The sequence below is a fragment of the Mixophyes fleayi genome, chromosome 1 (genome assembly GCF_038048845.1).
Source record: "Mixophyes fleayi isolate aMixFle1 chromosome 1, aMixFle1.hap1, whole genome shotgun sequence".
NCBI lineage: Eukaryota > Metazoa > Chordata > Amphibia > Anura > Limnodynastidae > Mixophyes > Mixophyes fleayi.
Window position 1 is genome coordinate 285078883 of NC_134402.1, and position 65482 is coordinate 285144364.

General features: G+C 40.9%; 1 protein-coding gene across 1 annotated transcript; it reads left to right on the top strand.

Annotated features, from left to right (window-relative positions):
• The first annotated feature begins 291 nt into the window (after nucleotides 1–291).
• LOC142149482 (transmembrane channel-like protein 2-A) lies at nucleotides 292–50776 on the top strand. Its single transcript, XM_075204869.1, has 20 exons — nucleotides 292–295; nucleotides 6228–6281; nucleotides 10021–10402; nucleotides 19209–19352; nucleotides 24210–24300; nucleotides 28824–28905; nucleotides 30863–30969; nucleotides 33112–33210; nucleotides 33481–33623; nucleotides 34716–34863; nucleotides 37219–37407; nucleotides 40891–41070; nucleotides 41310–41459; nucleotides 42427–42555; nucleotides 44344–44411; nucleotides 44713–44949; nucleotides 45420–45545; nucleotides 48595–48673; nucleotides 49374–49497; nucleotides 50534–50776. Exons 1-20 carry the CDS (start codon nucleotides 292–294, stop codon nucleotides 50740–50742), a joined length of 2745 nt encoding a protein of 914 aa, XP_075060970.1. The 3' UTR covers nucleotides 50743–50776.
• The last annotated feature ends 14706 nt before the right edge of the window (nucleotides 50777–65482 follow it).

A 65482-nucleotide genomic window follows, 5' to 3' on the forward strand; every position in this document is an offset into this window, starting at 1 on the left:
TGCTGATGATGCTGAGATAAGGATTCGGAATAGATTAAGATGTCATCCAGATAAACAACAACTGTTTTTCCCAAGAACTCACGTAATACATCGTTAATCAGGTCCTGAAAGACTGCCGGAGCGTTGCACAAACTGAATGGCATTACGAGATATTCGTAATGTCCCGAGTGGCTATTAAAGGCAATCTTCCACTCATCCCCTTTCTTGATTCGGATAAGATTGTAGGCCCCTCGGAGGTCAATCTTAGAGAATACAGTAGCTGTTTTTAATTGATTGAACAGAACAAAGATCATGGGTAAAGGATACATGTTCTTAATCGTGATGCTATTTAGTCCACGGAAATCGATGCAAGGCCTCAGGCTGCCATCTTTTTTAGAAACGAAAAAACAACCTGCGCCTACTGGAGACTTAGAAGGGCGGATGAACCCTTTTTCCAGGTATTCTTTTACATATAATTCCATGGCCTGTGTTTCAGGAAGGGATAGTGAATATAAACGCCCTTTGGGCAACTTAGAACCGGGTACCAATTCAATTGCGCAGTCGTATTCCCGGTGTGGTGGAAGTGAATCAGCTTTCTTCTTGCAAAAGACATCACTGAAGTCCTGGTAGGGTACCGGCAACAATTCTGGACTAGGCTGTATAACTCTAAGAGGCAGGGTCAAGCAGGACGTAGAGCACCCGGGACTCCAACGGACAATCTCCCCTGTTTTCCAATCAATAAGGGGGTTATGACTGCGAAGCCAGGGATACCCCAATATCAAAGGAGCAGAGGGACAAGAGATAAGATAGAAGGAGAGCTCCTCCGTATGGAGGACTTCTACAGACAACCGAACCATTGGAGTCCTGGCGAGAATCCTTCCCCCAGGCAAGGGGTTACCATCCAAACCACATGTGGTGATGCTTGATCCTAACCTGATATGTGGAATATCAAGTGTCTGAGCCAAATGTATATCCAGAAAATTACCAGCTGCACCACTGTCAAGAAAAGCTTTCAGGTCCATGGATCTCTCACGGAAAGTTAGACGTCCAGGGACTAATAAAGAATTGTCTGAAGAGGTAATCTGAAGACCCAAGCGCACCTCTTCACCTGCACTTAGGCTTTGGAGTTTCCCGGCTTGCTGGGACATGAACGAACTAAGTGACCTGGTTGACCACAATACATACACAAGCCTAGTGAGCGTCTTATGGAGCGTTCCACCGGAGGCAAACGATAAGCGCCCAACTGCATGGGTTCAGAGGAATCGGGCAAAGTGTTATCAAGTTTAGCGAAAACGTCCATAGGAGCTGAGGACTCCCATTCAGCCTTCCTCTCTCTGATCCGACGATCAATTTTTATAACGAGTTGCATCAAATTCTCCAACGTGTCGGATATCGGATACTGGACCAAAGAATCCTTTATCTGCTCAGTGAGTCCTAAGCGAAATTGACTTCGCAATGCTGGATCGTTCCAGGCGCTATCAGTGGACCAACGTCGAAATTCCGCACAATACTCTTCCGCTGAGCGACGTCCTTGCCTCAGCGTACGGAGATGAGACTCAGCTGAGGCTACCCTATCCGGGTCATCATACAATAGCCCCAGAGCTTGGAAAAAAGCATCCACTGACTGTAAGGCTGGACTTGTGGAAGGCAAGGAGAAGGCCCAAGACTGAGGGTCGCCCTGGAGTAAAGAGATGATGATCCCTACCCTCTGTTGTTCGGAACCAGAGGAACGTGGTTTCAGACGAAAGTACAACTTGCAGCTCTCTTTGAAATTACGGAAGGCTGGCCTGCTTCCAGAGAATCGGTCAGGCAAATTCATCTTAGGCTCCGGTGTGTCACCAGCGGGAACTTGCTGGAGCTGCCGGTCTCTGGAAGCCCCTTCTTGGACTGCCAGGCGCTGGGATAAAGTCTGCACCACTTGGGAAACCGCCTGTATCTGGTTGGCCAGAATCTGGGCTGGGGACAGATTCGACTCCTCTCCGTCCATGGCCGTATGATACCAATCTTCCTTGGCCGGTTATAATGTTAGGAACTCCCAAGTCAGTACAGTGAAACTCGGGAACTACTCTGAAGGCCAGGTGTTCGCTGGAGCCCCTAGTGGTGCGGACAGACTGGGCTGCGGGCCGACCGAGGGTCGAGTAACGTATACTGACTTAAAGGAGTTTCCAGAAGTGGAGTGATTGGTGGACTGTAGTATAAGAAGAATCCTAGGTCAAAAGGTCACAGGCACAGATGCAATATCCAAGGGCAAGCGAAGGGTCAAACTCACAGGCAGAGAAGCAAAATCCGAATTCCAGGCAAAAGGTCAAGGTCAGAAGAGAAGGGACACAGGTCCAATAACAAGCAGGGGTCAGAACACCGGTAGTCAAATCCAAGGTAGCAGGAACCAAAACGGATAGCACAAGCAGGCAGCAGGACTGAGGACAGAACGCTATAACCGGCAGTGAGGCTGCAGACCTCACTGCCTTAAATACCAGTAGTGGCCAATCAGAGCCTAGCTCTGAAATCACATGGACAGGCTCAATCCTGCCATATTAATCAGCCCACAGGCTTGTGGGCGCTTCCACGCATGCGCCCGGCTGTTCCCAGCTGCCGGGACGCAGCGCCCCTGTAATTAGCGTCCGACCGTTGCCCTGGCATCGGTCGGGTAAAGGCAGGAAGTGACGTCCTGGTTGCCATAGCGACGACCGGGATGCCTGCAGGAACTAGGTGAGAGTTGCGGCGGTGCCTGCGGCCGCCGCGACTGCTAACAGATGCAGGACTAAATTGACCACAGAACACAAAGCCAGGTTCAAAGCTGGACACAGGTGTAGGAGTCAAAGTCACAGTCATTACATGACAGCCTGCAAACAGGTAATGGGGTGGCACAGACTGGGTTGTTCCTCTGGAGCAGGACAGTATGTATGCACATGGGGCATTATGGAGATGATCCATAAACACCTTAGATACTAACTGGGCACTCTGGAAGCAGAGTCAAGCTGGTAGCTGACACTTTGGACATGGAGCTAATGTGACCACAGGATACACTGAGAGTTGTGCTGCCAAGAACTGCAACAGTGGCTCATCCTGAATTTACAGAAAGAACCAAAAGCAAAAGAGCTGAAACCCTAAGCAGAAGGTTTAGAATGATAAGGCAAAGCATTGTCAGGAACTGGTATCTCATTTACAATTTAAAGGTTTGCACTGGAACTCATCTAGTAAAATATCAAATTTGAAATAATGTTAATGGGCACCATGCTATAAAAAAGATAATTTAGAACTAAAAAAGGTTCAGAGAAGGGCGGCAAAATTGATAAAGGGTATAGAATCATTAAGATATGAGGAAAGGTTAGCCAGTTTAGGCATGTTTACTTTAGAACAGAGGCATTTAAGAGGAGTTATGATTACTATGTACAAATACATCAAGGGTTAATACAGAGAACTGTCATAGGAAATTTTTACCCCAAGGACTATACACAGGAAATGTTGTCACCCCCTAAGTTTAGAGGAGAGGAAATTTCACAACCAGCAAATGAAGGGGTTCTTTACAGTAAGAGCAGTCAATATATGGAATTCATTGCCATGCAGGGCCGGACTGGCCTTCTGGCACTTCTGGCAAATGCCAGAAGGGCCGATGGCCAGATGGGCCGGTTGCTAGCTGGCCGGCCCCATCGCTCAGCACACAGACTGTCAAGGCAGAATTCGGCATGACAGTCTGTGCACTGAGCGGTGGGGTCGGCACTACACTTACTTCCTGGTGGCCACGCGTCCTCTCCTCCTCCCCTCTGCTCCTATGAATGGCTCTGGAGATGTGTCACATGGGACGTGCACCATGTGATAGGTGCCGTCCCATGTGTTAGGAAAGACTGCGGAGCGAACAAGGTAAGGGGTGGGGGGGTAGTTTGTGTGACAGGGGATCTATTTATTTGTGTGACAGGGGATCTATTTATTTGTGTGACAGGGAATCTATTTATTTGTGTGACAGGGTATCTATTTGTGTGACAGGGTATCTATTTGTATGACAGGGTATGATTATAGTGTAACAAAAAATAACACAGAATTTGCTGACAGGCGCCAATAAAAATGGGATTGACAAAGTTAAAAAATATATAAATCAAGCTCTGATCGACAATGAATACAAATAACCAAAAAAATAACCCCAAAAAAAAATATCCAAAGAATGACCTTTATGATTATAGTGTGTATGTGTGTAACAGTATAACTATAGTATGTTTGTGTGTGACAGGGTATGATTATAGTGTGTATGTGTGTAACAGTATAACTATAGTATGTATGTTTGGGCCGGCGTATGACCATAATGTGTGTATGGGTAGCTCTTAATATAATGTGGGAGGTAGGCTGTTAATCTAATAGGGAATTGCAGGTGGGGGCGAATTATTGGGTGCTATTCTATTTGTGGGGTGATGGTGGGGGCAATTTAATAGTGGGGCCTATCAATTTCAGATGGGGTGATTGAATTTTTAATTTAATGCTGGGGTGCTTTGGAGAGAGGGATATAGTTTTATTTATTAAATGGGAATACTATTTATTGTCAGGGCTAGTTGGAGGGAAATAGATGTATTTATCAAATGTGAATACTAGTATTTTAATGTTGTGGCTGCAGTGAGGCCTAATTTTAAAACATGGATGCTATATTGATTTAACACCAGGGCTACATTTCATCTGCTCATTTTTTTCTCCAAATAGGGCATCCAACATTCCAGGATCCAGACAAGCAGCAACTGATCTAAAGACACCAGCAGCCACAAGTGGTGACCATGACAAGACAGGTAGTAGAGGACAGGACAGTCTGCCAACTGTTCTGTATTTGGTGGGTGACTGTCCCACTTTATCAGGATTTGGTCTGACTACAAGGACAGTGCTTCACACTGTACTGCTGGTTAAGGCAGAACTGCGTGCACCTAACAGTAGTGCACACAGTATTGCCTTTGTATTTGTCAAAAAACTGTCTAATAGCCAAATTACATCATAGGAGCCCCCCTGACTTAAGTGCCCGGGCCCCCGAGCCTTAATCCAGTTGGTCAGCAACAGGATCTGTGCTCCATCCCGGACAGGACACAGCCTGCAGAGCAAGCCAAAGAGCTCTAAGTCTCACGAGATTTATTACTCTCATGAGACTAAGAGCTTCCCTGCTCACTCTACAGGAATGTCAGCAGCATCAGAAGCATAGATAAGTACAGTGGGCTGGGGGTGTCATAATGTATCTGGGGGGGCGGCGTAATGTGGATGGGGAGGGTCTGATAAATGTAATGTTTTATTATAATGTATGTATCAATGCACCATTTTGACCATGCCCCCAACATAATGTAGCTACGCCTTTGGCGGCACCGCCACTGCACTGCGGCACACATTCTTTTTCCTGCTAATCAACAGAGGTGGGCCTGTGTGCTTTAAATGCCAGGGCTGATTTTTAGTCCCAGTCCGGCCCTGTTGCCAGGGAAGGTTTTGATGGCAGATTCAATAGATATGTTTAAGAAGGGGTTAGACAAATTTTTAGCGGAAAAGTGTATCCAGGGATACAATTGTTAATTAAAATGAAGGATAGTAGTGGATATAGGGTAAAAATATTGGGGCTGGGGGGATTTTCACAATTGAAACAGATTGGCGTTTGTTTACTTTGTATCAATTTCAAATATAAGTACAGGATCGATGGAGATCCAAAATAGGTTGAACTTGATGGACTGGTGTCTTTTTTCAACCTCATCAATTATAACATCTGTCACTGAGATGTAAATTACCCAATACTAATCAGGTATGAAAGTTCAAGGGGATCATCAATGAGGACAAAGTTGATGATTTATTCATACCCATCAGAGATCTACAGATAAGTGAAACACCAGTGGCTTTTTTAAAGAGATTTAGGACCCTGTGTATGTTCCCCTTTACAAGGCTTCCTGACAATGAAATATATTTTTCCAAAACTGGAATTTTTAGAGACATGGATAATGTCACAAGTTCAAATTCTGCTAACAATGGTGTTAAAAACCTATTGATGATGTTTGTTTTGGAGACTTTCACCAACTCGAAACTTTGCTGGGGCAAACTTTCGCTCCTATGCATCTTTGGACTGTTGTAAAACTAAGCGCATCTGCGTCCTGGCCGTTATGAGCTTTGAAATGAGGCCCTTTGTGTTAATTTGTGTGTTAGTGAATATATCATTTAAAATCAGAAGAAATCTTAGTAAATCAAATAAGTATATTTTACTTTAAATGAATAGATGTTAATTTTATATATTTGCTTCTTTACAGTTGGCATTGATGTTGATGGAAAAGTAGACAGCTCAGAAACAGATAGTGATGACGGTAAGTAAGATATATGAGAGAGTGGTGGAAAAGTTTGTATTATTCTGCATACATGTAAACGTACACATTTTTAAAGGTAATTGAGCCCAACTTTACTTTCATTTGGCATCAAAATACCGGGCACAAAGTATAAAATTAAAGTAATTGCATCTTTGTGAGCACAATGTAAATCCATCTGCACACATCTGTTTTTATATTCATCTTCCTTCCGGTCCAGGAGAATAAACTGCTGATCACAGTGACATCATTGATCTTGGTAAGGCAAAAAGCATTTTCAAAGCCTTCTGAAATAAATATGAAGTCTTTATTGCATTCACATCAGACGTGGACACCTCTCCAGCAGTGAGAAATGTCTTCTTGTCCACACAAGTACAAGCTTTTATACATTTTAACAACATCTGTTACATTGTAATGATCTTTACTGTTACTTACAGAATCCTAATATGGTAAAGAAGATTCTAGTAAACATTTGCTACCTTGAGATAAAGAAACAACATACATCAACATTGTTATAAGTGGTGACAACATAAATCTCACTTTACCTTATCTAGTTTAAACTTTTTCATTGTCCTTTAAACCTAAAGGTAAATAAATTACCTAAATAAATTTGTCCTTCTGCCACTAAGAATACATCTGTTCACACCATGTCAACCTTTGACCCCTTCCAACTGAATTCGAAATAGAACAGAATTGGACACACATAATCTAAGACTATTGTATTGCTTAATTGATACAATATTAACCATAAATAGTTAATATTGTGTCAATCAGGTTGGCTTCCACAACAATCTCTATTGAGAGAAGGAATACAATTGTCTTGTGCTTTATAGCGGTGGTAATCGTTTTTACGATTACCACCATAACGACACCGAGGAGTCCTCCAAATAAAAGATGAATCTGTAAAAAACGATGTAAAGAAAAGCAGACTTACCTGTATACCGAAGTTGCAGCTGTCCGATTGGCGCAGGATGCTGACCACAAATGAGTCCGACTACTGAGGTGTCCGTCAAGAGATTTTAATGTCAGTGCGACTTCTTTACCTCTTAATTTAAAGCTCCAACGTCATACCCCGCAGGTTAAGTGTTGAAACACTTAACCAAACATTGCCACTTTAAATCACATTGGGCCCAGGGGCGGATTGGGAACTTAAAGTGGCCCTGGAAAAAATTATTGAAGTGGCCTCATGTCGGCGGGACCAAAATAACTGTAGGAGGGGCCAACACAAAAGTAGGCGGGATTTAGAACTACAGGAATTTGGTTGTAGTAACATTTAGGAACACCTAGATGTGATGACTTAACACACAGTGAGTCATCTCTAAAGTCATGCAGGGCAAATGTATAGTATACTATAGGCAGCCCCCTCTTAGTATAGTATAGTATAGGTAGCCCCTCAATAGTATAGTATAGGTAGCCCCTCTTAGTATAGTATAGTATAGATTGCCCCCCTTAGTATAGTATAGTATAGTATAGTATAGGTAGCCCCCCTTAGTATAGTATAGGTAACCCACCTTAGTATAGTATAGGCAGCCCCCCTTAGTATAGTATAGGCAGCCACCTCTTAGTATAGTATAGGCAGCCCCCCTTAGTATAGCATAGTATAGGTAGTCCCCCTTAGTATAGTATAGGACCCCCCTTAGTATAGTATAGTATTCTAAGCCCCCCTCACTTACCTTCAGTTGCTCTGAGCAGTGTCTCTTCTCACATCAGGCAGACAGGAAGGGAAGTCACCGAACAGCACCATGGGAGCCTAGCAATTGGCTGCCTGTTGCTGCCCACTGAACACTCCCTCGCCGCATCCAAACTTCCCTGTAAGGTCTATGGCCAATCCGCCCCTGATTGGGCCTGATTCATTAAGGAACTTAAATTAAGAAGTTTCTTATTTAAGTCTCCTGGACAAAACCATGTTACAATGCAAGAGGTGAAAATTAGTTTTCTGTTTTGCACATAAGTTAAATACTGACTGTTTTTTCACACAAATACTTGATAGCTTATTTGTACACTGAAATTTAAAGTTGATATTTGTGTGCTACATGAAAGTCAAACATGCATCAAGTTAATTACTAATTTCACCTTGTACAAGTAAATAAGCTTCATGTTTCAGCTGAAACTTCGCCTAAACCTGTGGATTATAATTTACCCACTTGGGTTCTGTATATCATAAAGTGAACTAGAAAGCATCTAATCTGAACAAGATGGATTAATCCTTCTTGCATCTCTACTGATATTTGTCTGATAAGTATAATTGCACTAAAAGTAGTGTGATTGATTGGTCTAAATTATCTGCTGCCGCAGCATTTAGTGTATTGGTCTAATTAACTTGTAGCAACCAGTTGTCTCCTAAAGTATAGATCCAGTGAAATCCATTTCACTAAAGTACAGTGCCTAAATATAATGTGGGATATATTTATTCAGTGACCTATGTGTTGTGCAGATTTATGTTTGCATATTGTTGAACCAAGATTCATAGCATGTTTTTTATTTTGTGACATGTAGAATAACATTGTTGATGGTATCGTGCTATTACTTCTCTACACTACCGCTACTTATCTGCTGCTGTGGTAAAACCTTATGCCACAAGCAAAGAGAATAAACCCACGAGTTTATGCAATTTTAACCCTGTATTCCAACACTACTGGGGGGACCTTCGCCTCTCTACCATACCACCGGGCCTGTAGAATCTGTATACTACATACCTTATACCTTCCTTGTACTTACAAATGCACTTTGTAAGTGAGATACATAAAAGTGGAACCTATTTCAAATTTATAATACACAACATGCAACTAAAAACAATATCCCTAGATATAAAATTATAACAATTTTATTTTTATACTTACCTTGCTGCAATCTTGGCAACAAATTGAATGAATAAATAAAAATAGTTTAATATATAAACTATTACTTCATGATAAATTTATTGTTGAGTCCCCATTCAGTAACCCTTTAAGTTGACATTCTTCTAATGAACTCTTTGGCTTGTATAGCTGAATACCTGACCTTAGTGGGTACAAAAAGTCTTTCTGATAGGCCAAATGTCATTGTTGTGAAGAAGTTTTTGGAGAGTAACAGCCTCAGTAAAGATTGCATATAGCTTACCATCTCACCTATTAGCTGGGAAACGGTCGGTGTCCAAGCTATTTGATACAGACAACTCGAGACTGATAAAATTTACTCAAAAATTATAGTTTGACACAACTTCAATAAATGTGGACTTGTGCTGTACTGTAGCCATCCAAATGTTGTCAGTATCTGGGAAGTTATGGAAAAAGAAGTAATTGAAATCTGCAGAACACAAGAAGAACTGTACAATAAGAGTATAAATCTAAATGAATATCTCTGTCACAACATAGGAGATTATGTTGATTGGTGAGGGTTCATTTATTCAAACTTTACTCAGATCGGTGCTCTTTTGCAATGCTCTCGAATCACTACATGGTGAACAGAGTCTTAAACAGACACTAATCTCTCTATAACAACAGAAGGTTCATACTCACTGACATTTCACCAAACAGATGATGGACAATTGTCACTAACTATTACAGGTGTGGTCTCTCAACTGTTAAAACCTCTGTTTAGTTCTTCATATAACATGATTGGAACAAAGGAATGCAAGTGCAGCATTGCCACCTATTCTGTAAAAAAATACCAGCCTTCCCATATCTGTTAAGTATATTACCATATGCTGTAAAGAGTGAGAATAAAATCATAGGTCTTTAAACTTTGCTTTTTTTCTGAATAGATTCTAGAACAGAGCAATTATCAAACAAACGGCAATTACGATATATAAAGCAAAGATCTAAAAATCATGACTATAGTGAAAGTGAAGATGATGATGATGATGACGATGATGATGAAGACCTCGATTTGCCAAAAAGAAAACGAATAGTAAGAAAATCCACAAGAAGAAAAGTGCGAAATAAGCAGGAGACTGAAACAGAGTCTGAGTCTGAGAGTGAACAAACAAACAAGAGTAAAAGAAAGGTCCAAAAGGACATTAACAAAAATAACACAAAGACAACAATAAAAGAGGATAGAAACAATGAAAAAAATGCAGGTAAAATAAAAGGGAAAAACAGTGTTAATAAAAAGAAGGACCAGAAAAACAAAAGAAAAAGCAGCAGGTATGAAAATGATTTCTCACTGAATATGTTATATGTGTACGTCATGTCTTTGGTAAGTTTATGTGTATACATTTATAACACAAAAATACCTCCAAAACACCAGGTAAGGGAAACACCTATGTTTCTGTTGGGTCAACTATTAAATGTGGTTGTATTTTAAAAATTCTGTACAGTGATCATTTGTACAAATGTATGGATTTGGTCTAAACACTTATTAGCATCACTGAATTTGTCCAATGGAATTATTTAGACCAGGGGTGTCCAACCTTTTAGCTTCCCTGGGCCACATTGGAAGACAACGAGTTGGTTTGGGCCGCACATAAAATACACTAACACTAATGATAGCTGATCATCCAAAAAAACATAGAAAACATAGTTAACATATTAAACTTACTTGGAAATGAAGTTAGTAAGAGTTAGGAAACCTGTTGCAGAATCATGATTAAAGCAGTAGTCCCATTATCAGCTGCAATTTAACTTACCTGCATCTGCCCCTTAGTGGGGTTCGGGGAATTAAATGCCAAAAACGTTTTTTCCCTCTCTTTCTGCACACATGAATCATTTTTTTTATTGACCAGTTTGAAATGGTCACCGATATAGGTAGCATCAGGAGGACTAATAGAAATCTACAGAGATTTAAAGATAGGGTGGTGGGAAAAATGGCTCATGGAGCAGCCTCCGATGAGGGTAACAGTGGGTGATAATTTCACCCTACTCAGCACTGCACATTTAAAATGGTTTAAAATATTAAAAATACAATCATCTCTTAATATTTATATTAGATACATACAGAGAACACAGCTAGTTCATAATTGCATGGTGCAGAAAGTCCAAATTCAGAGTAAAAACAATAAGATACTGGATAATCTTTCACTGCTGCTGATAGTTCGCACGGGTAACTCCTCTGTGCTGCGCTACGCAATGGATGTCGGGTGTGATGACGTCACCCCCGACATTCACTGCGAGCACCGCACGGAGGAGGAGACCAGGGAGGGAGCCGGAGCGCCAGCTGACGTGACCGCAAGGTAAGTATTTTCTTTTTTTTTTTTTTGCAGGATATTTTTTTCATTAACAGCGCTGCCCCCTTGTCACAACCACTGGGCCACATTTGCAGGTGGGCTGGGCCGCATGCGGCCCGCGGGTTTGACAACCCTGATTTAGACTGTATGCCAATGACAGAAAAAGGCAGTCAAAGGTGCCAGACTGTAGATACTATATCAGCCAATAGTGCATATAATTGGATGTGAACATAAAAAAATGCAAACAAGATCCCCAGGAATTTACAATGCAGAACATAAAAAAAAATACAAAAGTAGTTACTGCGAAAGACTGTTATAACCACTTGCCCTAAGTACAACTTATATTTGGTAAACAGATGTAAATTTTCATTTTTTTCAAAGTGTACATTTCAGGACAAACTTACAAGATAACTATAGGCAAATCTAAATCTAAAAATGTTGTTTTAAGTGGAATTCAAAGAGTTAAAAGGAAAAATTGGAGGCTTACTTACACACTCTGCATTACTACTACTACTTGTCCACATCCCTTCCCTCTAAAGTATAAAGTTATTAGCAGATATGCGCAAACTGGCTGGAAACTGTTTCTAGAACCTGTTTGTCAAATCAGAGCAAAAATGTGAAAAATGGATGGAATTTCTCAAAATTTATATTAACTTAAAAAAAGTGAGCTAAATTTAATAAAAGTGAACAGCTTCACAAGATTGAATAGTGAAATATGAACTGAAAAATTTGAACATGACCAAACACCCAACACAAAGGCGAACAAATTTTTGAGCATCTTTAGTCGTGAGCTATTGTGTTCCCTACTATACACATAGTATTGTCACAAGAATATATCTCTTTTATGCCCCTTGCTGTCTCTCTTTTTTTTTTTACTTCAATAGATTTTTATTGAGTTTTTCAAAGTTAAATGGGGTACAGAAAAAAGAAAGGGTAACAAGCACAGTTGGGGAAACAAACAAAAGGGGGGGGGGGTCACTCAATTGAAACAGCAATCTTATAGCATGCACGTTACTTTGAGAAACAGAAATAACATATACACATTGGTCTTTCTCATGGTACACCAGATGGGGAGATATTAATACCTAGGTAGCGCAGATAACCCACAGGCAGAGCCTATTCTTTAGGCTGGGGTTCCTCTATGAGGGCTGCTGGGGAGGAAGGGGGTGAAGTATTTGAAGCTACTCGTGCTCTACCAGAGCCCTCTGTAACATATTCGTGCCAGCTAAACCATTTGAAAATTGGATTGGAGGCTGATGACGTATAGGGCACATCCGTAGTTTCCATTTCAAAACTATACTGGATCTTAGACACGACCTTAGTGATGCTGGGGGGAGCAGGGGACTTCCAGTTCTGAGCTATTGCTGCTCTAGCGGCTATTAGTATGTGTCCTAATACATAGCGCTTATAGCTAGGGACCACAGGCTGATATATATGTAGGAGGGCTACCTTCGGGTCAAGAGGGACAGAAACTCGCAAGACCTCCGAAATCAAAGCGGATAACTCGCCCCAGAACGTCTGGATCACCGGGCATGTCCAAAAGACATGATAAACATCTGCTATCTGACCACATTGACGCCAGCAGAGTTTAGACTGACTTGGCCATATCTTATGAAGGCGATCCGGGGTGAGGTAGAGCCGATTGAGGAGCTTAACATGCATTTCGGTGTGATTGATGCATCTAGACATGCGGTGTGAGGAAATGTAGATCTTTTCCCACTGCTGGAGGGAGAGAGTCATTCCAATATCTGCTTCCCAGCGTGCCTGAGTCGGAGTCTTGGAGGCTGGGACCAGGGACTGGGAATAGCGGTACCAGAATGTTATTCCTCCCCTACTGCCTGCCTTTGTTAATCTATCTAGGACCTGAGCTGGAAATGTGGACAAGGCTTGGGGGGTCCTGGAAGACGCCCCCACCCAATGTCTAATTCTCATATATTTAAACATCTCAGACTGAGGCAGATTGTATTTGTCCCTAAGCACGTCGAAGGGGAGGAAAAGGGTCTGCGCAAACATATCCGCCAGTGAGACTATCCCTCTATTTTTCCATACAGTAATATTGATATCCGGCATGAGTTTGGACAGTGCTTGGAGGGAAAGATTGCGAGAGGGGAGTACAACGTCCTTGTGCAACCCAATAAATCTATCCCATACCCGTAAGGCATCCGAGATAGAGAGTAATTTACGGGCACCTGGTGGGCGGTCCGGCCTAGGAACCCAAAGAAGATCCAGCAGGGGGAATCCTACGTATAAAGATCTCTCGATATCAACCCACGGCTTAGCTGCAAGGGGTAGCGACCAGTCACGGAGGCAACTCAGAACACAGGCATCCTGGTAAAGTGTTAAGCTGGGAAGCAATAGGCCGCCTCTTGACTTTGGTAAAGACATACGTTTATATGTAAGGAGGGGGCGTTTCTGCCTCCAGACGTATGACATCATCAGAGTGTGAAACCTATCCATCATTCGTTTTGGCATAATATAGGGTATGGTACGGAAAATATACATAAGTTTTGGTAGCAGCATCATCTTAAAAGCCGCTATGCGCCCCAGCCAGGAGACCTCAAAGTCAATCCAGTTCTTAGCCAGTGTGGAGAGGTGAAGATAAATCGGGGAAAAATTCACTTCAAACACCGCAGATAAATTTGCCGGAATATAAATACCTAAATATGATAAGGAATCTTTAACCCACACAAAAGGAAATTTCTTTTGTAAGCTTGAAAGGGAAGATTGTGGTATATTGATAGGAAGGGCTTCAGATTTTGTAATGTTCAATTTATAGAATGATGCTTCGCTAAACCGGTCTATGATATGCTTCAAAATTATCAACGAGGTCTCCGGGCTGGTTACAAACAGAAAAACATCATCAGCAAATAGGCATACCTTCTGTCTATGTGGATGGATGTTAATACCTGGGAAGTTATCCGCCTGCCGGATTGTATGGGCCAGGGGTTCTATAGCCAAGACGTACATTAACGGGGAAAGGGGGCACCCCTGCCTCGTGCCATTAGTGATGGGAAATGAGGATGATAGGAAACCGTTACTGAAGATTTTAGCGGAGGGGTCTTGATAAAGGGCTAATATGGAGTGAAGAACTCTTCCCTGTATACCAAACTTACGCAAAACCTCCTTCATGTACTTCCAGTGAAGTCTGTCAAAGGCCTTTTCTGCGTCTAAAGAGAGCAGAATAGCTTCCTCCGAGGACCCAGAGAGAAGGTCCACGACATTTAATATGCGTCGGGTGTTATCCGAGGCCTGACGGCCTACTACAAAGCCTACCTGGTCCGGATGTATCAGTTGTGGTAAGAGGGGATTCAGACGGTCAGCAAGCAATCTAGCATAAATTTTCAGGTCTGTATTAAGCAATGCTATTGGTCTATAGTTCTTACAGTCTGAGTGGTCCTTACCCGGTTTAGGTATAGTAATAATCTGTGCTTCCAACATCTCTGTTGGGAAGCCCCCACCCTCTGAAACGCTATTATACAGGTTAGTGAGGAGAGGGGAAACTTCGGTCCCGAAGGCACTATAGAATGCATTAATGAAACCATCCGGGCCAGGAGCCTTATCTTTTGGGAGGGATTTAATGATTCTCTCAACCTCTCCCTGGGTCCATGGGAGATTAAGCAATTGTAAGCTATCGGCATCTAACAAGGGAAGGTCTAGGTGTTGGAGGAATGCGGAAATGGACGCCTCAGATGGTTTAAAAACATTGTCATCATCCTGGAGATTATAAAGTTTAGAGTAAAATTTGGCGAACTGGTTAGCTATAGCCGCTGGGTTATATATCTTGTTACCTCTAGGGCCGTGCAATACTTTAATACGATTCCTAGCTTGCTTGCCTCTTAATTTTCAGGCTAGGAGACGACTGGCCCTATTACCCATTGTGTAGAATTTTTGCCTCAGCTTGAGTAAGGAGGATTTCATGCGAGATATGAAAATATTATTTAGCTGTTTCCTCAACTCATTAATTTCTCTTTGTAAGGTTTTAGATGGACGTGTTTGGTTTTGGAGCTCTAATCTCGCTAGGTCAGACTCGAGTGTTCGTTGGCGTAGAAGGTATTGCCTCTTTAGGCGGGCCCCAATTTGAATAGCAGCACCTCTAACGACTGCCTTCAGGGCACACCAATGTGTCGAAAGGGAAGTGTCAGCTGGGTTGTTTAATTGAATGTATTGTGACAATGCCTCCGAGAGAGCAGTCCTAGCCTCCAGTGAAGTGAGTAGGTAGGCCGGCATACGCCAAGGTCTTGGAGGAGCTCTGGCAATACACAGACTCCAGGACCATTCCATCGGGGCATGATCAGACCACGTAATAGGGAGGATATTGATGGAGTCAGTATGCTGAAGTGTCCACTTATCCGACAAAATCATGTCTATTCTAGAATAGGTGTTGTGGGCCATTGAGTGAAAGGTATATTCACGAGCACCCGGGCACTGCGCCCGCCAAATATCGTAAAGGTCATATTCCGCTAATAGCTTACGGAAGGCAGTGGAGGGGCCAAGGGTAGGGTCAGGACCGGATGACCTCTGAGGCCTGGACTTATCGACCTTCGGGTCCAAAGTCAGATTAAAGTCTCCCAATAACACCAAGTGGCCCTTTCGGACTTTTTGTACTTCCTCACACAAGGCCTTCAGGAAGGGAATTTGACGGGAGTTTGGCACATATAATGAAACTATAGTTATTGGCTTGTCCTCTAGGAGGCCTGTCAGGATGATGTACCTCCCCGACTTATCTTCTAGTTTTAAATGGAGTTGGAAGTGTACACGGGCGCTAAAGAGAACAGCTACTCCATTTCTTTTAAAAGGGCCATTTGCAAAGTAACCTAATGGATATCTCGAGTCCCTCAGCTGCGGTGGGGCATGGGAGGAGAAATGGGTTTCTTGGAGAGCCACAACGTCTGCTTTTTGTTTATGAAATGTGGTGAGCGCTAGGCGGCGTTTGTTAGGGGAGTTAAGACCTTTAGTGTTTAAGGTATAGAACTTAACCATATTCTAAAGGGTCATGGTGATACGATATACAGAACGAGAGTAAGTATTGCTCTGGAAATTTAGTTCTGGAGTGACTGGGAAGAAGAAGGGGGGGATTAAAAGGGAGGGGGAGAAGGGAACGAGGAAAATGGTGGGATGGATTGACCCGAGGAACTGGGTCAGAGTATTTGCCACATGGGTAAGAGTGTGACAAATTGTTTAACATGTGGGGGGGTAGTTGGAACACATTCCCACCCGCGGAACACCCAAAATAAAAATAAAAAAATATAAAAATAAGAATAAAGAACAGCAAGAGTAATTATAAATAGCATTACAACAACCACAAAGATAGATTTAGCACAAACTCTATGGGGTACAACCACCTCCGGGCCCCCATGGAAGCAGTCCATTTCTTACCCATCCCCCCCGTGAGAGGACCAGCCTCCCGCGGGCGCCTTGCTGTCTCTCTTAGCACCCTCAACTCTATTTTTTCTCTTAGTTCTTTCCTCCCCTGAACTCTCTTTTCTTACTCATTCTATTTTCTCCCCTCAGCAATTTCTGCCAGTTTCCCTCCAGTTCTCTCTTTATTCCCATTAGCTATTTTTCCTCTTTACAGCTTTCTCATTTCTTCCCCATGTAATTATTTTCTTCTCAGATTTGTCTTCTACACCCAGGGCCGGTGCTAGCCTCCATGGCGCCCTTGGCATTTTTACAAAATCGGCGCCCCAGCCCCCCGCAACAATCGGCACCATCCTCCCTCCTCCCCCCTCACCCCGTCTTTCCTTACCTCACCACCGCCACCTCTCTGCTCCGTCTCCTCCCCTCCACTCACTGACACTAGTGAGTGGAGGGGAGGAGACGGAGCAGAGAGGCGGCGGTGGTGAGCAATAGCCTCTTCCGCCCTCCCCCGTGCATCTGAATGCTGTGCGGCGGCCGTGTCAGGTATGGTCAGCGGTCGCCGCACAGTCCAGGCGCCCTCCAGAGCCCGGCGCCCTAGGCAAGTGCCTAACCTTGCCTAATGGGAGCGCCGGGCCTGTCTACACCCTCCACTCAGCTCTCCTTTTTTTCACTTTTTCCTTCTCCTCTTTTCTTCATTAACATTTTTTTCCTCCGGTACTTTTCTTAATCCATATTATAGAAAGTAGAAAACAATAGTGCTCTGTCCCTTATGTCATGTATGATATATGTTTTGAATTTGTAAGTTAATATGTCTGTAATGTATTCTCACAGTAAATACAATATAATAACATAAATCACACTGTAAAAAATAAAGATTTCTTATAGCTCTTTCAGTGAATATATAAAAGTGGAATCTTTCAGTAAATATATAACACATGTCATTCTTGATGAATTGCATAATGTACAACATAAGTTCAAATTCATTGACATCTCTCTGTGGTGTGTCTGTTACAGATAGGCACTGGGCAATGCAGAAAAAAGAAGCAAATTACACCCATTTCCCTGGAAATTGGTTACGGGTATAATTGGTCAGGAGAGGAATGGGAGTGGAATGCATTACAAATTGAGCTCTCTTCTCTTCCATAGCTTTAGAGCCACCCCTGTTGTAAGCTTTACAGGATTTAGTCATATGTAACGCTGGTCACACACGTCTAAAGCAGATCACACAGATATAGGTCATGGCCAAATTGGCAAGCCAGATTATTGTTCTAAAAGTCCTTTAATCCATGGCCAACTATGAAGGTGCAACAAGAGGGGCTGGATCTCTATAATTTCACCCTCCATGTATGTGGTGAAATTAGCTAAAGGTCCACCTATTCATCAATCAGGATGAACTACTGAATTACAAAGTGTGCAGCTAGCATAGTAACAATTGTTAGAAGGGCCTATTTACAAGTGTAGAACTTCTGAGCTCTCAAACTTTTTATAGTAAACCTCTGATGTCTATCAGCAGTTGAGAGGTTGACTACATCAGCCTTCTATCCAACTGCTACTGATAAATAAGTTTCAAACGCACTGAGATTCAAAATACTGCAGACAGCAGCAGCAGGAGAATTCACCATTACAAAGGTCACAGTTAATAATTGTCTCCCAATGTTCAGAAATTATTGTGAGCACATAATGTCAAATATAATCCATTTATTATGCTGTCCAAGCATTGATCTCTTCATTTTAGTGCTGTGTGCCCATATTACTTGCAGTCCCGTTTTCCAGAGCTTATAGAGCAGTTGAGTTGCTATATACCAATGCACAACATAGCAAGATCGCGAGGCTGAATTGCATAGGATAGAATAGCCTATATTTTGAGAATGCAGTTGGATAACAAAGGGGCATTCTGTCACATGTGACTTAAGTGGGACTTTTAATGTACAAAGCAACACAACTTCTTCCTAAGGTCTGGTCAATGAGTCTAGAGGAGAAAGAGGCACACAAAGCTGAAATGCTGAAGAGCATTGCAAAGCAACAAAGTAGGTTATATTGAACTTCACATGCTCACCCAAAGTAGAAGAAATTTGGGTGGAGAAAACCTTTCAGTGAAAATCCAAATTACGCATTGAAGTCTATAATGAGCACATATTAATACATTTTATTGGAGAAGCCAAATTCATTATATTAAACAGGAACATAGAAATCCACCCTATAGTAATGGTGACCAATAATTGAAGGACCCTCTATAGTTCTGACTCCACACAATGCAGCCTGATGGGCTGATGACTTCATAAGTGTGAATATTGATTGTGGGAATTCTAGTGATGATGAGTGGAATGAGCTACAAAACCTGTTTGGTCAGCATGAGACCTTTTGGGAATCAAATAGAAATAATAGTTGAGCTCAATTTCTGTTTCTGTTTTGTTTCTTCTTTTCTTCAGTTCATCCTCTTCAAGTTCAGATGAGGAGAGTTTGTCAGAGGGTGAACGAGAGAGGCTAATGAAACAAGTTGAAGAAAAGAAAAAAATTATTTCCACTATCAGAAGTAAACCATGGCGCATGACAAAGAAACTAACTTTGATAAAGTATGATCCTGATAACAGTGAAATGTTTAAACTAGCCATAATTTATTCTTAAGAGACTACGGGCTAGATTTACTAAGCTGCGGGTTTGAAAAAGTGGGGATGTTGCCTATAGCAACCAATCAGATTCTAGCTGTCATTTTGTAGAAGGTACTAAATAAATGAAAGCTAGAATCTGATTGGTTGCTATAGGCAACATCCCCACTTTTTCAAACCCGCAGCTTAGTAAATCTAGCCCTACTAGTCTTGTTTTTTTCCACTTAAATGTGCTTAGTATGTAGTTATTTCATTGAGAGAGATTGTATCATGACTAGATCATGTATTAGAAAAGCTAGACAGATTTTATTTGCACATTGTTGGCTACCTGACAGACATCTGTGAAAATGGTCAGAGAAACAGACTTGCATATACCTTACAAACATGTAGGGCCTGAGTCATTAAGGAAAGTAAGGCAAAAGAAGGAGCAAATGTTCTCCAGGACAAACCATGTTACAATGCAAGGGGTGTAAATTAGTTTATTATTTTGTACATAAGTTAAATACTGGCAGTTTTCTTCCTCTAACAGACAAATGCTTGATAGCTTTATATTTACATTGAAAGTTAAAGTTCATCTAGGACATGCCCTTCCCCAACTATAAATCTGTTCTTGAATATTAAATTTACCTCCCCCTCCAATGCAACATAGTTTTGCCCAGGTGCAACGTTACTCATTTTTTATGCTTTGCTCTCCTTAATGACTCAGGCCCGTAATGAATATACTTACCTTTATAATTAAATTACCTGTTCCAGAGGGAGGGTCCTTTAAATGCATGCTGGAACAGTAGTGGACAGTGGGCAGTGTTATGATTGGTAACCGCGTTGATGCTGTCAAAAAAAGGGTGTGACAAATATTGACAGACAATGCTAAAGGTAAAGAATGACGTTAAGCCACAGCTGACCAATGGGATTGTGTTGTCAGGGTAAATGCTAGTGACTGGAAATTAAAGAAATACCAAAAGAGAAAGAGGAGAAAGGGGAAAGTCTGTTTAGGGATGATGCAGGAAGTAAAAAAGATACAGTAAAAAAGTAAAAAGGAATGAAAAGTGAAAAACATCATAAGAAAAAGAGAGGAAAGAGGCAGTAAACCAGAAAAGGATTACAACGGGACAGTCTAAGCACAGATCTGACAGGAAAGAGAAAAAGAACAGGAAGCAGAAGGAAAAGAAAAAAAATGGACGCTATTATGGTAGCCGCAATTTCCAGTACAGCATGCATTAATTGAATTTGTCGCCTAAAGGCAACCATAAAAAAATTGCATGGATAAAATGGTGGATATAAATGTCATTGCACATATTCACAAGCGATAGTATAAAGAACCTACTGGAAATATATTATATATTAAAGACAATGTTGGTCAATTATAAACTGGTGACTGGTAACTATATTTCCATTTGCTTGTCAACTCCAGTAATAAATAGATCCTCCCACTACGGAATGAAGAATAAATTTGTTAAAACTTCTCTAAGCTATACACACAAACACAAACCTGAATAAGCAATCCTCACCAGTTCATTTTTATTACTTTCATGGAGACAGAGTGTATCTAGGATGTTAACGCATATCTGATGGTCTTGCCCCAATGATGACTGTTTGTAGGCCTATGCTGAAAGTATGGCTGATAGGCTTATCCTCACTCTGACTGGATTGTATTTGTGGCCCATTGTTGTTTACTTGGTTTGTGTATCCCTGGCTTGAGTTCACATACTGATTTCCTTTTGTAATGTATCTATACTAGCATGATGCTGCATTTGACCTCTAAATGAGGGTCTCCAACCCACTCTAGGCCCTTATCAGTATTACCCAGGGCCGGATTACGACACTGTAGGTCCCTGGGCTAGGGGTACTGTGAGGCCTCCATTTGTCAAGCGACTTATGCCTAAACCAATATTATTGGGGTCTCCCCAATAATATCAGATTGGGCATAAGTATTTTGAGCGGTGTTCCTTTTAATATACCAAATCAGTATTTCCCCCAACAGTGCTAGCCAACACCCTGCTGCAATACTCTTCCACCCCTCCCTCTCCAGCCATGATCTCCCCCAACAATGCCAGGCATCACCCTGCTGTAATGCTCTCCCACCCCTGTTATAGTCTCCCCCAACAGTGCTACTGTGCCTCCCCACTCACACCCATCTTCAACTGGTGTTCTTCATTCAGTCACTCACTCCCTGTTGCGTGTACTGTCCTTCCGCGGCACTCAGCAATCTCCTTACTGAGAAGATCTAGCGAGAGTGAGACTGCCTCACTCTCACGAAATCTCCTCAGTAGGGAGAATAATGAGCACCGCAGACGGACTACAACCTGTCATTTGACATGAGTCCCGTGACTTCACGTTCATTCAGTGGGACTGGGAGTCGCCGGCCGCAGTACAGGCTGTAGCGCGGCCGGTGGCTCGCTACAGCTGAGCAGAAATTTTAAAAAAAGGCCCCTTGGCTGTAGCCCAGTTAGACCTCGGGTTAATCCGGCCCTGGTATTACCCAATATTTTTAGAGCACTAGATTTTGTGTAGTTCTGTACAATATTTAGTTTTACAAATAAATTGCAAACAATAGATATACATTTTGATACATAGGTGTACTATATATTGGAATATAATCTTAAAATAAGCAGAACATATGAGGGAAATGGAGGGTTTCATCTACCCACTACACTGAAAGTAAATGAGACCCTCCTGCTACATAGCAATATTAGAAAATATCCCCACGTAGCAAGAATAGTGAGCAGTTTGGTAAGGGATAAAGTGGGAATGAAAGCATCGAACATGCTATAAATTATGAGGAAATAAATCCAAAAATCTTAGCTATAAAGCATATAATTATTTGTGTCTTATTTAGTAGATATAGGTCTGGAATCAGGGAGAGTACTGTGTTTTAATGGTCTGGGGTCTGGGATTCAACCTGTTTATTGCTGGTATTACTATTATTATTATTTGTAAAGAATCGAATAGTACACTTACATCTATGGTGCCAAATTAAAATAAATAGTTGTGCTTAATTTCTGTAATATATGACTTTATGGAGTTATTTATATGCTACAAGCTTATGGCATTAAAATTGTGTATATGGGAAGATATAGCTTTTCATCATGTAAACAAAAATAATGACTTGTATAGGGAATACATTTGTATTTTAATGTATCACCATTTTTTTCTGTCAAACATGAGTTAGGAATTATGTCCTGCACTCTACCCTTCCACTGCCTCTTGCAGTCATGGCCAAAAGTTTTGAGAATGACACAAGTATTGGTTATCACAACGTTTGCTGCTTCAGTGTTTTTAGACTATTTTTTCAGATGTTGCTATGGTATACTGAAGTAAAATTACAAGCATTTCATAAGTGTCAAAGGCTTTTATTGACAATTACATTAAGTTTATGCAAAGAGTCAATATTTGCAGTGTTGACCCTTCTTTTTGAAGACCTCTGCAATTTGCACTGGCATGCTGTCACTCAACTTCTGGGCCACATACTGACTGATGGCCGCCCATTCTTACCTAATCAATGCTTGGAGTTTGTCAGAATTTGTGGGGTTTTGTTTGTCCACCTGCCTCTTGAGGATTGGCCACAAGTTCTCAATGGGATTAAGATCTGGGGAGTTTCCTGGCTATGGACCCAAAATTTCAATGTTTTGATCCCTGAGCCACTTAGTTATCACTTTTGCCTTATGGCAAGGTTCTCCATCATGCTGCAAAAGGCATTGTTCGTCACCAAACTGTTCTTCGTGGTTGGGAGAAATTGCGTACTTCCTTGCCTGAGAAGCAACCCCACACATGATTGGTCTCAGGATGCTTTACTGTTTGCATGACACAGAACTGATGGCAACGCTCACCATTCCTTCTCCGGACAAAATTTTTTCCAGATGCCTCAAACAATCTGACAGGGTATTCATCACAGAAAATTACTTCACCCTTGTCCTCAGCAGTCCAATCTCTGTACCCTTTGCAGAATATCAGTCTGTCCCTGATGTTTTTCCTGGAGAGAAGTGGCTTCTTTGCTGGCCTTTTTGACACCAGGCCACCCTCCAAAAGTCTTTGCCTCACTGTGTGTGCAAATGCACCCACACCTGACTGCTGGCAATCCTGAGCAAGCTCTGCACTGGTGGTACCCTGATCCCGCAGCTGAATCAACTTTAGGAGACAGTCCCGGCGCTTGCTGGGCGCTCTTGAACTATTTAACCTCCCTCCTTGAAGTTCTTGATGATTCGATAAATGGTTGATTTAGGTGCAATCTTACTAGCAGCAATATCCTTACTGGTGAAGCCCTTTTTGTACAAAGCAATGATGACTGCACGTGTTTTCTTTCAGGTAACCATGGTTTACAGAGGAAGAACAATGATTTCAAGCACCACCCTCCTTTTAAATCTTCCAGTCTGTTATTCTAGCTCAATCAGAGTGATCTCCAGCCTTGTCCTTGTCAAGACTCTCACCTGTGTTAATGAGAGAATCACTGACCTAATGTAAGCTGGTCCTTTTGAGGCAAGGCTAAAATGCAGTGGAAATGTTGTTTTTGGGATAAAGTTCATTGTAATGGCAAAGAGAGACTTTGAAATTAATTGCAATACATCTGATCACTCTTCATGATATTCTGGATTATATGCAAATTCCCATCATAAAAACTGAGGAAGCAGACTTTGTTAAAAATAATATTTGTGTCATTCTCAAAACTTTTGGCCATGACTGTACTCTCTGAATATAGCTTTTTCTTCAGTTATAACTGTTTTAGGAGAGTTTTACTACTTAAATTGTCAGTGAAATGGAGCAGACATCCATAAGAATTGTGTCTAACCGTCTTGTTGAAAAATGTGTAACATTGACTCTTTTAACCAGGGAAGCTCATGATTTTGTTGAAGAATTTGAAGGTGCACTGGGCCGAGGAAAAGGGAGAAAACTCTATGCATATAAAATTATGATGGCTAAGGTAAATTCACACGTATCACTTATAATCGTAGGAATGACCGCAATTGCATCCCAAATTGCAGATACAATTTTCACCATTAAAAAGCTGCAATTAGTAACCAAATGCAAACCAGCCATCAACAGTAGCAAATACAGCAGAAACAACTCCCCATATATGTCTGAGCGATGAAGAAATAACCAATCAGTATAAGACTAGCATTTGCAAACAACCAATCATAAGTAGTTTGCTAGTGCTGGAGATAGTTATCATTCTCATCTGCTATATGCACCTTCCACTGACCACTTCATGTATACGGCTTACCTTAGAATATATACGTCCCACCTATCCAGGCGCAAGCATGTGTAAGTGTCACAAAACTTTGCATGGGTGCATATGTGTGCGCCCACTTTTCTGGGCATAATAAGAACGATTTCACACAAGACATGCTACCTAAACTGGTGTAGTACTCATTTTACACCAGTCATGAAATTCCGCTGTGCTGGGCTCCATAGCAAAGTATAGTAGGGGCATGGCAATACCTATGTATCCTCATAGGCACCCCGCTCTGCTTTGAAAGTGAAGAGAGGAGGATTTTTCAGAGCATGTGCGGAACGGCACATGCACTCCCTGCACATGCAACTTCAGTCCACTCTGCTCTTTTCAGAGCAGAGCACCAACTTCAGGAGATAATGTGGGTGCCCCTTGAGTGTGGAGGTATACCACTGAAGCTCCAGACAACCAGGGGGGCAACAGCATTGTGGGCCACCCTTACCTCCAGGCCTTGTAGTAGCTGCATCCCCTCCCACAATTGCCAATTATGTTCACAGTAAGCCCTGGAAAAGACCATGATCCATTCTTGCCATTTTGTCTACTTTTCATGGTACCTCCTACATTCTCTGTGAACTCAATAGGTAGTGTGAATATGTCCCCTATAGACACCAATGGTTAAATTATGTAAAAGCTTTGTTCACTATGTAGTTTAGGCTAAATCGAGCTTAGGATAAATCGCTCACAGATGCATTAAAAGCATTGCGTGTGGACAGTGTCACTGTTACTATATGGTCACACCTGATCAGTTGTGGATCCAGAGTAAAATAATCTCCTGTACTCACAGTACTTCTTGCCTCCAAATGGATCAGTGTGGGGCTTAGGTAATACAAAAATAAATCCTTCTTTCTTTGGGGGTCTTCCTAGCCTCCATATAGTGAAGCGTGGGAACAGAGAAATACGCTTTTAGAATTAGGTGTTGACAAAATCTACATGATGGGACTGTGATCATATAGTTATTGTGATAGCCGCCATCCTAGTGTTCTCTTCCCTTGGTGCTGAGAAGGAAGTGGGGAGCATCTAAATGTTGACCACTTCCAGGATCCCCCTTGTCTTTGGTGAATGGTACCGGTAGGCAGGTCTAGAGACCCCACATTCATGTAAAATAAGGGAAAAAATAAACCCCTTCAGATACAAAACAAGATTTAGTTGTGCGGGTTTAGATATTTATATAAAATTCAAGGGATTGCTTTTCACATGGCCATAGAGGCATCAGAAACAAGGCCTCAGTCTTTAGTTTTAGCGAGATTCCTATTACACCTTACAAAAGCACATGATACTCCAAAAACATACTAGTAGGTTAATTGGCTGCTATCAAAAATTGACCCTAGTCTCTACCTGTCTGTCTGTCTGTCTGTCTGTGTGAGTGTGTGTCTATATTAGGGAATTTAGACTGTAAGCTCCAATGGGGCAGGGACAGATGTGAATGAGTTCTCTGTACAGCGCTGCGGAATCAGTGGCGCTATATAAATAAATGATGATGATGATGATGATGATGATGATATGACAAAGCACATTTGTAGCTGTAATTATCTTAATGTAGATTACACGTTAAAATGTATAATAGTGATGGATGGGTAGAGCCTAGAGCACAACACTGCAGACTATCACATAGACCCTGCTTTTTATCTGACACCAAAGACAGTGGGTATGGCTGCCAGTCCTAGACAATTTCCGTACATGGGAATATCATATTGAAAGGCTCCTACCTGGTTACAGAGTGTGTCAGTTACAGACATATTTCTCTGTCCCAATTCACCAGGTAGGGCTGGAAAGAGCACCCTGATATAAATGAAATGAAATATATATTTTTTTAAATCTCAGCTCAACATCACAACATCAGGACGGCAGTAACTGTACATCAACTGTCAACCAGCCAGGAATGCTATGAGAATACTATTATTCCAGTGGTGCTAGCACTCCAGTAGGATATAATGAAATGTGCCACCTTTAGTTGTCTAGTTTCATTCACAGAGTTTTGACTGAAATGACCCAGCAATAGATACTATTACTATGTACTGCTACTTGCTAAGTGGGACATGTTTTCAGCAATACAGAGATAACATTGTCAGGTGCCGTCCCCGCTGATCCCCTCTGTGAAGATACCGGGTGTATCTGGCCAAATGCTACCCACTTCACGCTGGCTGGCCACCCATGGGTGCCTTCCTATGCCAGGGAAGTCTACCCAGTACCTTCTAGGATTTGTATAGTCACTCAGGCAAAATGCAGTTATAAAAATACAACAGTATATTTATTGTCATACAAACAACACTAGAATATTATGTACAAACAGTAAATAAATGGCAGGCAGATTTACCACATTATCTGTCCCTTACCCCAATAACTTAAGGAGATATAGTCACCTGCTGTCCAGACTTCACGACCCATGGATCCCTCTCAGCTGCATATATAGAGACTAGTTAGAAAATGATAATTCAAAACTAGATGCACCTTCATGAATGAAATCCCAGCATGACCACCCTTCCCCCTGGAGTCATTCCTTATATCCCAGGTCTAATTTTCACAGTCTTTCCCCTCCCTGGGCAAACCCCTGGGTCTATTCTCCTTAACCATTGGTCAGTGCAGGACTAGGGGGTTTGGACAGGGCAGTGAAGATGAGATGTACTTTCACAAAAGCCCCCTGTTGGGATGCAGACAGCACGTCTGGACTAGTTCTTAGGAGAACAATTGATGCTAATTGGCTTCCCCTACTTCCAAGGATAAGGTAGAAGTGAGCCCCTCCTAAAATTAACCCCTTACACTACTTTGTGATGTCACAGGGTCCCCAGCTGTTCCATGCTTCCTGTAGAGGAAGGAGGGGGGAGAATGAATCAAGTCATCAATATATAATACACAATATACATATGTACACTGAACTACAATGTCCCCTTAGCCACATGTTATTGGACAATGCAGTTGTAGTCTGGTGAGCTAGGGAACAAAGCATGGGCTATAAAAAGTATTTGCTATAATCCACATATCACACTCGTTTTGTCACACCCTGTCAGACGGAGACGGACGTCTGACTTCCGCTGCGGCTTCCGGCTGGGCGGTGTTGTCGGGCGCATGTGCCCTGCTAGCAACGGGACGCTACTTCTCCTCATCGTGCCGCCCCCTGAGCCTACCAATCAGCTGTACCTTGCCTCTATTTAAACCTGGCTCTGGCGCCATTAGGGTGCCAGAGTAACAGGTTTCCTGTCTAGTGTTCCTGGTTTCCCTGCTCTGGTTCTCCCTAGTGTGCTTCTACTGTTCCTGCTCTCCGTTGTGACCCGGCTTGGCGACTATCCCGTTATCTGTGTGACCCATATTGTACTGCGACCTCGGCTTGATTGACTATTTCTTCGGATTCCCCTTGGTACCGTATATTCCTGATTTGCTCGACCCGCACTGTCTGACCCTTCTACACTACACCAGCAACTGGCTAGTAGGACCGCAACCTGCGTACCCTGTGCAGCGAAGTCCAAACCTCCTTGCGGGGGTCCCTGGCGAACACCAGGTGTACGTTAGACTCCGCACCTGCTAGTTCAGTAGCGCTAATACCGGTTAGTGTTTTCTCTATTGTACTCCTCAGAAGGCCTCTGGCCTGACAAACATATGATGGTCTGTGCTGCAAAATAGCGATGATCTACTTTATCCAACCTTAGTAAGAGTACAACGTGTACATTAGTAAAACTTCACTATCTTCAACTGTGATATGTGTAGTGTGAAAAAAGTTTGAAATACATTTTAGTACATACTTACCTACTTTCTTCAGCTCTCTTCCGGGAGCCAGCCAGTGGAGGGGGGCGTGAGAGGGCGGGGCGGCCAAAATCGCGTCATTTCGGCCCCGCCCCCTGTGACGTCATGACGCAAATTGCGTCATTTGACAGCGGGGGGCGGGGCTAAACGCCGCGATTCATCGGGAATCGCGGCGTTTGGGATCTAATTCTGCCCACTTCACTAGGAAGTGGGCACTTCCTAGTGAAGTGGGCAGAATTCGGGAGATTGCCACACTCGCCCGGGAGTCCGGGAGACTCTCGCAAAATGCGGGAGTCTCCCGGACATTCCGGGAGAGTTGGCAAGTATGTTTTAGTATAGTTTCATGTCTCCTGTTTATTCAAATTAGTGAAATTATAATTGATTTGTTTGGATTTCTGCTTTGTTTGTTTTGGATTTCTTATGGATACAGTTTTGTGACACTATGTTTATACAAATGGAAATATGTATTTCATTTATAGAAATGGATGAAGTTTAAAAGAGATTTTGAAAATTTCAAAACTGCTTGTATACCATGGGAGATGAAAATCAAGGAAATTGAAAGTAAGTGGAATTATTATTATTATTATTATCATCATTATTTTTATTATTATTATTGTTGTTGTTGTTGTTGTTATTATTACATATTATTGTTAGAATACATTTTGCACTGTCAGTATTTCAAATATGTTTTATTTGAGCCTAAATCTACAAGCAGTTTCAATAAAAGCCAATCAGGATCTAGATAAATTAGACTTTGGTCTGTCAAGTGTGTACCCCGGCATTCCCAATTATTCTTATTATGCATATCATTGACCTGCCACACAAAATTATCCCTGTATGATCGAACGACAGACTGGGAAACTGTCTACCTAAATGTGAGAGCAGCATAGTGCAAAAGCAGTGATTGTGGCCTAAATGAGGGTCAGACTGGCGCACTGGGAAAACAATCCCTAATATTGTTAACCAGCTTCTCAGTTGATAAGGAGTTATGTAATAAGCAGGGTCTCTTCTAACTATATCCCTATTATTGTAGTTTTCATTGCCATGGAAAATAGTAAAATACACTGCAATCTTGCATTATATGACTACCATGTTCACGCAATACTTCACAGCTTAGTACTGTCAGAAAAAATAATTCCAGAAAACCCTACAGTAACTGTTTAGTTATTGGACTTTTACAATAATTAGGGAGATACAGGATTAATATAACTACTGACACTTAGTATGAGGAAAACTAACGGGCTCATTTGAAGTGTACGCAATTGCGCTCTGTATATGTGTAGGAAAGACATACATGCATCTACATACATGTGTTGAAACAGACATATCTCAAGAAGCTTGTAGCTCAAACACTATCATTTGCACCAGACATATGTCAGGCATACAAGTGTACATATTTACACACCACGATAGCATAGCGATAGGTTGGATTTGTGGCTCAACCATATTAGAAGTTGATCCAAAAGTAGCATTACCCTATTTCTCCACAATATAATAATGTAATAAAGTATCATATACACAAGCAAGAATATTGTTTAAAATTAATAATTGATGGAAAAGTTGAATTTTCAATATAAAATGTAGTTAAAAACAAAAACAAATGCAAAATACAAATTTCAATTAATTTAAATTGAATACAAACATTTCTTGTTTTTCCCTTTACTAATCAAATGTGAAACATATTGACTGCATGATATGAACCCCACAATCGGCGACTGATAGCCCCTACACAGAACCTATGGTGCAGGATGTTTTTCACCATTAGCAGCTGCCTTTCCTGAAACCACACTGTTCACTGGTACTCGGATGTCACCAGGACGTGATTCCAGTAGTGTATAGTTGTTAACAGCCGTGAGCGAGGTAGAGTGAAGGAGACTTGCAGCTATGGAGCAACATGTAGGCAAAACAAGACAGATAGGACACAAAAGAGGATAGTCTACTGGTAAGCTGATTCCAAGGGCAGGAGACTTACACAACGTCAATAAACAGGCAGATAGGTCAAGGGCAGGCAGAGATCCAACAGCAAGGTCCAGTAGACATAGCCAAGATCCAACACACTGAATCCAATGCACAATCAGCTAATCAGAAGTTCATACATTGTGCTGCTCAGTCATCATCATTGTGTATTATTGCACCAGTCCTCCAGCACCTGCAGGAAATACACCTTCTGTACTGCATATCTGTGGATGTGTCCATAATTGTGTCGCAATTATGTGAACAAGCCTTTACTGTACTTGGGCTATGTATGCCAGTCTCTGCCTGCCCCTGGTCCGTCTCTCCAGATGTAAAGAGAAGCAAGTCAAATGATATGCCAAACCGTATACTGATGTTTGTGTAATTTTTGTGTACATGCACTATATGGAAATCTGTATCTTACACAAAAAAAACAGATGTACGTCAAACTCTTCAGAAGTCCCTTAACGTACAATCATGGTGAAGGTGTATAATACAGCTATTTAAATACATATGTAATTATGCTGCTTTTAGTAAGTTGTCACTTATTATTATTTTGTTTAAGGTCACTTTGGATCATCAGTGGCATCATACTTTATATTCCTGAGGTGGATGTACGGTGTTAACTTAATCCTTCTATGCATGGTTCTTGGATTGATTGTCATTCCTGAGGTAAATAACAAGTTAATAGATCAATACATTCTAAAATAATTTCTGTGTTTTTTTTTAAAAAAAACAATATAGCAATATTTTAGACTTTATATAGTTTTATATGTAGAAACATCAGTTTTTATGTTCAGAAATAAGAGTAAAATTCTAATATTGACAGCCAAACAAAAAATGAGTAAACAGTTTGCCTTCATTTCTAAATATTAAATCTAGTAGTGCTTTACAGAAGTTTGTAGTGTTTAATCTACAATTAGCTAGACAGCGTATGACTTTTCCTTATTGTTGTATGCTACCTTTTTTGAACATATAAAATATTTATGTAGAAGCATTTGGTCTTCCAGCAGTCCTTATCTGGCTATAAATAGATGATGGAGGTTCTGAAGGATAAGAAGGGGTTGGCTGAGTTACCTAATGTCGATTAGCTAATTAGTAGTTAGGAAGCATTAGGAATTATTTGTTCTAGTATACTCTATCTTACGATTATCTATTTCACCAGTTCAATGGCTGCAACATGATCGTGGTACAGTTATCAATAAACAACTGATTCAAATTTGTGGTTTGAAATTTGTGACCAGAAAGTGACTCTGAGCTGAGATGGAGTTTCCACTGCAGCTTTTCTCCTACCAGGACACTGCTTCTGTTTCCATGCTATTCTCTGTATCTTTTATTCTTTCTATGGCACTATTAGGGCCTATCTCATTCTCTTTACTACTCCAGGGTGGAGACGTACTAGAGTTTCTTTTTTTGGGTGATTTTGAATCTGAAATCACTGGAGATGTGATGTGATGTGTGTTGGTTTCATAATACCTAAATCACATGCGATTTAGGGCAAAGCACTATGTGTAAAAACTAAATAAATATTTAAAGAAACTTCTATATTCAGCAAGGAGCAATCTGAAGATCCGTCTCTACTTGAATATGGGTCTAGGTCCGCTCTGCTCTGACCAAGAAGGCACTGCAGGATGCGTCCAATATATATGTGGAATATAAAGCCCCAGCAGAACATACAGAAAAATAAAAAGTATTCAATGAATGTCAACTGTTTATAATATAGGGCCTGATTCATTAAGGATCTTAAATGAAGAGGATCCTTATTTCAGTCTCCTGGACGAAATCATGTTACAATGGAAGGGGTGCAAATGAGTGTTCTCTTTTGCATGAAAAAATAGTCAGTATTTAACTTATGTGCAAAACAGAACACTCATTTGCACCCCTTGCAATGTAACATGGTTTTGTCCAGTAGACTGAAATAAGGATCCTCTTCATTTAAGATCCTTAATGAATCAGGCCCATAGTCATTAATGACAAAACATTTAAAAAGAAGAAAAATGTTTTTGTCCACCCCCCTATAAAATACATTTATTAGGATGTTAATAATGTCTACTGTACATATAATTCATTTTTACAGTTGCTGCTGAATGCAAACACATGTATTAGCATTTAGCTAGTGCAAAGCGGTACGACAGAAGTACACGTACCATTGAGATGTCTAAAGTTTGAATCAGATGCTACTACGTGCGTTTGAGCTTTGCATGCCCTCATTATTCATTGACTATGTGCATATACTCATTCCCCTCTATGTTCCCCCCTTGAAAACATAGACTGTAGTAAGGGTCCTGTAGTAAGGGTACGGCACATATGGGCATTCATGTTCCTTAACAGTGACCTTTCTTGTAGAAGAGGTAAGAGACCGCTCCCGATTGGATGCCTGTCTATTAGGCTGACTTACAGGACATCAACTCATTTTGCGATGGATCAAGGATCAAGAAAATAAGAAGATAGTAGTTAATTATGTATATATGACACCTCAGAAAATACGATGGGGGCAAATAATATGAAAAATAATATTGGGGACACATTAATTAAATATTAAGTAAGTTAGGAGGTTCTGGAATTGATCTGCTGAAATGATGCGCCATTGAAATTAATGTAAAGCATTCCCCTGTCACACATAAGCTGTATAAAGCTATTGTATATACTGTAAGTATAAGAAGGAGAATTTTACGTAGCAGATAAATATCTCAATCCCTAATATAAATGTTTCTAAAATGCATTGGTAAACAGTAGAAATACATTGCTGTCACAACACAGGTATGGCATCAGTCTAAGAAGTAATACAAACTGTTTATTTTTGTTACAAAACAGCTATTAATGGGACTACCGAATGGAAGCATTCCAAGAAAGACGGTACCAAGAGATGAGCAGGAAACATCAATGAATTATGGTGTGCTCAGTGAGTTTGGGGTAAAGACAACAAACTTATTTATTTATTAATAATATATTATTATTATTATTATATGGGATTACTGCTTTAAACAACCTCAGAGGAAACCTTTCATAGTTTTTGTACAAACCCTCCAACATGATCTCTTCTACCTGGTACAAAACACTCTGCTCCTGAACTTCACTTAAACTTCTATTGCAGTTACGTTTGCTGAATTAATTTATCGATGAGACATACACTGTAAAAAACATATTTTTTTAAGTTACTTAAACAAGTTTTATGTTTTGCAGGGAGCTTTAAAATATTCAGCTCTTTTCTATGGCTATTACAATAATCAAAGGACAATTGGACCACTTCAGTACAGACTGCCATTATCGTATTTTTTATGTGGTATTGGTGTATTTGGCTATAGCTTAATAGTTGTGATAAAGACGTAAGTATCTCTGCTGCTTCTTCCATAATAACCTCTATGAATATGTATAATTACATACAAATTTGCCATTATATGAAGGAAAAAAACCATTTATGTTATTATTATTATTATTATTATTATTATTATTATTATTATTATTACATTCCAGTGGTAACTTATATGGATCCTGTTATGATTCTCTAAGCCAAGGCACCTTGCCAGTGGTGTATGGCATACACATGTATAGTATTTATGTATGCAACTAAGACTTCTCATTTTTTTGGGTAAATTTTAAGCTGTCCTGTTTTGCTGCTTGACAGTTTACTGCAGAGAGATACTTTTGTATATGCACAGCAAGGGAGGGAGTGGAAGGACAGGGATGAAGGGAAGGGAAGGAACATATGGACCCCTGCCAAGTGGCAGGGGTTGGCAGGTGTTTTTAGTACCCTTTAACATTATACTGGGACTTGCCACTCCAGGGGTTGCAATATTCCCAAATTCCCACAGCCTAGTTGAGCTGAGAAGACCCCCTGCTCTATTCAGCACATGTCTGGTAGTCTGTGGAAGGAGGGTTCTACAATGTTCTTGTTTGGGGGGTGGGTCGGGTTGTCCCCATTAAGGCTTCAGTCCTGCATTGACCAGCCTGGCTCTTGTTCCTGGGTCTTTGCCCTATTCTGCGAGTGCCCCTGTTAATAGTAGTAAGTGGGCTGGTTTCCACTCAAGTATGTCCACAGTTGTTGTCACACTGAAATGGAGTTTCTGGAAACCCCATTGAAATAAATCTGCTAATGAAATGAATAAGTAAAACTCTGTGCTGTTTGCTTTGTGGACACATTTGCAAACACATGCAAACACCTTTAGCACACAGCAACCTCAGGCATACAACATATAAACTGCATATTGGATGCGTTGAGTTTGCCGTTGCATTCTTGCTGCACAACATCATTACATTATAAGTAAATAAGGGCAGTCTATCCCAATTTTAACACAGATTTGTATTTCTTTTGTAATCCTGTAAATACAACAGTGCTTGTTTTGTAACACGCTGTGGAATATATTGTCACTAATAATACATTCTCTCCCATATATCAATGCACTTTTATTCATGCACAGAATGGCAAAGAATATAAATGAAAGCACAGCTGATGGAGACGATGATAATTTTATATTCAGTTGGAAAATGTTCACAAGTTGGGATTATCTTATTGGCAACCCTGAAACAGCAGACAATAAATTTGCATCAATTACAACTACCTTCAAGGTAACTACTTTTTTACTTTTTGAGCAAGAAGTGGTTCTAATATTATGGAATGCAATAGTTTAAGTTGATTTTATTTCATTAAGATCTCATGATCCATGAGCCAGATTCATGACAGAGTGACAAAATATGTAAGACAAGTAACATGGAATAATATCTAACCTTAAACTTGCTGGTGCTGGACACTCAAAGTAGTAAATGAAAAAGTAATCATATAATAAAGTATAATACAATATAAAACAATATAGTAACAAATGAAATCATTAAACAAAAAGTTTTACCATAGGAGCCTATACCTAGTCATATAAACCTTGGAAAGGGTAATTTAGCACACTGCAAATATGCAACACTGAAGAGCAAATGCCCCTTTGTGACATTGTGCGCTTAATTCTGCATAAATACACCTGTTTTTCGGTAAGCATATTGACTAGTAAGTAAAAATAATGGTGACTGCAGGAAGAGTGAAAGTTTGACCCTTTTTGGGTGGATTGTGGTTATTGTAGCTAAATTCTAGCTAATAGTTATACTGTACCAGGGGGACTTATTTCCTACAAAAGGAAATACTTTTTACAAGTGCTCTGAAGGTGTCGATATTCACAATTCATCCTATTCTTCAAATTGGGCGCATGTACAGCACTCAGATGCATGTCATATGCGAATGCACACAAATTACAATGTAATAAAAATATTAGTATACACATGGAGCATATGAAATATAGTCAGTCCTGATGTCTGCTTACTCTCATGATTTACTTAAGACACAAATGAGGATGGAATCAGCTATATTTTAGGAGAAAATTGGGATGATCCAAAGTCAATGACAGGCAGGACATTAAAGTGCCATTTATACTTTTTCCAACGTCCGCAATCCCACTTCTGCCAAATGATCATGGAGATCGTTTGCACAGGGAGACATCCCCAAATGTGGGCACAAACAGATAGGTGCATTTATATGAGATGAAAGGATAGAGGTGTCTGCATTTTCTGCAGGTAAGAAATAACAATTATAGATTACATAAGAGAAAGTGAAATAATATAATGTTTTAAATCTCATATGATGGAAATAAAATTAGTGTCAGTAGTTACTAGGGTGGGTGACTGTCAAAAATAATACTTATTATATCAATAAAAAGGACAATAGTTCTGTATTGTTCTACAAAATGTTTTACGGTTCAGTACTTGTGAGTAAAACATCCAATTTGCATCTATAAATGGAATAATGTATTCCATACTGCAAATTATATGGAGTCACATTGGAGTGCTATAACCATGTAAAAAAACAAGGCCGTAGTCTGTTATACAGCTCACAGAACTCCGAGGTGATATGTAGTATCTGCAATTTACAGTAGAGGGTGCAGTATTACTTGCAATACACACGTTTTCCAAACGAACACGAAAGTGATGACATCAGAACACGTCCATTGTAAGAGATGAAATCACAACTCACTTGAGGGTATTTATGAAGTGCAAAACATGCACTGTACAGTTCAAAATTAGCTGTGGAACCACTGTGCGGCTAGATTTGCATCAATGTGGAGTAAGCAACCTGGCAGGATTTGCAGAGCGGTAGAACTTTGCACAGACTGAGGATAGAAGTTGGGTGACGTGAGGAAAGTCCTAGTAAAGGACAGAGTAGGCACATTGGTGCACCTAGTGTTTTGTGGGAAAGCTTAGAAACAAGTTTTTTTTTGTGGAACGAGAACATTGAAATCACTTGAATTTTGCACTAGTGGTTTTTGGGTCTCGTTTAATTATTCTAATTGGTCCTGTCTTGTGCCTCTCTGTTTCACCAAGCAGTATTTCAGGGGAAAAACTGAAAAGCTTATTTTAATGAAAGGGGGGTAGGATTTTGGATTTGGATGTGATGTTTGCACTTTTGCACAGTGCGCCTCTGGAGATTTTGTCAGCCTCTCAGCACACTGAGGGGCTCTCCCACTATGCAGAGTCATCTGCTATGATTGGAAAGTAGGTGTGCCCCCAGACGTACACTGGGCTGACTATCCGGACTCACCAGTGATAAATCATGGCATTCTGTGGTGTACATCGAGTGCACTGCTTCCTAAATTGTTTATGTAAATATTATTTACAGGAGTTTATATGTTCTGCATGTTAATATTACTTGTATATTTTAGCAATATTTGACATTAATTGAAATCTTTGTGCAATTTATAATAATAAATATTACAAATTATTATTAGTCAAATTACTTGATATGGAATGACTGCTGATGAAAGTATAAGCCAAAAACCTTTGTAAAATACTGACAGTACACATTTGTGCCCATATGACTTCATTTATAACTAATTGTTAGCACAAGTTTGCAAAAAATCAATTGCTATTGATTTACTTTGCCAACAGGAATCTATTGTGGATGAACAGGAAAACACAAAGGAAGAAAATATTCATTTACGGCGGTTTCTGATTGTACTGTCAAATGTAATGATCACCATTTGTCTTGGAGGAAGTGGTTATCTCATTTATTTTGTTGTAAAGCGATCACAGGAATTCAAAAAGCTGGATAACCCAAGTTGGTATCAGAATAACGAGGTATGATTGATTTAATGACAGGTTTGGAGAATGAGCAATCAAATAATATCGAAATTCTAACCCACTGTTGACATTTACATAAACATGATGATGGCTGTAGTGCTCATTCCTGAAATGAACACTGCTGACGGAGGTTAGCAAAGTCAGATGAAAAGGAGGAAGGGAAGGAGGGATAGCAGTGGATATAAGAAAACACTTGGTTAAATGCACTTAAAATACCACCCTAGATATTGACATCTATATGGGATAATGTTCAAATCACAATCTAAGGCTTAAGAGTAATAGAGAAGTCAAGACAAAGATGACCTGATTGCTGGGTTCATATGTTATAATAATTCTGCATAAAAAATAAACCAGTGGATGTAGGGTATCGGACAATAGGCAAATCCAAGGCTGACATATTAATTGTCCACTAGTTACTTAAGCAGGCATAGGTCAAATAAGCAATATTGCCAACAGAGGGAGTGAAGGTTATATTTAGCCACTTCAGAGCCTGCCAATTAATAGACCACATCCAGGCAGGTGGGTAACCTGCCACTGCAATCTGAAATCCAGATTATATCCAGAGAGAAAAGAGAAATCATGGGAAGATCTATGGTAGATAATTCAAAGACAGGTGTTTTTAACACCAGAGACCATCTGAGCTCTTGGACATTGGCCAGGAGAGAAGCAGGAAGGCCCCTGACACACCATGCAAAACTGTATGATTAGGGAAGGAAGTCCTCTTCATGCATGAAATCAACACCAGTGGTCATCCAATTTACCTACAGACACACTGTAGAAATATCATACATATATGCTGACTTCTATGGCAAGGTAGAATATAACCTAACACAGGTTTTGGCAGGACAAAGGGAAAACTATGCTGACCCTCAGTAAGCTTATCTAGTCTGGTAAAAGTGAAAGGATTGCTAAGAACAGTTTCAAGTCCCTCATGAGCTCAAACACTCGCTGCCTTCTTGGTGATAAGTAAGTTAGAAGTCATATGCTTTAATTTACCACACAGTAACTCTCAAACTATTGTACTGTAAGTTAGAGACACATGAGTGTTCCAAGTCAACTTGTTACTTCCTCATCCCCTGCTATGGTCCAATAGTAAATGCTAGGTGAATAAAAAGGTTCATACTCACTTTTAATTACAGAATAATGAAAAAGTTCAACCATGGAAAAACCCTGCTTTCGGTGTATGTCTTTTAATAATGACCAGGCTGAAACCGGTCTGTTTTCTTCTCTTTTTGGATTACACTTAAGGGGGTATTTTTACTAAACTGTGGGTTTGAAAAAGTGGAAATGTTGCCTATAGCAGCCAATCAGATTCTAGCTGTCATTTTGTAGTATGTACTAAATAAATGAGAACTAGAATCTGATTGGTTGCTATCAGGGCCGCCGAGAGGGGGGGGGGCGGGTACTAATTACCCGGGCCTGGGCATGTCAGGGGGCCCGGCCCGGGCCCTAGCACCGTCAAATTTTTTTACTTTTTTTTTTAAAAAGAAACTACATTTTTTTTCCTTTTCTTTTTCTTTTTTTTTTTTGCGGCGGGGGGGGGGGGTACTCGGTCGTTGGTGGAGGGAGCAGGGTAGTTAAAATAAAAAAAAACATACTCACGTGATCGCAGCGCCGGCGTCCCTCCTCTCTGCTTCTCTGTGCTCCATTGCTCCAGACTGACTGAATGCCGGGTGTGATGTCATCATGTCACGCCCAGCATTCAGTCAGTCTGTAGCAATGGAGCACAGAGGAGCAGAGGAGACCAAGAAAGAAGAGAGAAGAAAAGGTAAGTGAAGGGAGGAAAACGGGGGGCACAGAGGGGTTAAAAAATGAGGGGGGGCACAGAGGGGTTAAAAAATGAGGGGGGGCTCAGAGAGGTTAAAAAATGAGTGGGGGCACAGAGGGGTTAAAAAACGAGGGGGCTCAGAGGGGTTAAAAAACGAGGGGGCACAGAGGGGTTAAAAACAAGGGGGGCACAGAGGGGTTAAAAAACTAAAGACAAGCAGCATGGCACAGGGGGTTAAAGAAAAGAGGGACAAGCAGCGTGGCACAGGGGTTAAAGAAAAGAGGGACAAGCAGCATGGCACAAGGGGTTAAAGAAAAGAAGGACAAGCAGCATGGCACAGGGGGTTAAAGCAAAGAGGGACAAGCAGCATGGCACAAGGGGTTAAAGAAAAGAGGGACAAGCAGCATGGTACAGGGGGTTAAAGAAAAGAGGGACAAGCAGCATGGCACAGGGGGTTAAAGGAAAGAGGGACAAGCAGCATGGCACAGGGGGTTAAAGAAAAGAGAGATAAGCAGCATGGCACAGGGTTAAAGAAAAGAGGGAAAAGCATCATGGCACAGGGGGTTAAAGAAAAGAGGGACAAAAACAGCATGGCACAGGGGGTTAAAGAAAAGAGGGACATGCAGCATGGCACAGTGGGTTAAAGAAAAGAGGGACAAGCGGCATGGCACAGGGGGTTAAAGAAAAGTGGGACAAGCAGCATGGCACAGGGGGATGAAGAAAGGGACAAAGGCAGCATGGAGGGCGCAGTGTGATCATAAGGGGGCATAGTGTGGTGATGATAAAGGGGCACAGTAATGTGTGTGTGATGGCACGGAGCTTTTGGTAATGTAGTGTGTGTGTGTGTGAGGTAGATGGTGGCTAATTAATGGCTGCTATTTTGTTTGCGGGGTAATGGGAATACTATTTTAATGTTGGGGTGGGAGGAAGGCCTAATTATTAATCATGGATGCTATTGATTTAACGGTGTGGCTGGCTGTAATTTTCTAAATGTAGCCATTTTTTTTTCCAAATAGGTTCTCCAACATTCCAGGATCCAGACAAGCCGCAACTAAAGAAATCTGCAGCCACATGTGGTAAAAGTGAGAAGAACAGGAAGGACAGAGCAGCATAGTGTGTGAAATGTTGTGATTCTAGTAGGGACAATGCCAATGTCTGGTGAGTGTTTGGTAAGCCCAGTGGGCGCAGACCAAGACTGAACTCTTTCTGTACACACTGCATTCTTCCTATACTACACAAGGGTGCTAGATGTCCTGAAAGTCAGGAGTGCTTGGACAAATGTCACGCTCCAGGGAATTCAGGACCTAGTGATTTAGTTGTGCTAGCCACGCGCCCAATGGCGCATTGCCACGCCCCCAATTGTGTGACCACAACCCTGAAAAATTTGGCGGCGCAAAATTTTTTGGCTTACTCAACTATAAGGGGGGGGGGGGGGGCCATCAATTTCCTGTACCGGGGCCCTGAATTCCTCTTGGCAGCCCTGGTTGCTATAGGCAATATCTCCAATTTGTCACACCTGCAGTTTAGTAAATATGCCCCAAGAACTCAAACAGAACTGAATAACTAAGAACTGGATATTTCTGTACTTGGCCTTTTCATAACTGGGAGGATTGATTGATTGCGTTATATAAATTAACCAGAATTTATTTTCTATCTTTAACCCATATTATTTTTTCAACTATTTACATTTATCTTTAATCGTCCATTTGCAGATAGAAATTGTAATGAACTTGCTGTCGATGTTTTGCCCTCCACTATTTGAAACAATAGCTGGTATGGAAAATTATCACCCAAGACTGGCATTGAAATGGCAACTGGGAAGAATTTTTGCGTTGTTCCTGGGAAATTTGTATACTTTTTTGCTGGCTTTAATTGATGATGTCAATGGGAAGGTAAGATAAATATATTGCCTATAAACAACTCAAAGCTAAGCTTAAAATGGTATAATGAAAATATTTTATAGCTTACTGAAACTTTTTGATAATACTAGCCATGCCCTAGCATGAAAAGCCCTGGTTGTATTATGGTGCCAAAATCAATTGTTTCATTCGTCACTTATGCTTATTGAATTTTTTCTCTAAACCTAATTATTGCACATTCACACATATTCTAATTATTCATTTATTTTCAGTTAGCTGAGGAAGTGCTTATAAAGAACAAAACTATGTTGCTTTTATCCAGCTTAAATAATGGATCTTTAAGTAATGACAGCACGTCAACACCATATATTCATCCAGCTGACATGCCCAGAGGTCCATGCTGGGAAACAAATGTGGGAATCGTAAGTTATATTTTATGTTTAGAACAATGAACAGGATGAATAGAGGTTTTTGGAGAATGAAACTTATGAGACAATGTGCAGAGTGCTTCAAGTGGGTTTTGGTTTACATTTGGATCAAAAGAAAGGGTGGACTTCATAGACTAATAGACTAATACAAGGCAGATAAATCTCCCAAGGCGCACTGTGCAAAAGTTTAAATGTCACTTCAAAGTTCATCCTCATATCTCTTTAGAACAACCCCTTTCATTAAATATAATTTTTCAGTTTTATCACTTAATACACTGCTCCAACTATCTTCATTTTTGGCTTAAATTAATTGTGACAGTGGGTTGACATTGGGATTGCTTTTACTTCATGTGTGTTGGAAGATTTTATTTTCTTATATCAGACAAAGTGCACCTAGAAATATGCTTTTCCACAGAGGTGCTACTGGAAGCCACAAAAGACATCTCATTAAAAGTGCAAAAATCAAGTAGTTTTTCTCCACTTTGCTCAATAAGGATTGTCCCTACAAAATAAGCTCACCACAAATCAGTTTAGGCTGCACTCTGACTGTTTTTTACCATATAAATGAGACCCAAAGGGGTAAATGTATCAAGCTGAAAGATTTCCGGCGGGTTTGAAAAACCAATCAGATTCTAGCTATCATTTAGTTAGTACATTCTAAAAATAACAGCTAGAATCTGATTGGTTGCTATAGGCAACATCTCCACTTTTCAAACTAGCCGGAAAACTCTCAGCTTGATACATTTACTCCATAGTGTTCATACTTCTAGGCAGAACTAATAGATATGACCATAAACTGCTCCTAGTAGTTGTTGGCATTTTAGCTACTGTTAGTCCAGTCTACACTAAATGTTTTGGTGCTAACAATTGAAAAGATCAACTAGAGTGTACTCTAATATATCGTTAATTTAGTTGTTATGTATAACAGTTTACTTAATATCTTTATACATGCATTTTACAGGAGTTTGTAAAGCTGACAGTATCAGATACACAAATGACTTACATCATGATTCTTGTGGGAGACTTTGGACGAGCAGTTATAGTCAGATTTCTCAACTCCTGCTGGTGTTGGGATTTGGAATCTGGATTTGTAAGTTATTAACATATAACATTATTTGTATTTGAAGGGCATTTAATGTACATACATTACATTTTTTGTTGTGTTACTTTGCATACATTTTGCTTTTCTGCAGACCTCAAATGATGTAGCGTGTTGATTATGAGTGTTGTGTAAAAGTGAAAAAAGGTTGTAACTGTTGTGAGCATTGAATAAGCAAGCACCATGCACTGGGTTGGAGTTCCACAAGGCTCCTCCCTAGACTTTCTACTATTTTATATTCATACCATTTCTCTTGGAAAACTAATATCCTCCTTTGGAATTCAGTATCATCTCTATGTGAATTATACCAAAATATATCTATCCTCTCTGGATCTCTCACCATCCGTGTTGGCCAATGTTAGGGAATGTCTCTCTGCCACTTCACCTTGGATGTCCTCTTGCCACCTCAGACTCAATCTTTCAAAAACGAATCTAATAATACTCCCACTAATTAACAGAAGTTGCCTACAGGATATCTGTGAACAACACAACATCTATGAAACTAATTGCCTAGGTGTCATCCTTGAATCAGAAGTGTCCTTCTCACATCCAGTCTGTATCCAGATCTTGTGGCATACATCTACATTTCCAGAATACACACATGGTGGGCAGCATGGTGGCTCAGTGTTTAGCACTTCTGCCTCACAGCACTCAGGTCCTGAGTTCAATTCCTGACCAGGGCCCTATCTGTCTGGAGTTTGTAAGTTCTCCTTGTGTTTGTGTGGGTTTCCTCAGACACTCCAAAAACATACTGTTAGGTTAATTGACTGCTGACAAAATTGACCCTAGTCTATGTGTGTCTTAAGACTGTAAGCTGCAGAATTGGTGGCACTATATAAGTAAATGATGATGATTATATCTCACACAAGACACTGCAAAGCTTTAAAACATGCACTCATTATCTCCCACATTAACTAATGCAATTACCTTCTTACTGATCTTCCCCTAACCAGACATCCATCCCTAAAATCTATTTTAAGTGCAACGCTGAAAATAAATTTCCTTGCAAAGTGTTGCTGCTCCTCCTGTCAGTCCTTAGATTGGTTGGCTATAATCAACTATAAAATAGTTCTACTAGCATAAAAAAGTCATTAACAAAACTGCACCAACCTACATCTGCCTTGTCTCAAAATATCTCATGGCTTGACCCTTCCACTCTGTCCAAGATTTGTATCTCTCATCCATGTCCATCCTCATTACTTCTCCAGTTCCTGATTACAGGCCTTGTCGGGCTGCATTTACTCTATGAAATGCCCTCCCAGGCACAGCAAGACTTTCCCCTTGTCCCCAAACCTTCAAGTTCTCCCTTCACCAAATTCCTAAGTAACCATCTTAATCTCCCTAGACTACTCTACTCAATTACCACCCCTCTACACAGTTCACACAAACTTGCATTTATTCTATTTCTATATTCAAAAACCCTCCGACCCCTGACTGAGTTACATAGCCCCACTAAACACTTTTTTACCATTGCAATCTGGCTGGACCAATATGCAATAAATGGCAATTAACCTCATGTATCTAAGTCCTATTTTCCTATAGATTGTAAGCTTACAAGCTGTGCCCTCTTAAAGCTTTATCTGTTTATAAATACACAGTCTTGTTTCATTACTGTTTGTTTCCAATTGAAAAGCGCTATGGAGTATGTTGGCGCTATATGAATATATTTTTGTAATAATGATATTGATCATTTTGGCTGTACTGCCAACATTTACACAGTTCTGCAATTAAAATTACATTTTACCTATAACAGTTGTTTCTTTTTTATTTTATTTACAGCCCTGTTATGCTGAGTTTGATATAAGTGGAAATGTTCTTGGTCTTATTTTCAATCAAGGCATGATATGGTAAGGTCAATTAATGTTACATATCTGGAAACAACTGTTAAACATGAAGAAACAATGTTACTGATCTTGAAAAGTCTCACCTGTGTTAACCATTCATTTTACATGTGCCTTACCCTTGGCATGCTGGGATGGTATTTGTTTCGTTACCACACATGTTGGTAGGGCTTGTTTGGAATTCTCTTGATGTCTTCATTTATCTATGTTGTCTATCTAAGTTGTTTATGTACTTTGTACAAATATCTAGAGAGCAGATATATAATGTAGATCTCTTGTGTTCACAATATCCTCATTTATGCTACAGGATGGGTACGTTTTATGCACCTGGACTGATGGTTGTAAATATACTACGTCTTCTATCTTCAATGTACTTGCAGTGGGCTGTAATGAGCAGCAATATTCCCCAAGAACGAGTTTTCAAAGCTTCCAAATCAAACAATTTCTACATGGCCCTTTTACTACTTGTTCTTTTCATGAGTCTGCTGCCTGTGGCCTACACAACAATGACAATATCCCCCTCATTTGACTGTGGGCCTTTCAGGTAATGTGACTATCTATTGTGTGTTATGTTATAGAGCACTATTTTTTTTACTGGTACACCAAGCTACACATATACACAACACTGTGTGCAAAGTGAATGGAAAAACATACAGTAGTGATTATAGTATGAATATATACTAGTAATTAGCGGCCAAGGAGCTACTTGCAGGGCTCCCTACTTGTGTCCTCTTTAATCTTCTTCAGAGTGATTTTGAGCAGTGCATTTACATAGCTGTTTAGTCTGTGATTGAAAGGTGATTACTTCTGACCAACTTGAGAATCTGACATAAGGTAACACTTCATACTGGTGCTTTGGAGCAGCATCAGATCAGGTAAGGCCTGTAAAAAATATCATGTTTCCACCACCTGTATAAAAATGCACACAATTAAAAAGTATCTAAAACTCCCGTTAAAGTATAGCCGTAACTATGTGAGAAATTGTTTTGTAATAATCCTGTTTTACTTTTCAAGCGGAAAAAACAGGATGTTTGATGTTCTTCAAGAAACAATTGAAAAGGATTTTCCGCCTTTTGTTACCATGGTATTTGGTTACTTGTCCAATCCAGGAGTTATTATAGCAGCTGTGCTTCTTATGGTGTAGGTATAAATTATTGTAGGAACCAGTGTACTGCATAATTTATGATATGGACATATTGTCATATAAATACTAGCTGATTCATAGGTGGAGATTTACTAACATGCAATTTACTGGCGCTTTGACGTGTGGTTCACACATCAAAGTGCATGGTTTTAAACCGCAACATTTAAAACTGTTATCTCGTTCTTTATACATCGGATGTATGTATTTGACATTGAATTACAAGTCCACATGGCAAACATACACTTATTAGTAAAAAAAATAAATAGATGTGGTTCAGACAGGCAACTTATATTAAACCGCAGTCTGTTTCAGTTATCTTGCCTGTCGTAATGATAAAAATTTAAATAAATAAATACGTTAAAACACCTCTTAAAGCCCAGCCTACTCAGCATTGCGCCCAATCTTCTACAGGGGGCCAGATCATTTTTTCAGGCCCCCTTCCTAAAGTACCGTCCCAATACTGAGTAGTACAGGGCCCCTCCTGGTACCCATGGTCAATGGGTACCAGGGTCATACTGTCAGTATATAGTGCAAACTCTTGTGGCACTAAAAATGCCAGCATGCAAATCTGAGACAGTGCATACTTGCATTTATAGTGCCACAAGATAGTGCAAGAGTTGTACATCTCACAGCCTGATGGATATGCCAGAAATGAAGAACATCTTGATTGCAAATAACAGGGAATACCACCTTACAGCACCTAACTGACTCAAGCACAGCACTTTGTCCTAAGGAAGACAAAGAAATTACATTCTCAACAATTACTGAAACTGGGACATATGGTATACTTATGGCAGTTAAAAGTATTTTGGTTGTGTCAGCTATCTTGTTGAGACAACAGCTTAACCAAATGTGATATGCAAAGACAAACATGGGTGTATCAAGCTTGCAAATATTGAGAAGATCAATTCTAGAACCAACCACCATTTTGACATCAGACACCACCCACATGACAAACTGGAACAGGATTGGCGTGGGAATGTATTTGTGTATTGTGAGACTGACAGTCAACATTCTGACAAAGCCACTTCCACCATCCTAACTGAACTGTTCACTGGGCTAAGCAGGTAATAAATTAGCCAAACATTTTAATCCAGCTCAGCAGATCTATGTTCACTTTCAACAAAGACAATTTAAAAGAAAACTTTTACATTTTATCTTACCTGATTGGGCGAAATCTATCATTTAGAGTGAAAATTGTGCCTTTAGTAAATCATCCCTAAACCTGGCGCTTCTATCTGTCTGCATACCATCTCATACAAACACTGCAGCCTGGGGGGGACATGTTGTGGAGGGGGGCATGATTGCAGGTATTCCATGGCTCTTATGTCACAAGCTTACATTATGAAGAAACTTTTAATAAAGGACACTACTTTTTAACTCACCGGTTGATTGCTTTATCTATTCAGGACGTAATACAACTATTGTTCTAATCTTAGTTACATTAATTAGACATTGAGTGTCTGTTGTTGCTGGGAACCAGCTGGGCTTACTTTGACAACCCTCCCCTTTCATTATTCTGAATACACCCCTCCTGCCACCACTGGACTCCTTTATGGCTGCCAGAACCACGTTCCTTCTGGGTAACTGTCACTGCTAGTTTACTCCCGTGCTGGTACACTTGGGCTGATGCCCCTGACCGCTTACTATGGATCAGGGTGCTGTGGATGGATCCCCCTGGCCAGAACTGCTGGGTAGTGTCAGAGCAGTGATACTGGACAGCTGGGTCCAAACCTCAGAAACAGCCGGAGGACGGATTAGATTTAGGGTCTACTCTGTAGGTCACAGGATTACAGCAATATTGAAGGAGTTGTCAAGCAGGGTCTTGAAGCAAATAGTGATATTTATTTCGCTCAAGTGTCCTGACAAGGACAGTTTCACTGATTAAAGGTATCAGTGGTCAGGTCAGATGGAACATCAGAATTATACATTTCCGTTTACAAGGACTCTCTCTTTTATACAGTTTTGGACACAGCCTCACAGGCTATTTTTAGATTCAGAATGCAATTTGTTTACCCAAACATGGATTTACAGGCAATGCAAAGCTAACAATATTTACGCTTATCTGTGATATCCTAAAACCTTGCTGTGATTTCCTGCATCTTAATTAGGACACAATGGACATCTGACAGCAAGTCTAATTACCCCTTCCTTTCCCTTAAGGTTTATTGGACACTCACATCAAAAGGTCTAATTAACATGAGATTAGCATGGGTGCTTTCTTCTAACAGTTGCAGAATACACATTTCCTCCAAAGAAAATAATTCCTAAAGAAAAGTTGCAACCCCCAAACAAAGCATTTCCTTACACCAAGATATACAAAAGACTTTCTAAAAAAAGGCTTAATGTATCAAATATGTACATCAGAAATAATGCATTTCCTCTAGCAAGCTTAAAACAGAAAAAACTAATTTCCTCCCTTGGTCTCAGAAATAAAGATTTCCTATATCAAAATATACACAATGTCTGGAATAACTGCATTGGCAATTATATAAATAAGCGCATTGCGCTATTTACTTTAAATACATTTATTCCATAAGTTACTTATAAGTGATCCAGTCACAATGAGATATAATATTTTTCATACTCATCACTCAAGGAGACGTGGGCCCAGCATCAAAAGTTGTCAGGGGGCCCATATTTTTTATGTGTGTCCCTAACTGCAATAACCTATTCCTTGTACCTCTTTGTGGAATGTGTTGTATTCTGACATGAGCCAATATAACACATATAAAGGATATTTCTAAGGAAAAATACTGTGATTTTTAATGAAAATATAAACTATAATTAGAGTACACATGCTAATATATGTTTGAACTCCTGTAAATATTATATCTGTATAAGTAGTTGTATCAATTATTGTGGCTAATACAAGTCACCCCAGTTTTCTATATAAAAGTATTCGACTTTCAGCCTCATGCCTCTTATATGATCACACAATTTCACTGTGACTTTAGATATCCTTATAATTCATAGCAAAGGACAAATTATATAATTTATATATCTGTAACTAGTAACACAAATGTTTTTTTTTGCTTCCGGCAGTCTGGCTATATACTATCTCAATGCTATATCAAAGGCATACAAGAATGCTAATATCGAATTCAAGAAGAAAATGCAGATGGTATGTTGTTAACATTTCTGTTCTAAAGCAGAAACATTTAAAATATGATGTAACATTTGCTAAATGCTATAGCCATCATGCTTTATGGGTCTTCTAAGCGCAATTTGTCCCCCTATATGAGAAATAATGTGAAGGAGCATAAAAGATAAAGGTTTGGATAAGTGATGATTTATGGAGCAAAGTGAAAAGTGGTGTATATAGGCGAAACATTGGGAGCGATAGACGGAAGAAAAGAAGGCAGAGAGATGGTAGAGATGGATAAAAGAAGGTAAAAAGCATGGATTATGTCATAGAACTAACCAAGAACAGGTGGACGGAATTGCAGTGAGATTTTTCCCATACTGGGTTTCAAAGTGGAACAGGCTATTTTTCAGAGGTGCAAAGGTTCATAGATATAGGGGCAGCACAGTGGCCTAGTGGTTAGCACTTCTGCCTCACAGCACTGGGGTCATGAGTTTGATTCCCGAACATTACTTTTTACCGTAGTAATGGTAAAAATGCGTGCCGGGATGTTCTCAATCGGAGCTCACTGAGCTGCTCTTACTTCCTTCACAAAAACAGAAACATTTTCAATGTACATATGTTGTACTAATATATCACTTTTTAAATGTTTTCAATATGTTTGATGATTTGTTTTTGTTTTTGTTTTTTTTAAGTAAATAACTGATTTTGTTTCCATTTGTTGTTAAAATGAACAAAGAAACGAGAAGATGACAAAAATAAACGGAACAATACTGCCTCGACCAATGAAACTATGAGAGATTTAGAAGACCTGCTGCCTCCTAGTGTGAGAAATGGGATCAAAAAATCTAATGAAGAGACAGGTAACTTGTTAGCTAATTCATGACTTATGTTAATGTGTTTTTGCAGGGCTCACATTAAGGCTAGGATTCTAGGATGAAAGTCCTTGAATGAAGAAGACGTGAGCAAAGTTTTCTAAACTGTGTTTAGAGAAATATCATCATTATTTTTTATTTGTAAGCAGTCACAAAATCATGTTGCACTGAACATTGGCTATAACAACAAGATATACATAATACATGGGAACATAATAAGCAGTTAGATAGATTTGATAAAAAAAACAGGAAAAGTACAGACTGGGTGAACAAAGGGATAGGAACATGAGGCAGAGGGTAAAGAGGGCCCTGCTGATAAGAACTTACATCCTAGAGGCAGAGGAGAATGCAAAGTCATGAGCAACTCCTGGGACATGGAGTGGTGTGGGATGATAGTTGGTACCATTGGTGGAAGTAGTATCAAGTGGGGAGTTAAAAGGTGGGGAGCAGAAGGGTAGTTGTGCACAGGGTACACAGGCAGAAGAATTGACTGTAGTGCTGCTAAGATGACAAAATAAAGTTGGAACATCTTGGATCTGAGATAAACCAGTGTTAATAGCAGCACTGGTGAGGGCAATGTGTTGGATGCATTTCACATCCTCTCAGGACATTGTCCCAAAATAGGCATATGGCGTACCCTAAGTATAACAGAGGTGTGATTGCTCAATCCCAGTTTTTCTTTTGACAGAGATGCAGTTTAAAGTCAGTTGAAGAATAAATGTAAAATGCACTGTTCAGTTTTAATCTATAAAAATATTGGATTTTTTGTTGGTTTTTAATTATCACTGCTCAGGTCTTATAGCACCAGGTATAAGTTATTTATATAGCTGCAATATGTTACTTTTTCCACTATTCTTATTTATGTCTAATTTTTGCTTAACTATCTGAAAATTCAAAAAAGTAACCAAATTGCTCCAAACTACAATAATTCAAAAATTGCATTGTTCATTTCTAATAGTAATATGCATTATTAATAATAAAAAATGACATATCTAATGTTAATATTAGAACTATTTTCTCTTAGCAGATTCAAAATTGCTCACAACTAATGCAAACAATGGACTTACACCTAAGCCTGGTACTAATACTGTACCTGTGAAAAATGGCCCACATCTGACTATTACAAAACCACTCAGTCCTACTCAGCTGGTAATAACTTCTTCTACTCAGAAACTTAATATTAATGCCATGGCTCTACAACCAGGACGTGGTAGAGGTCGAATCCGTTCATGACATATTGTGTGTGAATCTTATCATTTAAAATTTTCTCCATGCCTTTATTTATTTTCTTCTATATTAATAAATGTTGTAAATTGTAAAATTAAATTCAGACATAACTTCAAATAAAACAACCTTTGCCTATATGTTGCCTTGCTGAATAAAACAATTATCTTATCTATGTTACTATTTAACATAGGCTATCCTTTTTCCCCTCTCACTGCATTCCAGACAGGGGGTAGAGGCTTCTTAGGGCCAGGTAGGAAGCATTACATGAAATGTATTGTGGGATTAATATGAACACAATACACAACAGATGCCAAGTCCTCTCCAATAGAGATACTTTAACTCTAGGTAAAGTTCTTATATGCAAGCTATAACACCTTGGGGTATACCTATTAAATGGTGGGTTTGGAAAAGTGAAGATGTTGCCTATAGCAACCAATCAGATTCTAGCTGTCATTTTCTAGAATGTATTAAATAAATGATAACTAGAATCTGATTGGTTGCTATAGGAAACATCTCCACTTTTTCAAACCCGCAGTTTAATAAATATATCTAATCGAATCTACTCTACTCTAATCTAATCTAAATTAATCACATTGCACCAATCCACCTAAACACAAAAAGCTGTCCGCATTACCTCTTCCCATTTCCACTATATCCTGAGAATAGCTATACTCCATCACAACAACATCACATGTTCAGGAGTGTTTAGGTCATACTTTCCAACTTTTCCTCATTGGCTTCAGGGAGATCCCGGGGGAGGTGGGTGTGCAGGGGTTGTGCTTGACGAATCGCATCATTTTGGCTCCGCCCCTAAATGATTTGCATCATTAAGATCCCCTCCTGCCACTTATATATTGCAGGGGCGAGAACCAGGAGGTTGCCCTGCTCTCCCAGAAATAAGGGAGTCTCCTGGACATTCCGCGAGAGTAGGCAACTATGCATTAAAGAAAAGCAGCTAATGAATCTCTAGAGACTGAAGTGTCTTTTACATTTCTGTCTCCATTACTGAAGTCATGTTGTCTTACCTGTCAGTCTTTGATTAAATCTTGGTCTCCATGAAAATGGCCACCTTCATAGGCATCAATACATGGACATAGGACACAATTTCTGAACTGTGTCATCATGCCACAGCTGGCAAAGCCAACCACGTCTTGTACTGGCTCAGCATTAGGGAGAATGCCAGACTCTTCAGGGAGTGAGGGAGATCACCTCTATTTCAGGGAGTCTCCCTGACGTTCAGGGAGAGTTGGCAAGTATGGTCTAGGTCTGTAGTTATCTCACCTCAGTTCAGCATTACAGTCTGTCAGCTTTTGTTCACTCCTTCACATTCTCTTTAGACAGGACCAGTGAAACTAATGTTAAGACTTAAGCCTTAAAACAACATACCTTAATTGCATTGAACTTACTATTACAATACAGTTTACGGGGGGCGTGGCCTGGCAGTTATCGCGGGTAGACGTGCTTCCCTGGAGCTCTGCAATCGGATGGGCAAACTACCGATATTTGGCATTCTGCTGACACACTAATTGTCCGGACGGACTGCTACAAGCTAAGAGTGCGCTGCCGACTAGACAATCTGAGTGCTGCGCCAGGCACATCCCCGGGAGAGACCCACTTGCATACAGGCGCCGGAGAAGTGCGGAGACCCCCATTCCGCGGCTGTGTTGGGGACACTGAGGCGGTCAACATACCTGAATGATCGCCTGCTGAGGATCTTGCTGCCTGACCCGGGCCGTTGCCTTCATCCTGTGAACGCTGGACCGGAAGTGTGGTCGCCATTGCCGGCTTCAATTCCTGTATAGAGAGTGAAGAGGGGCACCCTGGGATCAGCCTGAAGTTGGCTGACAGCGGAGAATAGTGGGACTACCGCGGCTGATGGGGGGGACCTCAGGAGAGCTCTGGTCAGCGTCAACAGGGCACCTTTTCAGCGCTACTTAACATTCAGCGGAGCGCTGTTTCAAGTCAAGTCAGTCTGGTGCTCTTTGAAAGGGGTCTGAACACAGCCTGTTTCTGATGGTTCTCACAGGTGAGCAGCCCACTGTATGTCTATATGACTGTATGCCTGTTTAGAATTACTTTAACCAGAGGCTGTAGTCTGGCCCCTCTTGGCCTCCATCAACTATTTGCTGTTGGTCCTGACCAACCAAATTTGCCTGCCTGGTCTGTCACATCACTGCCTTGGGAGCCCAAGCTGTAGCTTCTTTATAGATCCACGTTCAGTCCTGTTTGCAGGGCTTTGCTGCCACCTAGTGGACATATTATTTATTGCAATGTAATAGCTGGATGACATAAGCTGATTGACAAAGAACTCAGTTCCAGCTAATATATCCATGTAACATACATGATGTTCTGACCACCGCCCGCATGTGTCCTATGTAGCGCGACTGAGCACGACTAGCTCATAGGATCCAGCTTCACGTTGTGTCCGAATGATATCATTAAAGGATCTCCCTGAAATTTAATGACTTCTTTATCTATAACAATATAGAATTTAATCTGGATATCTCACTCTGCTCCACGGTAGCTCTTCTGCCTAGTTGAAACAGCCTATCTGTCCACTATTCTCATTAAACTAAGAGATCTGACAATCTATTAAGATGGCTCCTAAAAGGATCAATAAGATTAAAAAGATCAATCCGCCAAGTACAACTTCGCAACTTCCCTTCTTTAAGCAAAACAAACAGAGATCTATGTCCTCCCTCCGGGAACACGGGGAGATGACTCTGATCAGCTGGATTCTGCCTCGATATCCATCCTACCTGCTGAGTCTCCTACCCATATGACCGATCCTGAGGCCCCGATTTCACTCAAGTCAATGCAAACTTTGCTAGCTTCTTTGAAAGCCAACCTATCAGCAGAACTGAGAGCCTCTATGAAAGCCATGCAAGCGGAGGTCGCGGCACTGGGCTCTAGGGCGGTCCACCTTGAGAATAAATCAGAAGAACTGGTCTCTTCACATAACGAACTTATGACATCTCATGAGCAACTTGAAGCAAAAGTTATCACCATGAGAGATAAGATGGTGGATATAGAAGACAGATTGCGCGCAACAACCTCAAAATTTGGAGAATACCAGACCAGATCCCAAACGCAGAGTTACTATCCTTTGCCACAAATCTGTTCCAGAAACTTCTCCCCTCAGCTTCCGTACTAGACCTACCCATCGACCGCATTCACCGGCTCCCTATAAATAAGAGAGCGCCGGACACGGTTCCCAGAGATACCTTATTATGCGTTCACTTCTTCCATATTAAGGAACGCATTCTGCGGGCGGCCAGGGAAGCAGAAGGCACAGATCTCCTCCAAGACATTCAAGTGTTCCCGGATTTTTCCCAACACACTGTGGCGAAGCGAAGAGCTTTTCAATCAGTCACAAGAGCTTTAAGGAGTAATGATATCTCCTGCAGATGCGGGTTCCCAGTGAAATTGTTGATCCACAGACACAACATGTTGCATGTCATAAATTCAGTTGAAGAAGGGACAAAGCTCTTAACGTTCTGGAAACTTCCGATAACTCAGTCTGACCCCAAAGCCAGAACCCACATTCCTAATGACTGGTCTACTCAAGAGGGATCGAGGTGCAGAGACTCTCCAATTCGGGAAGGGCTTCCTAGTTCGACTTGAGGGTTTTTCTTCTTTGGGCTAAGACCCAAGAAAACATCTTTCTCCAAGAGCCGGAGGTAACCGTGGCCTGGGTTTCTACAAACTCCTCTGGGACTTCAACTCTTCATCTTAAGGGCAATACGGAAATATTCGTTGGAGCAAGTAGATATCAAGACTATCTAAATATCATTGGTCCTTAGGCAAGTGTCTTTAAGCCTATTTAATAACTCTGGAGACTGAGATGAACGTCCACAGGCTCTTCTACATCACATTGATGGGGTTCCCTAGTTGTAAAAGTTGAGCTGTTGCTCGTTGTTGGATTCCCCGCCACTTCTATGTGCATTTGTAGTGGTTGATGCCTATATTTCCAGGTCCGGTTTAACTTATGGACATAGTGACTTCGCAGACTCCAGAGTCTGATCTTTGTTGGTGAGATGACCCTGCGCCGACCCACTCTCCGGACAAGGTTCTACTTGAGCCACCTTGGCTCTCACTTGTATTATGTATACTTGTTATAATATTGCTAGAGAGAGCTTTAATTGAATATAAAGTTAGCTCCTACAAAGTTTGACTACCATATGTATGTTCCTTCGTTGAGATGGCTATCTAGATACTTCATACTTTGGAGACTAGATATTTATCTCTCTATATATGTATATATATCTATAGGGTCTGATAGAAATAATTTTCCTTTTTCCTTTTGATAGCCTAGTATATGCTAACTCCTCTTGAGTAGGAAGTGTTGAAACATTGTATATTTGCTTGTTACAATTTGCAAATTTTGTGATAGATTTTGATGTGTGCTCATACTTATTTATCTACTCAACTTTAGACAGGTTATTGTTTAGGTTATGCATGCGGGTGGTGGTGCCAATTGGCCCAGGCCGGGCACCCCAAGTTTGTGATTTTGCCGGTATTTCCCCTCTCCGACAAAAATGTTAATCCTATATTTGGGATTATTTCTGTTTCCCCACCCCCAGAGGGGATATGTAACCCCCCTCCCCTCTTTTACTCCTCCCCATACCTTTTGGAACACAATACCTGAAAGCAATTACATTGACTCCATCAAGAGGCCAGGTCAACTTCGACCGGAGCCTCGTAGTTCACTTCCTTGTTATAATACCTCTAACCCCTCCCTCTAAGTGATGGTTACATTTCTATCTCAGAACGCTAGAGGGCTTAATTACCCTGCTAAACGGAGGCTGGCGTTAACATCATTTCATAAATTGAAAGCTGATATTATAGCAATTCAGGAGACACATTCTGCAGCCAAAGCCCCACATGTCTTTAGGGACCGGCGTTTTCCTATATGTTACACTGCAAATGGGCCTCATAAAAAGTGCAGAGTTGCTATTTTACTTAGCTCAAAATGTTCCTTTAAACTGTTTACAACAGTGGAAGACAAGATGGGTAGATACCTGATAGTCATAGGTCAATTGAATGAGAAATGGATAACCTTGGTGTCGCTTTATGCCCCTAACTCCAGACAACTTCATTTCCTGAAAAATACTCTAGCCCTGATTGAAAAGGTTAAAAGAGGCAGCTTGGTGATAATGGGGGATTATAACCTGTAGTAGAGCCCAAAATAGACAGGATCTAAACAGTCACAACCTCCTACTACTTCGGATATGGCCCTGGGTAGGCTTCTAGCTGAATTTGGATTATATGACGTCTGGAGAACAGCTAACCCTAAAGATAGAGACTACACTTATTTTTCTACAGTACATAATACCTACTCTAGGATTGATCTCATCCTTTCGGATAAATGGTCCTTGCAAAACACACATAAAACACAGACTCTCCCCATGTCATGGTCTGACCACTCTCCCGTGACATGGACATGGAAATCTAATAGAACGTCCTTCTCGCTACGCCCATGGCGGCTGCCAGAACATTTGTTACTCTCGCTTGAGGCAAAACTAGAGATAACAGATGCTATTCACTCCTTTACACAAACTAATGACCCAGCCGATACTTCGGTTTTTACATACTGGTGCGCCCTTAAGGCGGTAGTTCGGGGTAAGATTATACAAATAGCCTATAGATTACATAAGGCGAACATGTACTTACAGATGGAATTGGAAGCAAATCTTAAACTTTTAGATACCCAGAACAAAGCGCACCCGTCTAAAGCACTAAATCTCGAGAGAACGCAGGTTAAAGCTGAATTACAAAAATTGCTTATGAAGCGTACCCAAATGGCACTATCCAAGCTTTACCAAAAATACTATGTAGCGGGCAACAGAGCGAGTGGACTGCTGGCCCGTAAACTCAGGGGACTGCAGGCCCGAAACCATATTAAAACCATCACGACATCTAAGGGCACTAGGATTAATAACCCTAAAGCTATTGCAGACTCTTTTGCAGCCTTCTACACAGACTTATATAATTTGCGCACTGACACCTCTACCTATCAACCGTCAGAACATGACATTGCCACCTTTTTGAGAGATCTCCCCCTGCCAGCTATATCCCCTTCTCTCAGTGAAGAACCAAATGCCCATTGGTCCTTAGATTAACTAGATAGGGTCATTAAACAACTCCCTAAGAATAAGGCACCAGGCCCAGATGGATAGAGTAACTCAATCTTTTCCACATTCCAAGAAGTACTGTCACCTATTCTTCTTCAATTATATATGGCCGGGACCTACTCTGGTTCCTTCCCCTCTGAGATGTTAGAATTCCATATAGTGGTCATCCCCAAACCTGGAAAAGACCCTACTGACTGCAAGAAGTATCGTCCCATAGCCCTTTTAAATACTGATGTCAAAATATTCGCAAAACTAATTGCCAACAGACTCGCTCCTATCATCCCGAAATTGATCCACCCAGACAAAGTGGGTTTTGTGACAAGTAGACAGGCCCCTGATAATTCAAGACGTATACTCTATTTAATAGAACAATGTCATAAAAATAATAATAGCATGTTGTTGCTGTCTCTGGATGTCGAAAAGGCGTTCGATAGGCTACACTTGTCATACATGACTCAGGTCTATCATACCTTCGGGTTTGCCGGTAATATCCTAAATTCCATACTGTCCCTATATTCGAACCCATCAGCGCAAGTATATAGTGATGGATTTCTCTGTCTAAACTTTCCAATTACTAACGGGACCCGACAGAGCTGCCCCATGTCTCCCATAATATATCTGATGGCCATAGAAGCACTGGCGGCACGGATAAGACTAGACCAAAGATGCACAGGGCTAGAGGTGAAAGGGTCATCCCATAAAGTGTGCTTATTCGCTGATGACGTGCTCCTAATTGTGACTAGCCCGGAGACCTCGCTGCCAGCGATTCATGACCTGCTGCTTCAGTTTAGGAAAGCCTCCCTTTATAAACTAAATACTTCAAAGACAGAAGTTCTCCCTATAAATGTCCCAGCGGACACATTGCAGGCTCTAAAAGATAAATTTACTTACTCTTGGAAAACTACTGGGCTTACCTATCTTGGGATTCAAATAACTCCTCATCTAGACTTAATTATAGAACATAATTTCTCTCTACAATACAGTTTACATTTTTTACATTTTCTGACAAATGTACAGCAACAAAAGTCTACATAACATGTACATAACGTTTTCATAGTACTACACAAATGCTCTAACAACAAAGTAGCATTAAATATATCTCATTTACATAGACATGAAGTGTGTTTTTTAACATAAATCATTGAGGCACACTATAAGAAGGATGTTGTTTTTTACCATTCCCCTTGGTTTGTTTCTTCAGGCTGATATTAATGATTCATAATTCTACACAGTGGCATGGACTACCATGCTCTGTGTACTGTAAGATCCTCACATTCCTCCTCCCTCTGCCTTCACATGACATGCTGAGAGCTCTCAGTAAATGGTCGCCATATTTTGCAATCTCCAGAAAGATTTTCAAAGGGAGTAAGATGTGTAGAAGGACAGCTAAGAAAAATGATTATCAGGTGCATGATTAAAAGTTGCTATTTAAAGAAAAGAATATAAACCTTCTACGTGGAACTGCTGCTTTAAGAACTAAATTGTGTCTATGCTAAAACAAACAAACACAACATAATTATTTTATCAACTAGTTACAACAGAAGAAGAGCTTTAAGTCAGAGAATCATATGTGGCAGGTGTCCAATGACTAAATACTTTATGCTGCCAAATAGCGTAGGAGTTGGGAATTTGTTGCAGAAAAATGCAATTTTAAGCCAAATATTTGCCGTTAAGTGTATAGTGAGAAACACATGGCTTATGCAAGCGCATATATTGTAATTTGTAAAAGCAAAGCAATATAATAAAAAGATAATCAGCAGTTCATCATTTGAGTAGCTTAAACGTGCTATTTTACAAATGCTCTCCCAGGCAAACAGGCAGGGCCGGTGTTAGCATGTCTGGTGACCCCCTGAAAAAAATAAGTTTGCGCCCTCTTTTATAAATTATTTTTTCCTTCAATAATACTTTTCTTCTTTTAATGAAAATCGTATGTATTAAACTGTAATAAATAGAGCAATACAAATAAATACATTAAACAACAAACATTTATTGGCAAATGAATAATATAAATGAAGAATATGTATTGTTTGTAAAAAAAATTAAATTTTTGGCAAATTAGTTTGGTGAGAAATATAGAAGAAAAAAAATGCCCCCCTCCTTCATGACACTGTGCCCTCCTTTATCACACTTTTGCCCCTTTATCACACTGTACTCCCTTCATCATACTGTCCCCCTTCCCTTTATCCCACTGTAGCTGTCACCATCACACTTTTGCACCGCCTTCATCACACTGTGCACCCTCCTTCATCACACTATGCCCCCTCCTTCATCACAATGTGCCCCCTTCATTACACTGTGCCCTCCTTCATCACATTTTTGTCCCTTCATCATAATGTGCCCCTTCCTTCCTCACACTGTTAGTGCTCCATCACTCTGCACCCCTCCTTCATCACACTGTGCCCCATTCATCACACTATGCCCTCCTTCCTCACACTGTTACCTCTCCATCATTACACTGTGCCCTTCTTCATCAGACTTTTGCCCCTTCATCACACTGTGTCCATCCTTCATCACACTATTCCCCATTCATCAGACTGTGCCCCCTCCTTCATCACTGTGCCCCCTCCATCTCACTGTGCCCCCTCCATCTCACTGTGCCCCCTTCATCATCACACTGCCCCTTCATCATCACACTGCCTCTTCATCATCACACTGCCCCTTCATCTTCACAATGTACCCTCCTTTATCACACTTTTGCTTCTCCGTCACACTGTTTCTTCTTCATCACTCTGTTTTCCCTTTATTACACTGCGTGGCTCCTCACTGACAGTGTTAGGACGTGATGATGTGTTATGTGCGTATTGTCGCTAACCAATAACGATTGTCGAAACTCGATTTGTGTTTCCAAAGCACAAAGATTTATTCGCAATAAGTGGAATAATATGCTCAAGCGAAGTAATAGTAAATACAGCCGTTACTTATCGCAGGCGCTCTGGATCCAGTGCAGTCATTCAATCCTGAAGTCTGGGGACAAGATGTCTGCACTCTGGATCACAAGCTGCTGCTTATATACACAATCAAATACAGTAATACAATGAAGATGGTATAGCTTGCATCTATTGGTCCGGGTCTCAGGAATGTCCAAGGGGTCGTCAATCATTGGCTGGTTCATCCTAAGGAATCCAAAGGAGGGGGTCATCTCTGCAGGGGGTATGCTCTGCTCTTCCCGCCAGGATTCCTTAGTCTTAAGTAGTTCATAATTCCCTATCATTCATAACTTGCGTATGCACTCTGCGATTCCCTCGCAGAGTGAACCAGACAGTAGGATATGTAATAAGGTTCATTATGATACCACTCATGATGTTATTCCTTTAACCCATTCCGTGTATTTTACTAATATGCATGTAACTCTGATATAACATATAAATACTACTATATTTCGACATAACTGACTATGTGTTGCAACTACCATTAATGTGTACTATTTTATAAGTATGCGTGTTTGTGCGAATGTATGGTAAAAGACCAATTACTGTTGCTGCCACGTGTAGTGGATGCGTACGCCCTTTCACGCCGTAGCGTGCCCTTGTACGTCGATGCGTACCGTACGCATCTTTTCAGACAAAGACAACCAAGTTTGCTAGACTTTAATTGAAATGACTTTATCCAATTTGTTGACTTCGACAGTTCCACCCTTTGATAGTGTAATAAACTATCACCCAATTACCGTTTCAAGTTCAGGATTATACAATACTTCTTCACAGACCATAATCTCAGTATCTGGTACCACCCTTTCAGTCTCTTTCTCAGTGTTACTCCCATGAGACCGTTTTCCACACTTCAACACAGTAGGAACACATTTGACGACTAAACCAATTGCTAAGATGACACCCAGTATAAGAAGAAGGAGCTTACCTACACTCGCAATCATTTCCTGTACCCACTCCCCCAGACCGGAGAACCATTTTGCTGGGTTCAACCATGAGAACCAACCCGCCACCTTTTCCCCGACCTCATATAACGAAGAATTATGGCTCTTTCGAAATTCCCATTTCAGCTGTAAAATTTCATCCATCTTCCGGTCTATAACCTCTTTAGGGTCATCAGTATTATTAGTAATGTACGTGCAACATTTGACACCGAACTGGGTGGCCAGTGTCACACAGTACCCACCAGTAATAGAGGTGAGATAATTTAGTACCAGTCTATGTTGCACCAACTCCTTTTTGTACGCTTGTAGCTCCCTTCCAGTATACCTGAAAGTGTCATCATACATCTCGGTGATATTATCTATTAATTTAGCTAGGTCTTGGATATATTTAAAGTTTAATGTTCCCTGAGCGGTCCTGGTGAGATCTAGAGCAACCATAACTTGAAAACCAGCAGTTTCACTAATCAATTTTGTAGCTATGGGTTCCTCACCAGGAATCATATTTCTCTTGCCACGGTGTTCATACTGTGTGTGTATGTATGGTGGTGATGTAGTTTTGTGAATATCTACCATTTCTTCATGAGTAATAGTCATGATTTCAGGAACCAGTTTAGCTAGGAAACACAAGCCCTTGGAACTCGGAGTCACCCAGGAATAAGCTTTCCTTCCACAAACAAAATACACATCATCAGGGAGAACATAAGGAACAGTATGCCCATGAATTATATCACACAGAGTTTTGATAAAACTACCCATGCCTAGTGTCTCCATCTGCTCTAGACACGTGTCGGCATTAATGATATTTTCACATTTATCTGTAGAGACTTTTCCAATGGATACCTTCTTATGTTTGGTTATACGCCCTAACTTGTGACTTCCATCAACATTCCTGCCTAGTAGTGACCTTGTGAGTCTCTCTCTAAAGTGAGTGTGGCGAGCCATTGTCTGATCTGATAGGTCAGCCTCCCAATTCTCCAGGCGCTTTGCATGAGATATGTTTAGGCACAGCAAAGATCTGCCTATGGAGTATTGTCGAAGCGTCAGACTAGGGGACCTAGTGTTATTGTACCTCCCTTCTATGGGCCTCCCACCCCTTAATTCGAGTACTTCGGATATGTTTAAAGGGAATGGCACTAGTCCTATGTTATGCTGCCCTTGAGGCACGTGAGAACACACCCAACACTCAGTTTGGTTTAGCACCTTACCCACCAGGGAGTGATAATCCTCCAAAGGATGCCCGCCTATATTCAGAGTACTGGGGGACTGGCATCGTTGGATGCATCTCTCTTCAACTAGGGAGTTGCAGAACTTGCAGATACAATACTCATCAGACAATAGCCCCTCACACTGCCTCCGAGTTCCTGAGCTAGCAGACCTTTTCATAACCCCTGGACCAAGTTTGATAATGGGCTGCTCAGGATATCCTATTAACTTTTCTTCGGCCTCCATTTCATCCGTATCACTCCCAGAACTCTCCTCCGTCCTCCATCCTTCTTCACAAAAATAGAATGTCCTAGAAAAAGTAAAAACAAGGAAAATCCTGGAACAAAAGAAAAACAAAAACCGCCACTCCATCGCTGGAAAGATAGTTCTGAGGCAACGTCTCTGGTTCAGGTGTCTCAACTGCAGGCTTTAGGTCTCCCGGAACAGGCTCACAAGTGACAGCTCTATGTCGTCGGTCTGAGTCTTGTCTTGCACTTTCTCCGGATTATGAACTCTCCTGCAGTGGGTGGAATGGACCCAAGTGTCTCTCTCTGCAACCTTCAGTGATGTAGTACTGGTCAGCAGCACTTGGTACGGGCCTTCCCAACGGTCTGTTAAACAACCTGAACGTAAGAAATTGCGTATCATAACATAGTCTCCAGGTTCAACATCATGACAGTTCGTTTCTGGCATACCAGGTGACAGCATTTTTAGTTTTTGTTGTTGTTGTTTCAGCTGTCTACTCATTCTTATAAGATATTGTACAGTCACTTCATTATTACACTTTAAGTCATCTTGTGGACTCACGATCAAATGAGGTTGTCGTCCGAACAGTATCTCAAAGGGGGACAGATTAAGAGGAGGTCTAGGAGTGGTTCGAATGCTGTGGAGGACCAACGGCAAAGCCTCAGGCCATGCCAACCCAGTTTCAGCCATTATCTTACCTAGTTTGTTCTTGATAGTACCGTTTACTCTCTCCACCTTACCACTGGCTTGTGGTCGGTAAGGGGTGTGAAGTCTGCTACTGATTCCCATGAGTTTACACATATTTTGGAAGATATCACCAGTAAAATGGGTACCCCTATCACTTTCAATGATTCTAGGGATACCGAACCTACACACAAAGTCTTGTACAATTTTCTTTGCAGTGAACACAGCAGTATTAGTGGCTGCCGGATATGCTTCTACCCAACCGGAAAACACATCAATACACACTAACACATACTTTAGATTCCTGCACGGTGGTAATTGGATATAGTCAATTTGTATTACCTGAAAAGGTCCGTCTGTAGGAGGGATGTGGGATGGCTCAGTTGGAATAGTTTTCCCAACATTTTTCCTCAAACAAGTAAGACATGACATTGCTTTCTTACCAGCTTGAGAGGAAAATCCGGGAGCACACCAGTATGCTCTCACCAGTTTGCACATACCTTCTTTACCCAGGTGAGTCAGGCCGTGTGCTGCTTCAGCCAGGCTTGGATAGTATGTTCAGGGAGCTACAGGCTTACCTTGTCCATCCCTCCAGAGTCCTGAGGACTCTTGACCACATCCCTTCGCCTTCCAGACCGCCTTCATCTGCAGGGAACACAAATCTTGCATTTCAATTAATTTCTGCGTGTCTAATGTCTGAAAAACCATCATAGTCTCGGTCGATACAGTCATAGGTTGCCCTGCTGCCCATTTAGCAGCTTCGTCTGCCCTGTTGTTGCCCAATGACACTGGGTCTTCTTCAAAGGTATGGGCTTTGCACTTTATGACGGCTACTGTTCTGGGTAACTGTATCGCTGTCAGAAGTCCTTTTATGTGTTGTGAGTGTGCTACTGATGTACCTGCTGCTGTCGTAAAGTTTCTAAGACGCCAAAGGGCCCCAAAATCGTGCACTACCCCGAAGGCGTACCTAGAGTCAGTATATATATTGGCTGATTTACCCTCTGCCAATTCACACGCTCTCCTTAGTGCTACTAGTTCCGCCACCTGGGCTGAGTGAGGTGGACCAAGGGGTTCAGCTTCTACCACATCCTGATCGTCTACAACAGCGTAACCAGTACATAGCTCTCCTGTCTCTGTATGTCTATGGCAACTTCCGTCTGTATAAAACGTAAAATCTACTTTTTCTAAGGGGGTGTCACGTATTTCGGGCCTTGCAGTAAAGGTCTGATTCAGGTGTTCCATACAGTCATGCGTGTCAGTATTCTTGCCTAACTCATCATCAACCAGGGTCTCCTCACCTCCCACCCTTTGTGTCTCTTGAGTCACATACGGAAGGTATGTAGCTGGATTTAAGGTGTTACATCGTTTGATGGTGATGTTTGAGGGTGCCATCAGGGCTAGTTCCCATTTTGTGAATCTAGCTGAAGAAACATGTCTGGTTTGGGCTGAATTTAACAGACCTGATACAGCATGGGGTGTATAGATGGTTGAATTATGACCTAATACTACATCTTCGCTCTTACTTACTAAAAGGGCCGTTGCTGCCACACTTCTGAGACATGTTGGGAGTGACCTTGCCACATTGTCTAATTGTGCACTGTAGTATGCTACCGGTCTGCTAGCGTCACCATGTTTCTGTGCGAGGACACCTGCTGCACAGCCATCAGCTTCTGTACAAAATAGCTCAAAAGGCTTTTCATAATCAGGTATTACCAATGCAGGTGCTCTTGTCAGACTATATTTAAGGTTAAAGAACGCTTGCTCTGACTCTTCTGTGTGTACAACACGCTTTGGTTTTGAGGAAGAGACTAGCTCCTGCAATGGTAGTGCCAGAATAGAAAAACCTGGGATCCAGGATCTACAGTATCCACACATCCCCAAGAAAGTACGAATCTGCTTCTGGCTCTGCGGCAGGGTCATGTGTTGTATGGCCTCAATTCTGTCGGTTGTCAGGTGTCTTAGCCCCTTAGTGAGGCAGTGTCCTAAGTATTTGACCTTAGTCTGACATGGCTGTAATTTATCCTTTGCCACCTTGTGCCCTGTTTGTGAAAGATGAAGCAACAACAATTTAGTATCATGCAAACATGACATAAAAGAATCAGAGCACAACAACAAATCGTCCACATATTGAATTAGAACAGACCCATTGTGGGGTTGAAAGGATTGCAAACAGTCATGTAAGGCTTGGGAGAAAATACTGGGGCTGTCAATGAACCCCTGGGGTAGTCTGGTCCATGTGTATTGCACTCCCCTGTAGGAGAATGCAAAAAGGTATTGGCAGTCAGGGTGAAGAGGGACTGAAAAGAAAGCAGAACATAGATCAATGACAGTAAAATGACTGGCAGACGGTGGAATCTGCATGAGGATGACAGCTGGATTCGGCACTACGGGGAATTGGCTCTCAACAACTTTGTTAATTCCCCTTAAGTCCTGGACTAATCTATAGCCCCTCCCCCCACTCTTCTTCACAGGGAAAATGGGACTATTTGCTGTACTGGCTGTACGAATTAAAATCTCTTGTTGTAACAGCCTCTCAATAACAGGATATACCCCTAGTTCCACCTCCGGTTTTAATGGATACTGTGGGATTTTTGGAGCTATCCTACCA

Coding starts and splice junctions, on each gene's coding strand:
- LOC142149482 (XM_075204869.1), top strand. Junction 10,403..19,208: donor AACAAAAGAAAAAGCAGCAG/GTATGAAAATGA, acceptor TCTTTTCTTCAG/TTCATCCTCTTCAAGTTCAG. Junction 42,556..44,343: donor GGGATTTGGAATCTGGATTT/GTAAGTTATTAA, acceptor TTTTATTTACAG/CCCTGTTATGCTGAGTTTGA.